This window comes from Corvus moneduloides, chromosome 5 (genome assembly GCF_009650955.1).
Source record: "Corvus moneduloides isolate bCorMon1 chromosome 5, bCorMon1.pri, whole genome shotgun sequence".
In the NCBI taxonomy this organism is placed as follows: domain Eukaryota; kingdom Metazoa; phylum Chordata; class Aves; order Passeriformes; family Corvidae; genus Corvus; species Corvus moneduloides.
The window spans coordinates 50613676-50685764 of NC_045480.1; the positions used below are offsets into that span (position 1 = coordinate 50613676).

At 36.9% G+C, this 72089-nt stretch overlaps 1 long non-coding RNA gene across 1 annotated transcript; it reads left to right on the forward strand.

Moving 5' to 3' along the window:
- Nucleotides 1–12020: 12020 nt before the first annotated feature.
- Nucleotides 12021–41037, forward strand: LOC116444266. Its single transcript, XR_004240258.1, has 3 exons — nt 12021–12118; nt 34452–34521; nt 40872–41037. It is a non-coding gene; the product is annotated as an uncharacterized LOC116444266 (long non-coding RNA).
- Nucleotides 41038–72089: the final 31052 nt, after the last annotated feature.

Here is a 72089-nt window from a genome sequence, read left to right on the forward strand (position 1 = left end):
TTCCATAGAGTCTGTGGAATATTTGCAAAGCATTTTCTCAGTTATTTTCCATGAAAACAAGCCTCCCTTCAGATCCTTGAATACCAGTATTTTTGTAATTCTTGTGTTAGCACTGCTGCTCTAGTGCTCTCAAAATCTGTATAGTACAGCTTCATGACTGACAAGTGCAAAAGAAAGATGCCAGAGGCATATTTCATGCTGCAGAAAGAAGAAATTTCTGTTTCCACATTTGAACTGTCAGCTGTGAGCTGTTAGCAGGATAGGGAAGAACCAGATACAGCACTACTGCGCGTAGCCTGCTCCTTTACAATACTTGAACAGATCATCAAGGCACGTAACCACTCACACAGACTTCCAGCTACCAGGGAAAGCAACCATACATCACTAGATAGATAATTATATTGTTCAGAAATCACAATATATTAACATGATTTTCTAATATATCTAAGCTGGTAAAAGTCATCTAATCTAAGTATGAGAAGGTGTTAATTGGCCACATAAGAAGCTTATTTAGATCCACAATGCTTAGAAACGCTCCGTAACTTAGCGCAGAGCCAAAATGAAGGAAGTTGAATTTCTCCAGGGCTTGTGGTTTTGTACTTTTTGTATTTTATATTTTTGGAACTAAGTGAAATACTGTGAACAAGTACAAATCCTTCTGCTTACTTCCTTCTAAGTATCACTGAAGATTTCAGTTCTACCCAGTATCATCACACAACTAGAATAATTTAAGCTCCTAGCAAACCTTGAGGGATCAGTCTTGTAATCTGACCTAAACTACATGTGTTGTAGGTCTCCTATTTCCTGTAATGAAGTAAAAGAAGGAGTGCCAGGGGTTAGGAAACCTGTCAGAGTGGTGAAAAAGACAAATAATGTTTCAACACTGTGAGACAAAATTAAACTTAGAATATAAATGTCCCACGTGCTGGCAACTTAGTTTGGCTAGAATTACTCTGTTGCTTTTGAGTACTAAAAAGGACTTCTGTCTGACCAGAAATGTTCCCCTTTGTGTTTTACAGTACCAGAGATAGCTGTGCATCCAATGTTACTGAGCTCAAGCACACAAAATTGATACTGCTGGTATTACATGAGTTAGAGTGAGGCAATGTTTTGCTCTTTTTATTTCTGTTGTTAGAGGGCATTGTATTAAAGAATATAGAAAAGTGTGTGGGTTTTTAATACTGTATTTTATTGATGTTTCATACATCAAAAAAAAGTCTGGTAACTAAACAGACTTTGTAGAATTAGAAATGTAGCATTCTCACTTTTATTTGTGTTCTATATATGTGGAGAAAATTCAGGCCAGCCTAATGCATTACTCACTGAAGAATCTTTTCACTGAAGAATAAATTCAATAATGAAGTAGTTGGAAGCCCTGTATATTCACATTTGTAAATGGGAAAATTATCAGCAAAGGCATGTTGTTATTGATTTTGCAATAAGCTGCACTAATTAGCTAACTAATAGGCCAGCTGGAAGTCAAAATGGATTTTTTTTTTTCTTTTTTGCACACAGGTTGAGAGAAGCAAAATTACTACTGGAAGTATTGGAATTTTGTATTATTTCAAAGGCATGTGCTGGGAAAATAAAGGAGTCCAAAGCAATCGTGTAGTATGGTTTTCCAAAGAGGCAATAAATAAACTGAACCACTACAAAGAAACTTTCCCCTGCAAAAAAGTACGTGTTTCTACCTGAGTTGTTTAAATTAATTTTCTTTACTGGGAGTGCCATCCATTATTTTGATATGTTTTATGGTGAGTAAATATCCTTGATTGTAGCTGCATACCAAAGGAAGGAGTTTTGCCACTTTTCATTAAAAAAACTGTCTTCAGAAATGTCAGAGACCATTTGAATGTCATTACTTGAGAAATTACTTCAGGAATGCTCCAAAATGAGCTTTTTTTGGAGATGGCAGCTTTTGAAATAATAATAATAATAATAATAATGATAGTATTGCAAACGTGTCTGTCTAACTATATTGGAATCACCTTTATACAAGTCTTCTTGTAGGCAAATAAGAAATGTATTAGTCATGTGCTCAAAACCAGAGTGCCCCCATAAGTAAAAACACTGGAACATTTCTCACAGAGAGAAATTCACAGGTTACTTCCAAGTAAGATAAATTGGACTGACTTCAATTTGGCTGCTTTCTCATGGATAGAAAAATAAGACACAAGAATTGCTGGTAGTTTGTTTGATTCTTTTTACTGAAATTTCTAATATAAAACTCTAGTACTCTGAAGCACAGGTATTGAACCTATATTACTTTGTAAGTGTATAATTTACAAGGCATTTTTGAAAAATAACAGAAAATTACAGGATTGTTTTTTATTGTGGTATATATTTGCATATCATTCTGGAGACCTCAGCAAAATTTTTAATGTTTCTTTATTACCTTTTTGGTGTTTCAGTTCATGAATTTTGAAGTGAGATGTCCAAACCACCATGATAATCTCATTCTGGCTTCCTTTGCTGCAGAAGCTATAGAACTTCTGTGAATGATATCCGACTGGAAGATGCACAGAGCTCAGTAGTCCCTGCTCCTAGAAAAAAACCTCAAGCCTTCAATCTCTTATTTTTATTGATGAACAATGCTTGGTAAGTCATGCCAATGGCTAATTTTACTCTCTTTTATAAAGATGGAAAAATTTTTTATATTTAATTTATTAACCTTTAGTCTATAACCTGTACACATCTCATTATATCTTAATTTGAGGAACAGAGGAGATAGATTTAAAAACCTGCTTTCTTTGTCTTTTATAGCCAGGTTGTGTGTTTCTTTGCAATGTACTACACTGAATTAACTTCTTAATTTCTCTATAACTCAAAGATTATGATTCTTTGAATGTTCATGGGGGTTTATATTTTTGTTGTTTCTAATTTTTTGATATTATTTCTAAAATGTGAAGGCCATACCTAGATTGAGTGGTCTAATAGTGGTCATATCACTAGCTCAGTTTACACAGAGATAATGTAACCTTTCTTCTTCCACCATGGCCTACATGATAATAAAATAAGTAAATAATCCCAGGATGCAAACTCTTTGTGCCACAGCCCTGCAAGTTCACTGTATGATGTGATGTTCAGAAGTGAAGAGTTGTGCCTAATAAACCCACTCCCTGTTTTTCAGAAAATTCACTTATATTCAGGAACCTGTGTTAGTGGACATGGAGATATTCCCTGCCTCCAAGCCACTTGGATGAAACCTTCAAAATGTCCTGAGCCCTCCTCAAACTCCCAAGAGATGGTGAGAGCAACAATTATAGGCAAGTAGCTGATCTTAAGGAAACAATGGGCTTCCTAGAAGTACAGTGCAGAGATCCTCCAAGCTAGCTGGGGTGTTGTGCTTCAAGCCAGCTCTATGAGTTTTGTCTCCACCTAAATTAACAAAATGCTCTGTGGCAGGGTACCTGATCTGCTGCTGGTGCCATGCACTGAAATGGTGCTGTACTTCCAGAGCAGGGGCATTTGCCTCCAGTTACAGTTCTGGCAGCGATTTCACAGTAGTGTTGGTTTGTTTTATTTGGGTTTGTTTTGTTTGTTTGTTTGTCCTTTTAAAATTTTATTTAAAATTTAAATAGTATAGCCAGGTCCTATGATATCTCATAGGATGTAATCCATATATAATTTGAAGGATAGTGAACTGAATAAGAGAACTTGGAACAGTCTCTAAGCCTGACACTTGATTTTCTTTATAAACATAATTTCTGGACCTCAAAATTTTTTATAATCCCTATTATTACACCTCAGCATGAAACCAAATCTTGCATGAATGCAAAAAGAATTCATTCTTTTGACCATGGTTCATAGATTGATACACTGACTTTACATCTAATAAAATACAATGAATTTAATGAATTTAATGTGCTCAGAAAATGTTTTTGACTGTGCTTATATTTTAACTGTGTTGACACATTTTCAGAGATTAAGGGTGCCTGTTACTGTGTTAGACTTTGTAATTACTCATCACAGAGGAAGAAACAAACCTCCAGCTGATGAAGATGATTTATCTGTAATACTTCTGTTGCTTTATTTTGGCTGGTGAATGTAATTTTCACATCTACACTTTGCTTCCATTTGACCATACTCCAGATATAGTGAAATCTGGTTACACTTTTCTGTTGCATGACAGAGCAATATGAAATATATGTCAGGAGTTAAATATGAAGTGAAGAAAAATGTTTAATTGTTTTACAGGTCAAGACTCTGCATCATATTGTTTGCTTCTATTCCTGCCATCATTGCAAACTCTGTTGGCTTTCTGCTTTGGGGATGACAAGGTAATACAATGCAAGAGTTGCCTTTTGCCTACCAAAATCTCCTATGCTGAAGTCCTGACAATATACACTGAAAGTGATATAACTGATAATGAAGGAACAGGGAAAATATGCCTTCTCTGGCAGAGGTTAATTGAATTTGTCCTTTCTGCATTGCTCTATCTAGTTCTCAGTTTCATGTTTCCTTCCTTTTTCCCCAGAAGGTACAAGTATGTGTGAGTGGGCTGCAGTGCTGTTCTCTATCATTTTTTCAGAATACATTTTCATTTCACATGTCACCTCCATCCTCTGTGGTCTTCATGTCCTGCAAGGGTGTGGAATGTTGCCATCCATTTCTGCATACTTCATGTTTCTTGAGAGCAAATTTCTTCTTTATGAACTCTGTTGTAAGCTTTATTGATCCTAATATTTTATCTTCATTAACTCAGCTGGAAAATATTAAGAAATAATAAAAATGGGAACACTGACCCTGCTTCCAGTTGCACAAAATCTGGGACAATTCATATAATTTCCTTGCCTTCTATACTTCCTTTCACGAGCAAAGTTTATATTTGTTCCCATTCCATACTAGATAAGAGCAACAGTAAAAGCTATGAATGTCTTAAGTCATTATTGTTTCAGTAGGTCAAATAAAGATTTACAGACCCTGCTGAGTGGTAATGGATGGATCATTAATGCTCGTAATAATATATAACTTGTCATATTTTTTTGAAAGTTCAAACAGTTTTGGTCTGTGTTTTTGCTTTCCTGACTGTGTCAGCTCTGACATAGTTTTTAATTCTTATGTCACTTTTCGTTTTGTTATTCAGCTTGGATGTAATTTATAATTAAAAAGCCCCCCAATATTGATTCACTGACTTATTGATCTGTTCACCAAATAGTTCAAATTAAGTCATTACCCTCTTGACCTCTGCATTTGCTGTTTGCTTTGCTTTCATTTCACCAGTCTGGATACTGCAGAGTTTTGTTTTTAAGAGGTGTGAAAACAATTGGATTTGCAAATCGTATGCATGCTGTGATTTTTTATGCTTTTTAAAGACTTCTCATTTAAGCATTTAAGATTTTTTCTTCCCTCCAGGATAGCTGTGTTGGAAGAGGTTGCTGATTTTTGTACAAGTGACATAGTATCAAAGCCCTCCTAGGGATTAGAATCACACCAGCTTTGTATGGGTGTTCAGCTCCTCTGTAGCAACCATTTACATTTCCCTTTCATATTTGCAAGGCTTACAAAGATGGTTTTCTTGTTTTTATTGGTAGAAAGATAATGAGGTAAATAATTCTATGTGCTCCCTAACAAGGTAAAAAGATTTTTTCATTTTCTAAAGGAGAAACAAATTTGCTCCTTTGGTCTTCACTCATGTTTTTCCATCAGAAATGACCACAAGTCTGAGTTCCCAGTTTTGCATGTTAGTCTTGGAAGAACATTTTTTTTTCAGATGAAACTGCTTGATAACCTGCAGTTTCTGAGCAAGCCCCTTCAGAGCACCACAAATCACTAATTACTCTGCAAATATAGATCAAAATGAGCCAAAATATAGATTTAGATCAGATTTCTGTGACTAAAATAAGGAACAAAAAGGTACCTATTTATTATGAAAGGAGTTCTTGAAAATTAGTCTAATTCTTTGTAAAAAAAGGAAAAATTTTTAAAATGAATGTGCTTAATTGGGACTTTTGCTTGCTTGCTAATATTTTTAAAGTGTGAATACTGTCCTTTTCCTCTTCTATTTTTTTTGGAAGTTGTCTTCAGTTTCTACAGCACTATATGTGAAAGAAATACAAATAAGAAATCACAAAAAAAAAAAAATCTCTTCATGTGCATAGATGTCAGATACTTTCTAAACTTCTATTACTTTTGTTCATTTCATAGGGAAAAAAGGATTTGACAAAAGCCTCCATCATGTTTGTGTCAGTGCCTGGAATTAGATGCACAGTGCTACTGTGTATCTGAAAATGCTGGTACATCTACAAATTCTAGAGAGAACCAGGAAAGATGAATGTGAAATTATGAGGACCTTAGAGCATCCCGTTGTCCTTGTCTGGCTGTTCTAGCAGGAATTTTGATATCAGGAAATTATCAAGAAGCTTATATATGGTTTTTACCCCAGTATTAATGCATGCCTGGGAGAGTTGGATGTAACATGATCATCTGTGAGGAGATAATAATTTTAGTACTTTTCTTCACTGTAATAAAGCCATAAAAAACTGATAAGTCTCTCCTTTGGGCTAGCATGTGAGCAGTCTTGGATAACACTTTGTAATTGGTAATAAAAGAGTCATTTGCCTTAAACCCTATATAAGGATTTGGCATTTGCCAGTCATTTATTAACATACGTAGGAGAGAACATGTGGGTGCTTTTTTTACTTTCTGTTCTCTTAGGTCAGTTTATAATTTTGTAGCATAATTGACTAAAAAGAGTTATTTTCTCTTTACAGCTCTGTAAGTCAAAGAACAATCAGTGTTGTAATTTTAATTTTTTAAAAAATTCTTAAATTTAAGAATTCTTGTATCAGCTTGATGAATCTGTAAGTGATTTTTGCTTGGGTATATGCATTGTGGAGAGAAGAGCTTGGCATTTTCAGAGGTGATTTGTAGTCTGGAGCTGAATATGGTCAGTAAACAAATCTAAGTCTCAAGACTGTCTAAAGTCCTAATGAGACCACATGAGATGATGTGCAAAGTTGATATAGGGCCAACTTAAAATTGCAGATAAAGCACAGTGGGGGAACTGTGGCTCAAATTTGATTATTTCTGGGGATGAGAACCCAGCAGGTTTCTCTATGATTTGAAAGGACCAAGGTACAGGCCCTTTCAAAGAAGGTACAGAAAAAAGTTTCATTGCTGATCACTGTAGAAGTTCTCTGTGTATGGCAAACAACACCAGCAACTGAGAGCACACAAAACTCTCCACAGATTAATCTTTTCCCTTTGATCGTGTACTCTATTCAAGTGCAAGGTGAAACCATCTGTACCGTCTGTACAATTTTTTGGCTTCTTTTTTTGTACAGACAGCCTGTAATGCTGAAAAAGGAGTGATCTGCTTTCAATTAAGGTAGAGTTAGTTTCTTCTTGGTAGTTGTTGCAGTGCTGTGCTTTGGATTCAGAATGAGAATCATGTTGATAACACAGTGGTTTGCTTTTTTTGCTAAACCGTGTTTATCCTAAATCAAGGAATTTTTTCCTTGTCTAATGCTCTGCCAGTGAGGAGGCACACAAAAAACCAAAAAACCTCAAGAAAGCCCATGAAATCAACCAATAAAAAAACCCAAAACCCCTGAAAAAACCTCTGGGAGGATGCTTTGCTGGGACAGATTACCTGAACTCAACAACAGGATACTGCACACCACGGCATGTCATATCTGCTGTAGAAACCAGGAGAGCTGCCCGGAAGGAGCAGCCACTCTGGATTCAGGAAGGGGGGGTCTAGCATCAGTCAGAGGGTGGTAAGCAATTACATTGTGCATCATTTGGATTTCTTTTATTCTTTTTATTATCATTATTATTATTCTTTACCATTATTATTGTATTTTGCCTTATTTTCAATTATTTATCTGTTCTTATCTCAACAGACAAGTTTTACTTCGATTCTCCTCCCCATTCCACCAGAATGTGGGAAAGAGAGTAGGTCTTGAGTGAGTGGCTGTGTGTGTTTCATCTCCAGCTGGGTTTAAACCATTACAGGGAGAAGTATTTTTCTCAGTGCCACAGCTCTTGAAAGTTAACTAGATTGTCTATACTGGAAGCAAGTAACCTGGTTTCCTTCCAGCTTATGCAAGGAATCTGTCTTAGGAGTCCTGTGTTTTGGCAGACTTTTTTTCCTGCCTTTAACAATGCATGATCGGGTGATATCTCATTTCCTTCTTAATACTTTGAGATATGTTTGACAGTGGAAGCAGTTTATAGTACTTATTATGTGCATGAATTATACTTTTAGCTGTACCTGGAAATCCAGATGCTTCTTTAATTAAAGTTTCTGCTGGGCTCAGAGTCAAGATTTGATTTGTATGATTAATCTGCATCTTAGATGAATATCCTTCATACCATGCAACTGAATGTACTGGGATGAGTTGCTTTTAATCTATTCTTTATTTTCTATAGGTAATTAGGTATCCATAGATTCAAAGAGTAGCTCTACTTACCTGGAATATGCCAGAATCAACCAAGTCCATACTCACCTGCTTCAGTGCAGATGCATGAATCTGAGCAGTTCTTGCTTTGATTTGAAATGATGTATGTAGAGAGCTTGGTCTAAGAAGAAAGTCTTCCACAGAACATTCTACTTTTTCTTCCTTTTAATTTTGCAATGGAAAAAGGTATTGTATTCAAGAAAATTCCACGTATCTCTAAGTACGGCTGTGCCACACTTCTAACTGTCAGTGATCAATAGCTGTTTTTCTTGGTTTGGTCTTTGATGTCATAGATATGCTGACAAAAGCATTTGGTTTTGTAAAAAGCTGCAAAGAAAGAAAATGATGGGGTATATTCAAATCATCAATGTGGTTGTTTAAGTTAGGCAGCTCTCCCTATCCTTCCTGTACCACTGGGCCTTTTTCTTTACTTCTCCAAATGTTCAGGATAGGAGATTCCTTTTTTTTGGTCTGAATTGCACAAAGCAATACCTTCTTTTCTCAAGGGTTTGCAGTCTAGCTCTAAGGAGACTATTATGTTAGCTTCAGCCTAAGATAGATTGTTGAGATTAGAATATGTGAATATTCATCCTGTCAATGAGTCAATTTCTGTTAGTTTCTGTTTCAGTGCCTAGAAAATGGAAGACTTGGAAAGGAGAATCAATATGTTACTCAAGTATGGAAGGTAATGACTTATAGAATTACACTTAAATATTTTTTCTTGTTAGGACAATTTTGGTTGACTTTGGGATATTTTTTTTTTCCCCTTTGCGAGGTGTTTAAATGCAAGGATTGTTTTTATTTGTTCTATATCATTCACTTTGACTGACTGCTCACATAATTAAACAGAATGAAATCCTGTGTCTGATTACATTTTAAGAATCTCTTTCCGTCTGGAAATAATACTTCATTGGCTTACTCTGAGATAAATGCACGATTAAATCCTAACAGGTGTTTCCTTAAGGAAGAAGGTTTTGCAGACCTGTTGAGTCCTCAGGTTATGTGACCACTCTGTATTTCTCAGGCAGAAGTAATATTTTCTTTTGCATAGTAAAGGAAATCAAGTTTTTCAAACTCTCAAGTCTGTTCTAGTGTTTTAACTACTGATCAGTGTTGCTGTGATTTCTTTTAAAATATTTCTTTGGATTGTAGGGAGTTCAGGTACAGATGTAATTTTTTATGTTGAAGTTAGATATGTCTAAACCACCTGACAATTTAGAAATTTTTATTTTATTATCATCCAGTTATTAAGACTATGCACAGTCTTCGTCAAAATATAGGCAGTACAAGGGTTAAAACCTGTATTTAGGGGAATTAGATTAGATTCTATGTCAGAAGATTTTTTATTACACTTATATACTAAATGGCATTTTAGTTAGAAAGCAGTAGAAATTTCATTGGAATCCAGCACCAGTGCCACAAACAATTAAGAAGCACTCTACTTATTCCTGTAATTTACTTCTTTATCTTGCATATTTTTCCAGAATCTGTCCCTGTGAAACTTCCTAGGAAAATATTTCTGAGCAAAAGAGGGTTTTATGTGTGCTTGTGTATGTGTGTGGGGAGGAATGAGAAGAAGCTAGAAAAGGGGAGACAAGTGAAAATAGATGAGAACATCAGTATGGCTAGGGAATGCTAAAGGATCTCATATCCATTTTTGCACTGTAAATGCTACCCTAGACATTGTAAATAGCCACTCTTTCTGCAAACACTTTAGCAAATGGTTCTTTGAAATTCACTGTCCTTTGCAACTCTGCCTTGTTTGTAAGCTCCTATCATTTATCATGGGAGCAGCTGTCATGGCAAGACTATAGGCTGAGACAATCTGTGAGCCAAACGCTGCTGTTGTATGCTTCTGTGAAATTTAGCTTAGGTTGTTCCTAGCCTATCAGGATAGAATCCATTCAGCATGGAAAGTAGTCTTAACAGGAAGAACTTGGCTGGGAAAGGATCAGAAATATATTTGTAAAACAAAGTGAAATTGATTCAGCAAGAACAAGGAGGAAATCAAGACCATGTAGGAATTGGTGAAGGCCAGTAAAGTCTGAGAGGAATTGAATTTGCAAAGGAATTGCCATCTATAGCACCTGGGTTTTACTGCAATAGTCATCCTGACGTACTAAAGGAGGAAAAGTCAGCAATTTTTGCTTCGCAAAAAGACAGATACTTATAAAGGTTATGCATATCTAAGACCCATCTTAGAAAAATGTAATTCCTAGATTATATACAGGGGTGTACTTCTGCTGTTGGTTACATGGATTAGAAGAATGTAGAACTTTTTAGACTGCCTCAGAATCACAGCCTCCCTGAAAACAGACATGTTTGTCAGACAAACACTTTGGGTGTCAGTTTTTTACTAGCTGATTCAGGAGAAATGATCACATCTAGATTCAAATACTTTTCCTTAAATAAAAAGAATTAGCATAATAAATTAAGTTCTTTCCTGTAACATGGTAAGTGTACCTTTCTCCTTTCATGCTGTTACGTATCTTGTTTCCTCTTTGTAAATTGAGTCAACACTAGCAAATGTGCAGTGGAAGTACAAAACCCCCACAGATATAATGTTTATTTTGCAGAGCTTCACTGAATCAAATTGAGTGAAATCTGTGCTATCCTTGTTTTCTGGATGTGTGCATTGTAACAACCATATGTTAGTTGTTTAAAGAGCAGTGAGATATTTTTGGTTACTGATGTGCAGCCAATGTCATAAAAGATGCATGGCAAGAGGGGCAAGGTGTTTCCTCCAATTCAGCTCACAAGAGCTGGGAAGCAGTTTGCAGTGGTGTAATTGCAAGCAATATTTTGATTGAGGTCCTGTTTTCATGCAAACTCTTTAAAGCCACATGATCTCTCTCATAAGCTGGAGGTAGTAACTAGGCCTGCTATTTTCATTAAAATGAAGGAAATGTCATAAGCTAAAAGTTGAATTTTGTGGAAAAAATAGATTATAGGAGAAAGGATAGAAGAGATAAATCTAGCATATGGGTTTTTTTGTCATCTAATGGCTAGAACTAGTCCAAGAGCTGGCAGTCACTAGTGTAGAAGTGAAGTAAATCAAAGAAGATGGTAGAAGTCACTACATTTGCAGTTATTTATAACCTTAGAAAATGGAAAACCTAATAACTAGGCCAGAAACTTAGATGTATAGCTTAAGTTTTTAGTGTGATGTGCCTCACCACTGAAATAAATGTTTAGCAGCTGATATTGTAGAATAAAATAATACAGGTGGGAAAAATATTTGCAACTTTTCTGTGCCCACACTCTTAGTGAACTCTTTCATATCAAAACTTGTTTTGGTTAGGTGCAGCAACATATTTGTATACATTGCTATATTTCCTTGCTACAGGAAAACTGGTTATTAAACTAAAAATTTTGATACATGCTCTACTAGGTATCAAATATTTCACTTAACTAAAATTTGGAAGTTACATGTTTTTATTATTTATTATTAAATATAAAACTTGTACCTTTACAAACAGTTTTGTTTGCTTTGAAGAATAGATTCAAGAATATCTTTGTATGCACATGGGACTGTTAGTTTTAAAGCACAGTAGTTCAATAGTATTACAAGCTTCTTAAAATAATCTTCCATGCTTCTCTCACTTGCAACCTGAGTGTTGTCTGTTGTGGAGTGCTCAGTGGAAAAGGAAATTTTACCTTGAACCCTTGCTTGCAATCCCCTTCAGTTTTCTGACTGTGCTCTCACTCTGCAGGTGAGAATTTATATTTATATGCATCATAAAGCAGAAAAAAATGATTTTGTAAATCTGAAAGGCTTATAAATGCAATGTCTAAATACATGTGTTCACCATGAATTTTGAATGATTCAAAAAGAACAAGTGATCATTCTCTATGGCTGTAGTTTGCAGTGTGGTCTTACATCTAAAGCTTCCTATCTAGTAAGCAAAGACTGCACATTTAGTAAAGGTTTGGAAGAAAAGACTCATTTGAGCTGCCATCCTCCTTGACCAGTTGAGTTCTGGAGGGATGGAAAATGAGAAAATAATTTATGTAACCAAACTTTTCTAATTGACTTTTACAGCTCTACCGTGGTAGAGGAAACAGTATGAGACTCTAATATCATCATTAATAGTAATAGTTCATCCTTCAGAGAAGGCTGCTACAATCTAAACCATCTGTACCTTTTCACATTGCCAAGAGAAGCCAAATCCTAAACCGAGGAGGGCATATGCTCAGGAATCTCACAGGGAGAAAATCTGCCATTAAGTCAGTGGTGCAACTGTGAGCTTCTCCTAAATGCTATTACCTACCAATAATTACTAATCTGAATGAGCTGTCAGAGACCAAGGGGAGAGGAGACCAACATATGAGAAAAGACTTGTTAGGAAATAATGTCTTTGATTGTTCTGTTCTGTCTTTCACAATAAAACTGACAAGAAAGGTGTATGTTAAAATGAATGTCTACTTAACATTTAGGAGGTGATTCTGTTTTGCTCTGCTCCTCTCTGGTGAGACCCCACCTGGATACTGCATCCAGCTCTGGGATCCCCAGCATAGGAAGGACACCACCTGTTGGAACGAGTCCAGAGGAAGGCCAACAAGATTATTAGAGGGACGAAGTACCTCTCCTATGAGGAAAGGTTAAGGCAATTTAGATTGTTCAGCTTGGAAAAAAGAAGGCTTCAGGGTGACCTAATTGCGGTCTTCCAGTACCTGAAGGGAGTGTACAAGAAAGATGGAGACAATTTACAAGGGCCTGTAGTGACAGGACAAGGGGGAATGGCTTTAAACTGAAAAATAAGAGGTTTAGATTAGATATCAGGAAGAAATTCTTTACTGTGAGGGTGGTAAGGTTCTGGAAGAGTTTGCTCAGAGAAGATATGAAAATGTTCATGGCCAGGCTGGATGGGGCCCTGAGCAACCTGGTTGAGTGAAAGATGTCCCTGTGCATAGCAAAGGCGTAGGAAATAGATGATCTTTAAGGTCTCTTCCAGCCCAAGCCATTCAATGATTCTATGATTTATGAGCTATTTATGAAAACATCCTAGCCACTTATGAAACAGAAACAGTGGTTTGTATAGTCCTAAATATATAAACTGCTTGGATCTTGGCTTCCCTTATTCCTATGTCAGAAAGACACGGTCTTCTGTGATGCAACAAATTAAACTAGGGTAAAGAAAGGGCTTTCAAAGAAGTCAAGTAGACCATTGTGATCTACACAGATACTGTTGGTGGAAGATATGGCAGAAGAGAAAGACAGGTATGACTTCTCAGATGCAGTGCCGTGCCACAAGTACTGGCGATGACACCTTTGCAGATGGTATTGATGGAGGAGGTTTCTTGTGCTTCCAGATAGGTGGAGTACACTGTCCTGTATCTAGCAGAGGTATCTCTGGTAGTTTAGTTTAAAGTATTAGATTTCTGACAGCATGAGGTTCTGTCTTGCCTAATTTTCCTTGCTGAGAAGACAGATGAATTTGAACTCAGTATTGTGCTGCAGCAGGTGCACGCTGCTAAATAAGATGCCCCCTGAACTCTCTTGCAGGACACCACACGTGCTGTAATCTTGTATTTTCCCTTCATCAGGCCTGGGCTAAAGAAATTCCCTTTCAATAACCCGCTAGACCCTGGGAAATCTTACCTTTATTAATGTGTGTGTGCATGTTTTGTGTAGATGTGAAAATATCACCGAGGCGTCCCTTTTATGACTTTTTATAACTAGAACTGGAAGTCAGAAGAAAAGTACTGGTTCAGCTGAAGCAACTTGTAGTTCAAGGCAATAACAAAGATGCTCTTTATTGCAGGATGTTATGCTTAGGTCATTGCTTTTAGCATTACCTGTGCACTTCCAGGTATTGTCAAACTTGTCACAGAAAATAGCATATTTCCTTTTCTTCCACTGGTGTTGCTCTGTAAATGCGTTACCTACGATAATAGAATAAGAATACAATTGGAAGACTTTTTCTCACTGCTGTTAGTGAAATTTTTGAGGGCTTTTGCAGTCATTCTGAAAAATTTGGAATAGCAGCACTTTGGGAAGGTTGGCCAAAGCTCTAAATTAATTGAAATATGTGGCAGTCTTGTTCAGCTCAAAAATGTTAACTACTGCTACAAGGAAAACATGAATGTGAAAAAATTTTTTATTGGCTGTTTTCCTAGAATACTATTTCTGCTTTCAGCTCCTGGTAGTGTTTTGGATCCACATTATGCCCAGCTGAGACTATTAAGGTGAGGTCTGTAACTTGGTACATAAGGTATTAGACATGTTTATAATCTTAAAAGCCCTACATATATATCAATACAAAAACTTAAAGTACCAATAGCAAAATAAAGTATCATTATTCCCAAGGGGAGATGAGAGAAGTGTTTTTGGTAATGTCTAAATGAGAATAGTACCCATTACTTCTTATGAGAATGTTGTGCAAGCTATAATAGAGCACCTCTTTACTTGAACTCTTATGTGTTGTCTCTGTCCTATAAATAGACATTCTATTTTCACTATATTCTTTGTAATAAGAAAGTAGGAAACTTAATACATTTTGCATCTTTGGGTTTGATTTTTTGTTCAGTTGTATTTGAAATGTGCATTAAAAAAGACAGAAGTTTTTGCAGAAAATTCCCTTTCAATTCTGACATAAAGTGAAGGAGTGCCATTCTAATCTCACAGCTCTTAATTGTCTTTAGCGGATAAAAGAGAAGTGGAATTTATACCATGTTTGAAATATGTGTATATAAATCTACATATATAAATGCATGAAACTGCAGAAGATAGCAGCCAGCCTCACTCAGAAATCCTTGCTAGAAGAGTGGGATGAAATACACTAAAAATGTTGTGCTTGGTCAAACAATTAAATGTCACAATTTAGATGAAGGAAAACATGCAAGGTGGGCTAGCCAAATGTAAACAGGTTAGTGAATATATTTTCTGAGAAGAAACCTCAAAAAAATAGTCCCCTCAAATAAACAGCTTAATTTTTTCTAAATATGTGCCATTTTATTATTTCCACAGCACCAATATAAATGATTCTGTCTCCTACCCTGTTTCTTCCTGCAAGCATTACCTTCAATGTCTACCAAAAGTTATTCATTTTCCAACCTTTACCTGCTTAAGAAAATGGGGAGGAAAGGAACTAAGCTAGTAGACAGAAAATACTGTTGCTCATAAGGCTCTGTTTTTAGGTGGATTTTCTGTTGGGATATCCAGTGTTCGTCAACCTCTTAGGCTACAAAAAGTGTTGCAAGAGCCATTTTTCCTTTCGTGTGCCCTGGCCAACTTTAAATTATATATCTGGCTACTATCTATCTTTCCTACCATCTATCTAGTTGTCTTAGCTAGAGAATGTACTATATGGTGGTTTCCAAGTAGTTTTGTTGAGGTTTTTCTTTCATTATGTTTAGTGAATGAAACACTTTTAAAGAATATTAGAGAGTAGTGGTTTGGTCCAAAATACTCATTACTGTTTACCTTCTGTGAGATAAGAATTAGGAGAAATGCAAAGCAGGCACCAAACTTGAGAGAATATAAAGAAGTTTATTAACAGACCTAAAAGAAGAAAAAAAAATTATACCACACCTTCAGAACACTTATCCTCCCCCCACCTTTCTCCCTTCTCCAAGTGACATTGTAAAAAGACAGCCCTTGAGATGTTCAGTCTGTTTACCACTTCCATAATAACCTTGTTCAGTCCATTTCGGAAGAGGAGTCTCTTCTTGCCCATGCAATGAACATATTATCACAACGAGACAGCCGCCCACTTCCAAATAACTCTGTTCAGTCCATTTAGGAAGAGGTCTCTCTGCTCGCATGTGAGTCCCTTCCCCCAACTTGCAGCTTCTTTTGCAACTGCTTTTGAGGGTCCACTCTTGAAGTTTTTTGGGGTACAATTTTAAGGTTGAGCTGTTCAGAAACAAAAGTTCTCTTCACCCATCTCTGGGAGCATTTCATCTCTAAGAACAGAGGCCCTTCTCCTTCCCTGGGAGCAAAGGGTCTTCCTCATCTTCATCGTTAGGACTATCTCTGGGAGCATCTCTAGGAGCTGAGGTTTTCTCCTTTCCCATTTGGAGCAAAAGTCCTCATCGCTTCCATCTCTCCCTGTCCAAACTTCTCATGAAATTACAGCTGCGTCAGCATCTGCCTATCTCGGCGCAGGTGCTTTTGCTCACGAGTTGAACACTCCACCCCCCATGCCTTCAGAAATTACAACAGGATACTCTGATATATCATAGCTTCACAACAGACTTTCAGCTTTAAGCATCTCCTCTTTCTCTTCCCTCAGGTTTTCAGCTCTTCACAGCAATAAAAGGGTTAATCTCACCTCGGCCTTGCAGCTGGAATGTTGCTTATCGCTGTTGGTCACATGACCTCTGCCAGACAGCTGTGGGCAGCTTTAGCTGAATCTTGGCCGAACTGGAGAAGGGGGGCCGCTCGTCTGCCCACAGCAGGGCTGTGCGGGGGTTCCGCGGGTGGAGCAGGGTCCATCGACTCCAGGATGGCCTGGCCTGGCCTGGCCTGAGCAGGGCCTGGGCCGGGCCCGCTGGCCCCCGCACGGGGCCCGCAGCCACCTGTCCCAGCACCGGAAACGAGAGAGAGCTTCTGCCTCAGGGTTTCCTATTCTTAAGTGTGAATCACAGAGGCAGTCACAATTTTAAGTGGCTTAGAGAATTGTCCATATTCAAACTGGCCAGCTGATAGGCTCTGTCAGGTCATAGAGGAAGCTGTAAGCACCCCTTTGCAAGAACATCTCTTCCAGGACTATGCTTGCTAACCCATGACATAGTTACCCAAAATGGCTGGTTTGCACCTGCATGAAAACAAAAAGCCATTTCTAATGGTATAAATCCAATGCAACTTCCAAAAAAGTATTTATAATTTCAGCTCTGATAACTCTCCCTCTTGCATGCTTAGAGGGAAATAAATGAGTGTACTTAATTTTATTTTTTTTTAAAGTGATCTTCATGTTATTGCCCTACTTGGACAATCCACCTCAGACTAAGAAAGGAGTCACCTCTCAGATGAAGGTTGGAACATTAGAAATGTCACCCCATAAAATATTAGGAGCCTTCCAGGAAGGGGAGTCCTAAAACTGCTGATGTAAGAAAACTGGAGAATTAGCAAGTAAAGTTCCTAAGCCAGAGGCACAACAATAATTCTTAATAGAAAAAAAGCCCAGATAGAATAGTTGAAACTATTTATGGTACAATTGTCTATAAAAGAGCCATTAAATTTGAACAGAAAAAAGCTCAGCTCAGAAGCCTGGGTCTACCCGAATAGAAGCACTAAATAATGGCCTCCTCCACTGAAAAAATACATGAACTTTTGCAAAAAGACTAATATTAAAATGTTATATCATTGCAAATACCTATGATTTTATTCCTTAATAGTGGTATAAGTCAGGCATAAACCAGGACAAATGACATTATCAGGAAAACAAAACAGGTCATTAACAGGACAGTAACTTTGCCTTGTAAAGGACACTCCAGCAGTCTTTGGTACTGCTTGAACTCCAGCTGACATTGCTGCAGGAACTATTGAAAGCTTTTATGCTCAGTACCATCTCTGTTACTACAAGGAGATGACGGTAGTCAAAACTATTCTCCTGCTTAGCCAGCCATAAGAACATTTTCTATCCCCTCGAGCTGTGTATTTTATGTATGATCTGATGAAGATATTTTTAACTAGTTTTTGTCTTCTACCTTTATACATACATTTATAAATTGCAGCCTCTGAAAGGATAGAATCATATTGCCATGCTGCAAACCTAACCCAGTTATTTTTGTTGATTCAATTCAAATCTCATGAAAACCTCTCTTTAAATTCTGGAAGGGCAAATTTTACTTAAGATTTTCAAGCACACACTAGAATTTTAAATCCCCAACTGATTAAGCTCCTTGTGAAAACCAGGTCCTTAACCAGTTTTTTTTGTTGTTAGTATTGATACTTTCCCAGAATCAGGTTCTTTTATTAAGTAAGGATTAGATCCGGTTCTTCATGATACAGGAAAAAAAGCCAAAAAAATTGGAAGGAGATTTGCTTCATTCATGTATTTATTTAAGTATAAACATGGAAAGTATAGTGACTACTATATTGCTTCAGTATGGAGTAAGAGTTTTGCTTAAATCTGAATGCAGGACAAAAAAGTGACTGTATAGTTTATTCGCTCTTCAGTGTTTCAGCTGAGACACCAGAAAGCAGTACCTGCTATAATATTAATTTTTTCTTTTTGAAGTCTTATGTGACATTATTGACACCTTTGTGAGGATGGTTCTATATTCATAACAGTGATAGAATTATTTAAAGTTTTACTATAATTAATTATGGCTGATATCAAAATACCTGCTCTGCAAGATACTTATTACTGTCAATCCCTATTTCACTGAACCTTAGGGTACCAAACATATATAATAACTGTTTCAGCAGTTATCAAAAAAGAATTTAGTGAAATATGGATCTCAAATTGCTAAATTTGTCAGTGGGGCAGAACAAAAGCAATTGGAAAGAAAATGAAGGAGAAGAAAAATTTTGTGGGGAATTGTTGCCTCTTGAAATAAAAAATTGGTGTCAAAATTTAAGTATTCAGGGCTGTCTTCTGAATGCAGTTCTTTTTAATTTTTGTGGTTTTTTCCCCCACTACTTCAATGGTACACAAAGACATCATATATTTTCAAATAAACCGGCAGATATTCCTCAAGAGATAGTTTCCAAGCACTGTGGACCTCGGCTAGGATTAATGGTCTAGAAATCAGCCTGCCCCTCTAGTGACTCTCTCCACTGATCTAACCTCTCTGGAATTAATTTTTTATGGTCAGATTAGAAAGATTAAAATAAAACAGAGCTGAGTGTTGAGTGGTATAATTGTTGTAATATAAAAGAGTGTTTGAGCTCTTTCATTTCCCTAAACCACCTGCACAGTTTTAATGGCAAATATGCTAGAAGCATTCTGTCCTTTTTGTAAAATAATTCTGTCCTCCCAATGTGGAGCCTCAGTTCCTCTGAAGCAGCTCTCAGACCTTTACTGAAAGGATTACCACCTTGAATTTGTAATCTCTTTTAGAGATGGACCGGTTGTTACACAGCTGGCACTGTTATTGCGCAGTCCCATTTTAGTAATCTGTAATAGCCATCTGTGCACTCTCAAAACCTTTCCAGATAAAACCCAAGCATTTCTACAGTCCAAAGGTGTATACTAATGTTTCAGGGTGGATTTATGATGAGTATTTAATGGGAACATAAAATTATGCTATAAGGAGAATATTGGCTTTAGAGGAATTCTTCTATGTATTGAAAAAAGATCCAGATCTTCACATTAAGCAATTTGAGCATTTTTTGTCCTACTTAATTTTATTTTGAACTGCTGAAAATCAGCAAAGTCTTACGTTGTAATGGTTTGCTAAGTCTCTTTAAAGAATAAACTTTATCATCTCATGTGAACTAAGACAATTCATTGTCTTAATTGAGCTTCAAAATATGTGATTTTTAGAAGGAGAAGGAAAGTTTGACCCTCTATGCCTTTTATAAACCTTTTTCTAAATGGAGAGTGGGAAATATGATTGATAACTGTTTAGTAATTTAGTTTATTTTCATTCATTTCATTCATGTATAACAGATGAGTAAGCAACGAGTAGACTGAACTTATAGTTTTAGGCTTTTATTTTTCTTTCAGCTATTATTTTCTTTTCTAGATGAAAATGAATTTTAACTTTAAAAAGAAAAAAAAAGGTCACGTTTTCACAATTCTGTCAAGTTTTGTGTATTTTGCCCATAGGGGAACTTTGTACTGTACACTCAACAAATTTCTATATTCTTTTGTTTTGTTTGCTGGATCGTGCTGATAAAATGATATAAAACAGAGTTAGAGATGTTTGCTTCTTGTCACAAGCTAAACATTGCGGATAGAGGACTGTAGTGTGCTATTGGTACTTAGATTCTTTTAAACACCAAAAGGCAGCAGAATTTCCACTGCAGATTTAACTCAAACAATTGCTGACCCCAATTCTACCTAAATTATGACTTTAGTTGGAGACCAAGATCTGCTTTTGTTGCTCAGATCAGTGGGTAAATCTAAACCTATGTTCCTACTGAAAGCAGTCAAAGCCAATAAAATGTTTTTTAGAACATTTTTCTGCAGTGGATGATGATAGCAAGCTTTGTATGAGCAGCTTCCTCAGGGAAAGACAGTAAAAGGAGAGGGGAATTGTCCTTGCCCCTTTCCTGTGTTTTACTACCTCTTTGTCTCAGGCTATTCCAGCACAACAGCAGATTCTGCAGGGTGAGAACAGGATAATGAGGGAAATATGAGATATCTCAGTTTCTTCTACCCTTGTTCATAAAGGAAGAATTTGGGTTTTTTCCCTCCAGACAGGTAGATGCATTGTTACCTGCTGAAGCCTCTGTTTTCAGAGTGGTCTTTTCTGCATCTTCAGAATAGCAGGACTTGAAGAAGTCTTTCTACATGATATGCAAAGTAAACAACCCAGTTTATTTGTATCTGAGTGGTGGCTTATTTTTAAGCATCAGTTGATTTCCAGAAATTCAGTAGTTCAGAAAGTAAAATATGATTGCTATATCTGGGTTAAGTAATCAGGAATCCTTTTCATGCCTTTTTATATCTTTTCACATAGTAGTGAACCCAGAGAAGTTACTTTCTGTTGTTGATGCACATCATATTGTGACAGTGTATCATGCACCTGTGTTTGCTTCTATGGCTATAGACCCAAATGTGTACACATGGTAAAAGTGGTAGCAAGGATTTTAATACTCATATCTACTTCTGTTTTCATAAGTGAAACAAAGATCAATTGTTAAAATTATCTTTTTTTGTAGCTTGACCATAAACCCAGAAAAAATACTGGCAGCTAAAAATGTTATTCTAAGCAGAAACTACTGAGTCTGTTTCCTGAGCACAGCGAATGTAATTCTTGGGAGAATATTTAGGATTTTTTTTTTTTTTTTCAAAGAGTAAGGGAATGAAAATGAGCAATGGAATAGTTCTCAGAGAGGTGTGATTATAGAGCCTGCATGATGCCGCTACATGAAAATGAAGGTGTGTTCTCACAATCATGTAGAACTTTGTGTAATTTACTTAATTACATAATAGAACAAACAATGCTTTTGTAACAGAGTAGGCATCCCATATAGCCATAAACCATATAGTAAGGTCAGGTCAGGGAAAGCCTCAAAGGTGTCTGAAGAGTCTGATTTCTTATGGAAACTCCGAACCTGCCATTAACCCTGTCACATTCTCAAATAATGTGACATTGTAAAAGCCTTTCTTCCAATCATAATAATGATGTTAGATGATAGTAACTTTCTGTGCAATAATACAAAGCCTTGTTTAATTTATTGTTTAACCAGTCATTATGACATGTCATTTATTTTAATCCCTCTGAAGGATAATCCTATTTAAGAATTGCAACAGGATTTGAATACTATTCAGAGACAGAAGCGAAATTTCTCTTTTATCATAAAATATTTTTTGCAATGGCTATTATACTATTTCAGTACCAAAATTAAAAAGTGACTTTGCCTATACTGGTTTGCTTGGTTATACAGCTATATGTATTTAAAAATTTTGTTAGTAGTAAGCAGTTTTCAACAGATGAACATACAATAAAAATACTGTAAAGCACACACTTCTCAGGTTATTCTAAGATCTATAGTTGAGAAGACAAAATATAGAAAATGAAATTTAATGAGATGAAAATTTATTAGAGATACACACCTTCTAAAATTTCTGTATTGAGAGATTTGTGGTCCATAGCTTCAATAGGAAGATAGGAAAAATAAATCACTCTGTTTTTGGAACATTTTGATTTTACTGTTCTGGGAATTATCAGCCTTATTTATAGGTACTATTCAATTTGATTTATTAAATGATTTTACAGAGAATGTTTTACAGTGCAATAAAATCATAGAGCTTAACACTAAGGTGACCTTCATCTGAAATATGCATATGAAAATACTCAGTTCATGTAAGGATAACCATTATTTTTTTTTAGCTATATTAAATAATCATTTCCATTTATACAGCAGATATTGCTGATCTGTCCCAATAATTTATCCAATAGTTTATCATCTAACTTTACTTGGTGGTAAAATAAAAACATCTAAACCATGCAATCACTGGGATATGGCTTTAATGATTTGATGAAACAATATTCAAAGAGCTGAGAAAAATGATTTCCTGTCACTGAGATTGTCCTTCTGAAACTTCTGTCTCATTCAGGTCTTTTTATTTCACTGTGTTTTGTAATTTTATCTGATTTTTCACTGCCCATTTTGGGGCTTGAATATGTTTTTTTACATCACTACGGTACAGCAAAATTTATGATAATCATTAACACTGAGAATTCCACTTTTACCCACTCTTCTGTCATAAAATAGTAAGTCATGAAAAAGAACTTTGTTGGGGATCTAGAGCATAAATCTTCAGATCTGGTGGTGTAGAGATCAGGAAAGATGTGACAAAAGTGAATACTATTATGTAACAAAATAAGTACCAATGAAGAAAAGAGAAAAAAAAATGAGAACTAGCACATGAATTAAAAAAAAAAGATAAAAATCTATAAAAGACTAGGGTACATCATCAAACGTTTCCTCTTGAGCAGCACTGCTCTGAGTATTCCTTTATCTTTTCCTGTGCTCTGAACAGACTACCTCTCATTGTAGGAAGACTCTTCAACTTTACTTACCCTGAGGCAAATTACCCAGGCTGGCAAAGCTGCATATTTTGACTTTTATGCTTTATTATTTGGAAATGCAATGATCAGTTGCTACTATCATTTACATTGGCAAAAAGTAAGTATTGCTTCCTTTGCTTTAGAGAAAATATATCTAGAGAGGTCCCTTCCAACCCTAACTATTCTGTGATTCTGTAATTATGATGTAATAGGCAATACTTTGAAAAAGTCTGTGCTTTCCCCCTTTGGAAAATGCTGACTGATTGACCTTAGAAATAATGACTGGTAATTAATTTTTTAGTACCTTTTATTTTAACAAGCTTTTCAATGTGGGGAGGTGCTGTACACTTTTCGAAAAACACTTATGTTCTCTTTTTGATGGAGATTGTGGAGAGAGTTCAGAATCATAATGTTCTTGTCCAGTTCAGTGAATAAATCAAAACATTTTTTCTTGCTTAAGTATGATTTTAAAATCTCTATTCTTTTAGAGTCCTATTTTCATTTAGGAGTGGATATTCATATTCATATATCTCTGACCCTTTTTTTTTCTGATTGTATAGGCTTTTGCTCCTTGTGCTAGTTTTCTTACAATGTAGTAGTGGCTTTCTAGTTTTATCACATTGATTAAGAGAAGATGTCATAATTTCAGATACAAAGTAACTTCTATCAAGCGTACCATAGGGAGACTCACCTTGACTCACCATATACAAAGAATATCCTTTTAGAGTTTGATAAGAGGATGCTGGGAATATTTGCCAGATTAAAAAAAAAGGACCCAACAACACACAAACAAAAAACCCCTCAAAACACAGAATTTTTTTTTTTTTTTAAGGAACTGAAATGTCTTTTCAGTGGTTCTCAGGGCAAATTCCTAGGCAGCTCGTAGTCAGCATGTCACATATTGTTGGTATACGCACAGGATCATGTGGAAGTCTGTTAGTACTACATCTGTAGTGCAACATCTACATTTGGGACCCAGCAGAAGTAGAATCCTGGTGTTCTGCTTCTGGGCAGGAGGTAGATTATTTGAAATGATTGAAATTTAGCCTATTTGTGCAGCATGGATTTATCAGCAATAGCCTTACTTCCAGGTTTCCATTTCTCTCATTCTGTCCCTGTCTCTGTAAGTACATATGAATTTACAATATAGTTCACAGATGGCTTTCTAGCAAAAACTTCCTTTGTGAATAAGACAAGCAAGAACTTGTTTGTGCAGGGCACAAGGTACAGTAACAAGAGGAGGCAGCTATTTGAGTAGTGTAGGCTAGAGAAGGTCTCTTAATCAGTCTAAATATTAATATAGAACCGATTACAAATGCAGTAAGAACGTTCCAGTACTTGTACTCAACCTGGGATGCAAATGGTAGCAACATCATTACATTCAATACTAAAACAAAGTGCTTGTTTAATAGTTTATCTACATAGAGCTAGATTTAATAGGAAGCAGTGGACCGTACTACAGACAACGCATTAATATATCTATAATTAAAAAATAAATAGAATTATTAAGTCAGAATCACTTCCCCCATTAGTCTAGTGAAATTCTTTTATTTATATATAGAGAATACACGTCACAAAATAGAATAGAATTGCCTTTGATCATACCATTGCATGAGAGAAGGCCCCAGCCAACAAGAACAGTAGAAAGTAGAGCATTAATAAAAATAGAGTCAAGAAGCAATAAAATGAAAGAATAAGAAAGAAATGGTAAAATACTTGTGCACTAGAAGTATTTTCTCTGTGAACCCAGACAATGAAGTAATCATAGGGAAGGAAAATTCTATTAAGCCAAGAACTTTCTTGTGCACTCTGGTATTGCAAAAAAGTCAATATTTTCTAATTTTGGCATGCTCATAATCTAAGATGTTCATTCTCTTCTCATAATCTGGTGAAGCCTTATGTGGTCATCTTTTGCTTTTAATTCATTATATTTGGGTTATTGTATACTGGCAACAAATAAATGACCAATTATGTGAATTTGGGTCCATTATATTTTGTTTCCATTTAACATATTTCAGGCCTTCTGGTATCTGACTTTGCCAGCAGTAAACTCATTGCTTTTGTTTAATTAATTTAATTTGCCATACTATTATGGAAATAATTAAACAAGGGTTTTGTGCATTCTCTATAGTATTTGCCTTTCACTGAGTCCTTTAGACTTAGATTCGAAATACTGCATCATATCTTTCTTCTTGCAATGAAAGAAATTTGAAGAAGTGCTGTTAACAACCTGTTTTATTGTAGTTTGCTTTTACTTGGGGGTGACCTTAGATGACTCAAGTAGGAGTCCACCTACTAGAAACAAGATTTTAGAATTAATGCCAATAAGAATAAGCTAATAATATTCTGCTTACAGAACCTGTTTTGGCATCTCCAAATTATACTGCTCCTTCACATCTGGCTTGAATATCTCAAAAGCCTTGAGATAACATAATCTTATGCGTACCAGAAATAAACTATGCTCTAACAATCAATGAAAAATGCTGTGTGCCAAAGTATGTCTTAAACCTAGCTCCTACAGAAGGCTGTGGGAAATCTACAGAGATTTAGCACCTACAGAAGACTAAGAAGAAACAGCATATGCTGTCATACCCACTCTGTGGCCCATGAAAAGAAAAAAAATTGACAGATATTTGTGTAGGTTATGAGAATTGATAATAAAGTCATAGGAAATTTTACAGAATCACAGAATATTCTGAGCTGGAATTTGAAATTACAATTCTCCTGTAGCCATAGGAAGTTGAAAAAGATAATCTAGCCAGTGCAGCTCAGGTACAGTGCCCAAGTCTTTTGACATTAGTCAGGATTAGGTAAGGGTGGAAACATGGGAATGTATGTGGGATACGAATTGACTCAAATTTGGTCAGTTTAGTCACTGTACACGTCCAGTGAGTTGTAGCTTGTCCTGCTGTTTCTGTGCCATACGTACTGTAAGTCTGGCAGAAGGTTTCATAGCTGTTTCAAAGACCAAGCACAGCTTTACTACCCTTGGAAACCAAGGTAAAAAAGGACACACTGAGAATTTTGATGTGTGTTGTTTCTCTTGCCCAGCCATGCTGGGCTGTGTTTCTGAATCTTTTATGTTAGACATAAATATAAAATAATCTAGACAGAAGTCAACATTTTCTTTATATGTTGACAGATAACTATAATTTACTTTTAAGAATGGTTAAAATTAATTTTCAACAGTTTTTAGCAAACACAAGATCATTTGTGCTAAAATTCCTTACCTTTTAATTTAGATTAGTAAAAATAGATATGTGCTTGCATTATAGCACACATTAAACACCCTAGAGAAGCAGTTCCTATATTTTGGAAAGCTATCACATACCTTCAATTTGAAATTAATATTTAAAAATGCAGAGTCCAGCAGCATGCATCAGATTAAAAAAAGAACAATTCAGATTACATATTTTCACCATATTGGTAACAAAATGTTTTATGTTTTTTGCAAAGTTACAGAAGTCCTGAAAGCAATTTTAAATTGATGGTCAGAAGAGTTTGGAAAAAAAGCAATTCATTCTCAAGAACAATAGCACATAATATGGAACCTTTATTTGCTGTTGGCATTACAGTAAAACAAGTGTGATTGTGATCCATGGAGACTTCAGGTTTTTGCTGTTAATCCTCCTACGAGGATAACGTGATACCCTGCAAACCACTGTAGATTCACAGTAGATCCACAGACTAGTAAATATCCTGGGCTTTCAAAATAAAAGACATTAAAAATATAACTCATAGAGATCCCTATTTCTCTAAATATATGCCTGTATTTCTAATTATATTTTACATCTCTCTGAACTATTTAATTACACAATTCTTTCTCAACCCAAGGACTACCTTTGACACTGCTGATGTGAAATGCACTAGATTGGTTGAAGCATTCTTTTTAAAACATGTTTTGCTAAAATAATATTAAACATTTGTGATTCTGCTATCAGAAATAACAAAAGAAATAGAAAAAATGAGATGCAATTATTCCTGATTTGTTTAAATGCTGCTGCCATAGTGATCTTCCAGCCATGCTTCTGAGGTAGTTTTACTGCAGACTTTTTCTGGATTTATTTGCTTTCAGATTTTAGCTCTGCTGTTATGTTCTTTCCTTGTAGGCACCTGCAAACCCTGCAGTTATGAAGCAGTATTTGTTATTCATCCTGTTTTCTGGGGCAAGTGGGAGACAAGAAGGACCATAGGTCACCATAAACCGTTCAGGTCAAGCAGTTTGGGTTTCAGAATCCCTCAGAGCTATCATCCTCCTGCTTTCTCAACAGCTAACAGCATATCATAAAATGTCAGTGGTTTTGGTGTCAAGAAATGAGTAAAAGCAATTCCAGAAAATAAATTTAATTCCTGTTTAATCTGAACAAAGGTCCTGAATACTGTTGCAGTTCTGCGGGAGTTTCTTAAATTTATTTTCCATCTGGCCTTAACAATGGTCCCTTAAGATATGTGGGCAGATCCTTGCTGACTAGAATGTAATACCATCAGTGTTCAACAAAAATAAGATGCAGAGAGTCTATTTCCAGCTTGTATTTTGCCATCCGTTTTCATTATATGTTTGTTTGTGAGCGGCAGCTTCCTGTTCCACCTATTTAGTGACTGTTCTCAAAGTCCACAAAAGCGTAAGAGAAGTTTCAAGGAAAAAAAGGAAACTTCAATAATTCTGAAAAATATCAAACATTGGATAGACACTTGTAAAGGTAATCTGTAAAAGTAATTTGTAAAGGTAAAAGCCTTCCTGCTGTATCTTCTTGCCTTCATATTGATGTATTTTTACTATTGTTAAGGACAGAGAGTATCAACACAGAAAATAAGATTGCAATATGGAACTCTAAACTGGTTTGTATTGGAGAGTTTTTTGAAACCGTCAGTCTTCAGCCAATGTGCTTTTTTTCTGTATACCAATTTCAGCCACATTTTTTACATGGTGCCCACGTTAAAGCAGAAGTCTGTTACTTGTGAAACACCAGCTGTTGACATTTTTGAAGTTGCATGGGGAAATTTGAGCTTTTTGTAAAATGTGTCCAGCAGGATATAGAAAATTTAGGGGAGAAAGGGCACTTTTGAACAAAAATGCAATCATCTTCCTATTTTTCATGGCAACTAACAGGGATCTAGTTTCTTTTACCTTCAATGGGAAATTCTATTTTTATTAAGCAGAGCAGTAAATTAGCTTCTGGCATTTTGTATCTTGGACAGCTCAGAGCCACAGAGATGACAATTAGAAAAGAAATTACATGAGTAGTGTGGTAAACTGAAGGGGGAAGAGAGAGTTGTCTTAGGCCAAATCATTTATCCAGAAAAGATTTCATCAGGCTAATGTCAAAAAATTTTCAAAAGAAATGTGCTTTCTGCTTCCCTGAAAAAAATCTGGCTGAATTTTCATCTGTTCCTGGTGTATTTGCCCTACTGGCTATGTATTCCATGATACCCCATGTTAATGTACATTAATTACCATTATTTATAGACTAAGTTAGAAAAGTGATTTCTTTTACAGTAAACACTATAAGATGCTATACCTTCTTGAAAGGAATTAATTTAAAAAGTAATTAAATTCTGTGGGTTTTTTTAGAAGAAGTATCTTTAGGGAAACAAAAATACTTCCTATACAATTGTATGAACTGCTAAATCTATTCTACCCTGAATTTATCCATACTCTTTTAGAGAGGAATTTCTGATTTGAGTTGTGGGATGGTATTAGATAAACAGTGTTTTTTCATTACTATTTCTTTTCCTTCTTTTGCTGTTGGAAAATTAGAGATGCTACTTCATTAGTCTCTAATGGTAAAAAAGGTAATAATTTCAGTACTTTGAATTTACTTCCGTTTCCAACAAATAGAGAATACGGCAAGAAGGCGAATGATTGCATGGATATCTTTGATAATTGTTATATTGAAGAAGTCAATTATTAGGCCAGACTCAAAAAAGCCCATTTACATTTGACTTTCCTTCTGTTTCAGTAAAATTGCACACTCTTGCTGTACAGTGGTTTATGTCTCTCAGTTTCCATAAATTAGTTTGTGCAATCTGTCCCTGTGACCTCAGGAACAATTCTCCTTCTGTCTGTATGAGGCATATGAACAGGGATGCTGAGACTGGAAAACTTAGTAGAGCTGATAATTGATTATTTGCCCTGTAAGTAAACATCAGCTGTGGCTAACATTGAGTTGGATGGGTAACTTTCTTGTATCACAGCCGCACACCACCGCCACACAGCAGGAGGGAAGAGAAACTTGTCAGCTGCTCACAGATTAGAAGGAAAGAAGGGTTTTTTTTTTCTCCTTGTCAGACTAGCAAATTGTTATGGACTTCTAGCACTGAGTGTGAGATAGAGACTGATGTGTTTGTATTGGTTCCTTCTGTAGCTCTGACCCCCTAACATCAAACCAAATCTTTGAGAGTACACATGTATGGGAGGGAGGAAGGACTGGTGATTAAGATTACAAAATGTGGATATACAGCTAGAAAAGGAGAAAATAAAAAAGGTGATTTAAAGAACAAAAATAGAGTGGGCTTCTTGAGGTACTTGACGCTCTGTTCCCTTCCCCACTCTTATGTTTTCACATATGTTTATGTTACTTAACATTTACCTCCCCCTCATAACAGTTAATAAAATGCTTTTCAATGCACTTTGATAAACCTGAGATCTACAGAAAGAGGCAAAAGCATCAATTTTCCGCAAGATTAAAGCAGGAGAGATCAGATATTCACAAAACAGTTCTGTTCCTGCAAACCTTACCTTTGAGGTCAAAAAGATGGCTAGGGAAGGCTTTTAAACTCAAGCTTTCTGTTTTGCTCCATGATCCTTTGCCAGGTTTTCTCTCTGTAGTGGTTTGGTCCAAAATACTCATTACTGTTTATCTGCTGTGAGATAAGAATTAGGAGAAATGCAAAACAGGCACCAAACTTGAAAGAATATAAAGAAGTTTATTAACAGACCTAAAAGAAGGAAAAAAATTATACCACCTTCAGAACTCTCCTCCTCCCCCCACCTTCCTCCCTTCTCCCACTGACAATGTGAAAAGACAACCCTTAAGATGCTCAGTCTGTTTACCACTTCCACAATAACCTTGTTCAGTCCATTTAGAAAGAGAAGTCTCTTCTTGCTCATGCTATGAAAACATTATCACAACGAGACAGCCGCCCACTTCCAAATATTGTTCAGTCCATTTAGGAAAAGGAGTCTCTCTGCCTGCGTGTGAGTCCTTTCCCCCGACTTGCAGCTTTTCCCACAACTGCTTTCGAGGGTCCACTCTTGAAGTTTTTTGGGGTATAATTTTAAGGTTGAGCCGTTCAGAAACAAAAACAGAGGCCCTTTTCCTTCCCTGGGAGCAAAGGGTCTTCATCATCTTCATCGTTAGGACTATCTCTGGGAGCATCTCTAGGGACTGAGGTTTTCTCCTTTCCCATTTGGAGCAAAAGTCCTCATCTGGTTCATCTCTACGGACTGAGGTTTTCTCCTTTCCCATTTGGAGCAAAGGTCCACGTCGCTTCCATCTCTCCCTGTCCAAACTTCTCATGAAATTACAGCTGCGTCAGCATCTGCCTATCTCAGCACAGGTGCTTTTGCTCACGAGTTGAACACTCCACCCCCCATATCTTCATGAAATTACAACAGGATACTCTGATATATCATAGCTTCACAACAGAATTTCAGCTTTAAGCATCTCCTCTCTCTCTTCCCTCAGGTTTTCAGCTCTTCACAGCAGTAAAAGGGTTAATCTCACCTCGGCCTTGCAGCTTTGCAGCTGGAATGTTGAATTTTTCTTATCGCAGTGGAGAGGGGGGAGAGCCGAGCCGCTCCGGCTGCCCACAGCAAGGCAGTGGGGGGGGTTCCATGGCTGGAACAGGTCCATCGGCTCCAGGATGGCCGTGGCCCGGCCCGGCCTGGCCCAAGCAGGGCCTGGCTGGGCCCGCTGGCCCCCACACGGGGCCCGCAGCCACCTGTGCCAGCGCCGGAAACGAGAGAGAGCTTGGAGGGGGAGTTTGCCTATTCTTAAATGTGGATCACAGAGGTGATCACAACTTTAAGTGGCTTAGAGAATTGTCCATATTCAAACTGGCCAGCTGATAGGTTCTATCAGTTCCCAGAGGAAACTGTAAGCACCCCTTAGCAAGGACGTCCCTTCCGGGACTATGCTTGCTAACCTATGACACTCTCATTTGCAGAGAACTTAAGCGCTCCCTCCACATTTTAATTTCTGTTTCAGAAGTTCTGCCTGTGAAAGCAGGCAGTTATTACAAGCAGAATTTATTTTAGCATGACCATAGACAATTATATCTCATAACTGAAGTAATTCTTCACTCATCTTAATATTTGCTTCTGTCCCTTCAATATTTGCAGATTTTATCAGCTTCCCTTTTCAGTTTTACTGCTGCAAACTAAACAATCCAGGTTCTTTTAATCTATTTTTTAACTAAAGAAGAAGTTTTCCCGTCATCTAATCATTGTATCAGTCCTGCTACGGAACCCATTCCAGTTTAAATTAACATTTCTAAAAAAAAATAATTAAAAGAGACCAGAAATATATGCAGTATTCGGAGGTTTTTCCAGTTTGGCAACTGATTCTGAGTTAATTTACCAGTAGGTTTAAAACAATTAGGCTCTTAGTCATTCTTGTTTTTGTTAAATTATAGCATCGCCTTTAATTCCTTTCCTGGCATTTCATGTCATAAAAAAGGAATCACAAAAGCATTTGTTTCCCAATTAGCCTTTATTTTTGTTTTCTTTCATTATGTGCGGTTTTTTTTTTTCTTCTCATTTATAATTCTAATAGTAATAAAAAAAAGATCTGAAGTTGACTTTGGTAAAAGATTTCATCATGTATCTTCACAACTAGAAATTATATTATAGTGATAAAAATAAACTTGCTAAAAGCATAAATATGTTATTTGCTTGTCTCCTTCTAAATATTACAAGTAACTTTGGTAATAAAGGTCAAGGTTTCCTATATCTATAAAACGTCATAAATGTTACATATAAACATAGCTGAGAATATGTTACTGTAATAAAGTGTATCTATTATTTGTTATCCAAATAGAGAAATGTTATACTAGTGGAACATTTATTTTAAAAAAAAAAAATCAATAAAACTGGTATATCAAGTTTTCTACTGATCTGATACTGCTTGTGGATTTAGGCATGTTGCCTGGGGCCATCCTGCAGCTTTAGAAGAAAATAGCTAGAGGTTATAAAACTGACTGTGATGCTTTACCTTGATAGAGCAAGACTGAGCAGGCAAGAATGGGAAAGAGAAGGTATTTGATCACAGTTACTTGAGTTTCTATTACACTTATTTTTCTTGCCAATTTAAGAGTTAACAGAAGAAAAGCAATATAATGAAAACATAAGGTAACAACCTATTCATAGACATTACTGAAAGAAAAGATAATGCACAACAAAATGCAGTTGCAACAATGGTCAGAGAAAATGACACAGTATGTATGGACGATAAGATGCAAACCCCAAGCTTAGGCTTTGATCATGTTTCCTTCGGGATCAGCACTTCATTCGATGATACAGATACAAGTGGAAATGGGAGGGAGATATAAACCATTTTCAGCTATGAAGTATTTATTAGTAATGATGACAGATTTTTTATTGCTACTGACAGGAATGCTTTTCAAGGTATTGTTACCACTTTCCTTTTGTTCCCCTGTCAAATACCAGACATACCTATTTAAGCATTTCATTTGATCATTGGTTGTTGGATGTCCTTGGTCCTAGATTATCCTGCTGTATGAATTAACATGAAAAATCCTATATTTAGTTTTCAGAAGAGTACACCTCTGAATATACAGAGAGATTGGCAGGGGGTGATGGGGGTGAAGAATTTTTCATTCCTATAGAGGGATATTAAAAGACCGTTTAGGTTATAGTGATATTTTGAGTGGGACTCAATTCATAGACTTTTTGTTGACCTACTGTGCTGAGGTGAATTTTATTTAGAGAGAGGAGATCTGTAAAAAAAGTCAAGAGCAACAGAATAGTTTAATATTAAGAAGCCATATTGATATGTGATATATTCAGTGGATCTTTGTTTCCCCAGTAGAATTCCAGTGGCTAAAATGCCAGGTTTAAATTCAGTCCAAAGCATTTGAACTGCAGTCTTATTTGTGTCACGTCTGTCATAGAATCATAGAATGATTTGTGTTGGAAGGGACCTTAAAGATCATCGAGTTCCAGCCCCCGCTACCATGGGCAGAGACACCTTCCATTAGACCAGGTTGCTCAAGGACCCGTTGAACTTGGCCTTGAGCATGTCCAGGGATGCAGCAATTTTCTGCTGCCGTTGTGCTTCATCTTCAGTCAGTTGCGTAAGAAAATAAATCCAGAAGTGCTAATTAGCTGAAGGTAATGACAACAGAATGTGTCACTAACCATTGAAATATAGTGTGGGAATTTCAAAAAATCAATAAATCATCACACCTTGTTAAATCAAATCAGCCACTATAATAAACCAATGACAGTGCAGTGATGTATAGAAAATACTGAGCAAAAAATATCACCTATCTTTGCACTCCAGAACATAATTCACCAGCAGTTATGATAGAATATAGTTTAATAAAGTCTGTCAGCAGGTGCCATTATACTGAGGAAGACTGCCTTGACAGAGTCTGTGCATCCAGTGAAACTCCTATCACTCCTAGAAGCAGTTGAATCTTATGCTGATTGCAGCCCTTCAAATGGAGTTTCCCTTCATTTTTGGGACTATCCTGTTGAAAGCCAAACTATGCACAAAACAGGAGGAGATTTTTTAATGTGTTCCCTTGCAAATATGAAGATACTTTGGCTTCTAACATCATGCTTTTTTTCTCCCCATAGTTTGATAAATAACTCTTCAGTATTTTTAATTATCAGAATCAAATGCTGGTCATGCTCCATTCACTATGGGTTTTGCCTATTTGTTTTGCTACTATTTGGTTTTTTCCATGTACATCATAAAAAAAGTAATTTTGGAAATGGATTCATTAATAACTGCAATCATGATGCTGTAACTTTAATTTCTTTGAACTGGAATGAATAGCTGCTATATTACTTTTTAATTTACAAGCTGGTTATCCAGGGAGCACAAGGAGGTAAAATGTATTTCAGAATTTAAACTCTGGATGTTTATGAGTACAATAGTAACAGTAAGGAAAGAATTAATAAATCAGGTAAGGCACAATGTTACTAACTTTAAATTTAACCTGAGGATGGTAAGAGTATATGTGACATGTCTAAGAATGCAGTCTTGCAAGCTGTTACTGCTGTGGCAACATAGATTTTGTCAAGAACACAACCAAACTAGGTGTTGTACACATTCATTACCAGCAAGACAGAACAAAAGTGGCTAATGGGCAATGCTAGTTTTTGTACCGTCTGTGACTCTGTTGGTGTCACATAGCACTCTGCCTTGTACACAACAGGAAAGGACATTTGCAACAGAAGATTGAAAGGTCATCTCTCCTGTGCTCCTGGAGTCCTGTGTCCCACAAGGTAAGCCTGTAGTTTGGTCCTTTCCATTTTACTCTTCTTTTGTGTCTAGGGATTTCCCACATAAAAAAAGGTGTCACTAATAAAACTGGGTGCATTTTTAGCAGCTCTGGAAACCCTAAATTGGTTGAATTCAGTGCAGTGATTAATTTAAAAACAAAATGTAGATCAGGCAATGTTGCCCAGCTGTCTCTGGAAATACTTTAATAAGATCTAAAAAAGATGTGTAGCATTTTTAAATCTCATACTGAGATAGCCAGTGGCAATGCAGCAAAGGGCAACTTCCAGCTGTGATGTTCCTTCTCAGTGGTCAGCTTAGTTCTGACGGAATGAAGTGTAAACTGGCAGTGCTGTCATGCTGTTGGGCACCACCACTCACTGCAAGCCGTGCTCCCCTTGCATGTGACTTTCAGACAGCACAGAAAGTGCTGGAACATAGTTAAACAAGTGGCTGGTTTATTAGACCAGTTGGAGAGGTTGCTAAGCATCGAACTGTCCAGTTTAAGATGATAGTTTAGGTATTGGAATTAACGTGCTACGTCTTGGATTATTTTAATGTATAAATAACTGTAATGAGAATCCTCACTCTGCTGGGTTTTGCTGAAACTTGAAGCTCCCGACCCTTCTTTCCTGGATATATACTGTTTTGTTTAGTTTTGTTTTGTATGTGATAACGGTCCTAAACAATGATTAGTCTAAATGGTCATTTTGGCAGATTTGATTAGGTGCCAGCTACTACGAAGTTAATGTGTAATTTTGTGATTTGGTGTCCTGAGTATCCTATGACTGAAATGAATTTCTATTACTTCTGCAGGAGTTGGGTTTCTGTAAATATTTCTAGGAATCTGCCCATGACATAATTCCTCAACATAAGAAAAACACCTTTGTAGACTCTTCCTGAATTTCTTGTCCCTTCAGACTTTCAAAAGCATGTGCTTTTGGTCCTAAAGTTCAATTGAAGAGAAAGCATGGCTAATGTGAGGTCTTTTGCTATTATCAATACCTTAAAAATAGTCACTCTTCTACCCTGACAGCACCGATTTACTGATTAATGGCCCATCATCTTGGCTTTGTATGAAGCAATTGCACTCAGCTCCTGCTGAATTACCAAAGGAGCTGTATAACAGACTGCTGCACACTGTAAATGTTTCTACCACTCAAAACTCAGTGAGAACCACCAAATCATATTAGGACAGCAATTCCCACCTCCTGTTGTGTTCCTGAGGCAGATGACGACCTATTGCTCCCAATAAGGACAATTTGGGAGCTTGAGACTGTACAAATCAGTAGCCTCCACTGGACGGATCTGTGCCCCACTAAAATAGTGTACTCACACTTTCAGCTTTCATTTCTGCCCCATTGAGAAGCCAGCTTAAAAGGATTTTCACAGCTCTTATGCCCTCTTTGTATTTCCACTGAAACTCAAAGTAGATCTTAACTAGTGAGTAGTTAATTGAGTTGACTTAAATCAGTTGTCTGCAGGCCTGGTCTCTGGGATGGAGAAATTATAAGTGCCTTGGAAATGGAGATGGAAGAATGCAATTCTAGTTGCTACTGAATGACTCCTGACAGCAGGGTAGAAACATGAGGTCCTGGAGGTGTCATATTCTTTCCAAACCCTTCAATTAGATCTGTAGTGTTCATGCCGCCTTGGCTCTTGGGAGTATATTTATTTTATGGACAAACCATTTACTCATCACCTGAATGACCACAAAGTACAGTTGTTCTTTGGAATTTGTTTTCAAAGAATATTTTGCCCTTCTTTCCCTCTGCTTTTTTTGTGTAGACAGCTTTTGAATGTGCTGGTGCACCCTGCCCAACCATTCCACTGCAGCTGCCTTGGCTGTAAATTCTTCCTCTGATATTTTGCCTTCATAAATTATAGAAGTTGTGGAGAATATAAGATGTTGCTTTCTATGTCTTCTGCAGCACTGTTTGCAGCCCTGTTCACTTTTTAAATTCTTCTCATTTGTATCCCAATGGTAATAGCATTTGCTGGGAGGAAAGAATTAATAGTGGGAGAATGGCAAGGGGGATAGTAGATTTACTCAAGTGACCTTGTATCTGGGAATGCCAACTCCTGGCAAATAACAGTGTGGGAAACTATATATTATGCCTAGCGCTGCTTATCCTCTGTTTTGAGAAGTAGACTTTCTGTGTAGAGACAACATAGGTGTTTACAGAGACTTGGAGACCCTCTCCAAGACATGCTTGAGCTTCCTGTCTTGGGAGAGAGATCAAAGCAGAGGTCATAAAAAGCACAGAGAAAATCATGGAGGTAAACTGGGCATGTGCCAGACTGTTTGATATATTGAGCCTGGGGAACAGGTCACGTGCTTTTTGCCCCTGCTAAGGTGGAATGAGCTTAGCAGTGTATGTGCCCCAGCTTGCTCATGAAATCCTCCAGCCTGAAAAGTGATGGAATAAATCTATTCTTCTCACTTCAGCTGTGGGTCATGCTCACCTTGGTTACTTGCATCTATCTGTTCATGCAGTATTATATTTCATAATTCATGTTGATAAATTCAAAGCACTTGTGGCTGATATCCAGAACCATCTTTTCTTAAGCCTGGAGCTAGAAATTATCAAGTGTCTAGCCAGCTTTCTGGCCCTGAAGTTTGTATTTCACTCCTGCCAGCAGTGTGTTTCCTTATATGTGCATGTCACAATTTGACATATAGCTTGTAAGGTCTTCAAGATATTATATGTTAACAAGTTAATCCATTGAAGAGAAGTTTCATTAATTGAATAAGAACAGATGTGTGCATAAGGTAACTTATTCCTCATTAGAGAAGAAAGTGTATGACCTTTGGAGCACTTAAATGTTGATAGGTAGATGGTATGGAAGATTATCTTTCTTTGAGTATCTTGTCTGAGCCATTTGATGCTAGTTTATATTACATATATCAGTCAGCTAATGCTCAATAGATCTTTGTCATACTGTAGGAGGTGTGATAGATTCTAACAGAACCTATTTGATGTAAATAATAGATTTTTAATAAGTAAATGGATTTCCATTTTTGGAAATTAGCTTTTGAAATTTTTTGCATGGCTGTGGAGTGGAGATTTGCAGGTCTCCACTGCTAGAGCTATGCCCCAAATCAGCTCATACGTGCACTACCAAATAGAGACTTGGTTACAGAGCAGGAATCAACAATATTTTTTTAAGTTGTCCTTAGTGACTATTTGGCATTTGATTACTGACCTATGGTGATTTACATGCCCTCCAGTGACCACAGGCCACTTCCCAGCAAAACTGCAGATGAATACAGTCCCATTTTCCATGGACATTTTCTCTTTGAGTGTTTGGTGGAGATAACTACTAGTAGAACTGTGTCTTGCAGTGACAAAAGCAAAAGGTGCTCACATTGGGCTCTGACATTCATCATAAATTTTTTAGAGATTGTTTTTCTCAACAGCTCTACCCTTCTGGTTTGCTGTGTTTTCTTTAGTGATACTCAGTCAGCACAGGCCCTGAACATTCCCCACAATTATAGTCCCCGCAAATAAAAAAACTTCAGGCCATTTAGATAACAATATAGCTTTTTCATCTTTCCTTTCTCAGTTTGCACCCTCTGGAGAAGGCCAACAGCAAAGGTTCACCATTTCTATCACCCTAGTTTAGAGCTAGTCAGAGGACTCTGAAATCAGATAGCCTTTTGTGTGTGTGATAGTGTATCATATTCTGCCTTAAATCTTCTTTGAGCTTAATAACCCAAGAGTTCTGTCAGCTTGTCAGTTCTTCAGTTCTTGTCAGTTCTTCAGTTCTCTTGGTTTCTTTCTTGCCCCGTGTTAGCCTCATGATCTATAATTAGGTATTTCAAGTTTCATCCAGATGTAAAAAAAAAAAAATTTAAAAGGAAAACTCAAAAAGCAAACACACAGACTGTCAGTAGACTTAATGCCATCCTCAAAACCTCATGATTTTTTAAAGCTCTGTAACATTCATAAGGTTTTTTCAGCATGTTAATAAGGACAACAAATACAGTGCTGGCAACAATCTGAAAATAAAAATCCAACTCTTTTCTTGCTGCAGTGCTTTAGAATTAGTTTCATATTTACAAACCCCAATTTCTTTCCTCATGAGTTTAAAAAATTAAGGAAATCCAACTGTAGTTAATTTGAAGCTTTCTGATAAAAATCTATCTTAAGACCTCTGATAAAGATTTTGAGACATATCTGTTATACGTGTCTACCTCTCGTGCTTTGAATTTTGCCATTTAAATGCTCATCAGTCAGGTCTGGCCACGAGTATGACAAAGAATGTTAGCAAAATATCTCTAATCTGAATCCAGTCTAGGTTTGACTTAGAATAAGCATCTCATTTTTCATTCTGTAGCCATAAATTTCACTCTAACACATCTTGCAATGTCGTGATTGAGTATATTCCGGAGAACCGGAGAACCTTTTTCCTAATTCTTCCCAAATCTTACCCTAGTTCAGGAAATTACTTACCTGTGGAGGGCTTTAGAATTGACTGCTGGTAGATCCACAGAAAATTGCTAGGCTTAGTTCAGACAAGGACTTCTCCTATCAGTTGAAGTGCTACATTTCTTTATTTGCTGGATCTGAAGGCAAGGGCAATCTCACTCTGTACTTCAACTTACTTACTGTGAAAAAGAGGTGGTAGAATATAACAAGAATTCTACATAAAACATTATTTCAGCTGATATGTGCTAGATTGAAAAAAGGGATACATGCTGCAGATTCTTTGGTTAGAAAATAATGTCTAAACAGCATCTTTTCTAGCTGTGGCTGCAAAATTAAATCAATTTAGAGTGCACTTACAATAAACAGAAAATGTTTTGTGGATGCAATTGTTCTGTTGCATGAAATCACTTCCAAATCATTGTTTTTCTGGGTTTAAAGTACTTTGTATAACTGCAGTTGTGTAATGAAAAGAAGATTAGTATACTGCATGTATGAGACTTGTATTGTAACTGCAAAGAAAAATTACTCTCCTTGCATCCAGCCTACATTTTCTAAAATGTTAGGCTGAATGCAAGGAAAGTCATTTGCATTAATGAAGTCAAGCCCAAAAGGTAGATTTTTTCCTTTTAGGAAAATGTGAACCTAAAACTGAAATATGGAAATTAATTAATGTGTGCTGTGTTGAAGATCATATCTGGACAGCCAGAATCAAAAGTACCAGGAAAATGAAGGTTTTTTTCCTTTGAAAGTATCACCATTCTAAACTAAAAAGACAGAGCAAAGGAGGTTAAAGAAATGTTTCAGCAGTAGCACTGTCTACGTAAGATAAATAAGTGGCATAGTTCAGAAATCTGCACTAGAGGGCTTATCTTCTGGGTTTTAGATTAGTCAGAATTATTTAGCACACTCTATTTAGCAGAAAAAGTCTTTTAAACTTTAAACCCATTGAGCTGTTTCTATTACAGAATATGTATTCACTGTTGAGTCAATCCTAGGGAACAGAATTGATAATCTTTTATCCATTTTATATTAGATCACCCATCATTAAGTTTCAGAACTCACCTATCAGTGACAATGAAATTTCATATGGGTGTTGCTTGTTAATTGCTCTAATTTACTTCTTAGATGAGGAGATAAGAGAACAAAAAATGCACTGAAGATAACTTTGAAAAAATCCCCTTACCTACATGGTCATGTATTGATGTTTCATGTACAAATATCCATTTAATCATGGATTAAAAACTGAGGTGAGGTTAGAGACAGTCCAAGTGATAATATTAAACAGATGCAGGTCAGAGAGCACAGGTGACACTAAGGGAAAGAAAGGCCAGGAGAGCAGTTAGAATAGAAAAAATGTGGAATTCAGGAGGAAAGGTGAAGTTGCAGTTTCATCTGCTAAAACTGCTTAGTGTCAGGCTAATTCCACTCCCTGAGAGGTCAGTGGGAATTTTATTTCTGATTTCAGTGGGAACAATTAAACAAAGTGGGTCAAAAACCTGACTGAGTCCTATGCTACATCTTACAGTTATTTGAACTCAGTGGTGGGCTGATTAGATTTTATGTATAAAACTTTTTGCTAACTTTTGCCCTGTTCTTTTAGGAGAGTGCCAAGGCAGTGGGCAAGTGATAAGAAAAGTACATGTAATATTAACTGTTTAAGTTAATAGGCTAGTTTAATGTGATGATTGGAAAATACGTAAAAATCTTGAAGGACAGTCTCAGAGGTAGCTTGTTATAGTGTTTTGGATTACTGTAATATTGATCTTGATTCTTGTTCAGAAAAGTTGAATAATATTTAAAGATGAGTGTCTTGTGTTAAATGTTATAAAAGGCAGAAGCAACTATTATAATGTTATAATAACTCATAATACTCTATCTTCTGTGGTCCATCCTCCTGCTCTAATTGGTGAATCCCTGAACAGACAGCTCCTTTGGGAGCATTCCTCACGCCATCTTCAAAGTGCCATCATGACCTGGCACAACAGAGAAAAAAGGCATCTGCTGGGTCCTAGTCCCACTAAGTAAAGTGAGGAAGGGGATTAAAATATCTTCTGCGTGGTGAGACAATCCAGTCAGAAGATGGCATCGATAGATATGAGTATGAGCTTTTGTTGCTGAGCCTCAGCATGTTTCATTCCTATATGCGTTACCTCCTTGGAAACATGTATCTTCTGATTTTGGTTAATGAGAAAGCTGACAAACTCCTTCTGTTTCTGACCTCTTTTGCAGCTGTTCTCAAGTCTTCAGAAAATAGCTTAGGGACACAGATATATTTGTCTTTACCTCCTATGAACAGATGATGAGGTAAGTATTGCCCTCCATTGTTTCCCCTTGAGTTGAAACATGGTATATAGAGGTTCCAGTGATTTGGTACTCACATCTTGATAACCCTGTTTCTAATTAATGTATGTTGTCTGTATTCAGGCTGTAGCTTCAGTATTTCTTATGACCTATAGGATAATTGCAATGGATGTATCTCATTCAGACAGAATTACTGATAAAAGGGAACTGCAAAAACATGCCGGGTCTTTTCTGGGTTACCACCACAACAGGAAGTTATTTTTTCCAATATAATTACTGGTAACGTTTAAAAGTTTTGTTAATTTTGAGATTAACTACAGTTATGACTTTCTCACTGACCGTGACCCATGTGATTTTAACACACAGGTCACTGTGAAATATACATGCAAAATTCTTATAGTCTATTCATCAGTATCAAAGGCTCTGCTTCCAGATGAAATGAATGATTCTTGAATTCAGGTAAAAGCAAAACTAAAAGAAAACAAAAATAATTGTTTATTTCATGGAAAGTTAAGGTCCTTTAAATGACAGTGTTTGTAGAAAATAACAACTTATTCCTTTCACATTAAAAAAAAAAAGTGGAAATTCGTAAGGAGTACAGAGAGTTTGCAGTTCTTGGGCAGAAAAATCTTTACAACTGAGCTGTCAGCAGGCCAACCCTCTAGTTCTCTACCTTGCCAAGGTGGGCATATCTGCATGTTGATCATTGTACTAATTTGATTGAGCGTGTGAAAATCCTAAACTCCAGCTCTCCACCTGATCCTGTATTTTGGGCAGTTACTGTCAGATCATGAGTCCACAGTTCACAGCAACCTTATGACAGCCCTAAAAGTCAGTACAGACATGTAAGTCATGTCTTTGCTTGTGCACAGCATGTACAGAGAGCATTTGGCCCTGGGATTTTTCTAAAGACAGCAAAAAAGTAATGTTAGTGCTGCTGCAGAGAACAGAAATCAACTGTTGAGATGCATCTAAAATGGTTTTACCACTGGCAAAAACCATTTGGGACTATATTTTTCCAGTTTTGTAATCAAACAGGCTGTTCCTGGGGAAAAAAAGAAAAAAAGAAATCAAAGATGTATGTTTCCCTCTGGTAAAACCAGGAAAGAAAACCCGAAAGAAAATCTAGAGGTAATTGTTGAGGGTTTTTTAACAAAACCCTGTACTGATTCAAGTAAATTTTGAATTTATGGCTCAGCAGTGAGTAAGGGACTCCATATTATAAAGGTGATTACATTTCTCACGAGTGGCGAAACCAAAAACATGTCAGTATTGTTCTGCAAGAATGGAGTTGTTAGCATTCTGATCCAATTCCCGATTGGATAATTATTTTCTCCTTACCTAATTTCGCCTGCAGTTCAAAATAGATGCAACCTTCGATTTCTATTATAAAATATTGTGTAAAATCAATATATCCCCTGAAATTCACATTAGACATAGCTACGGTTCCAGGGCCCAAAAAGTTTCTTGCATGGTATACATTCAATTTGTAAAGAACTTTGTAAACCTTGTGAAGTGATTTGAGTATATGAATATATAACATCACTAAATGTTAGGTAAAGTGGGGATTTCTAGCTAAAACAAGTCAAATGATGCAAGATTAGTTAAATCTTTGATAGGAAGGAATGAATCAATACATTACTCTTTAGATCTTTTTTTCTCTTCCTTCACAGTTCTGTCAGTTACTCGATCAGAACCTTTTCTGTGGAGGGAGGTACGAGATGAAAAAGAAAGAAGGTTGACTAAAGAGAGAAATTCTGTTGTAGCTTAATCATCAGCTGAAAGAGCTGTAACATTCGTGAAGTCAGATTGTACCACAATGAAGGAGCATATTCCTTCCGTCACAAGAAACACCCCTCCTTCATATCTCTCCTTCGTATCTCTTACCTCTCAATACAGGAATACTGCTCTTACAGCTGCACTTTTCTTCCTGATGTTACACTGGCTATTAATATGATCATGAGATCTCTGAAAAGCTGGGGCATTTACTCTGTTGGTAAATGCTTTGAGATGGGAAAAGATGAGGGTGGAAAAAGTCAGACATGCATTCTGGGCTACTGATGGCACATATCACTTTGACTTTATTATTTGTACCAGTGGTTCTAAAAGCTTGTTGTCTTCCAAAATACACCTATAGAATCATTAAGAAATAGAATTTTTAAGCAATGAAAACATTACTTTATTTCTTTTTCTTCTGTCCCAGTTATCATGTGGGATGCTTGACTTACTTTTCATGCTTGAAAAAAGGTATTTTTGGATGAATCTCATTATTTTTCTCCCCACATGTAAAATTTAGCACCAAGAGAAGTGCATGACTTTGTCAGCAGAAATGTTTTTTTGCTATGTAATTTCCAGGTGCTTTTGCATCGGTCTTTTTTATAGGCTTCTCTGATTTGAATATATTCTTTGAATTGAATGATTGATTTTGAATTTATGTAATGGTTATTGTTTTTACCATCTCAAGTTTTTTCCTTGTGCCATCTCTTCACAACTTTTCTTCTAATCCAGTACCTCCAACTATTACAAGTGGTTTGAAACTGTTGCCAACATGCCTTTGAACACTGAAAATTGTTATGGAAGTACTGGTGTTTATGCCATGATTCTTAGCTCCCTCAGCACAAAAACCTGCATCACTTAACAAGTTACACTGATATAAATCTTTAAGCCAAAATTCGAAAATAGGATACTGACACCCAGTTCCATTATCCACTACATAAAAATAGGTTGGAGATAATTATTACTGCTTGATCGGTAACTGATCGCTCATTGATCCTGTTGAGAATCTGAAGCTAATTTGCTTTTGCTTCTTTGCGTGTGAAGTACATATTCCTTCATCAATACAGAAATTGTCAATACTTTATGGACTTTGTGGATTTCTTTTTCTCTTAAAAGAGTGTAAATGACACTCCTTTATCCATTCCCTATTCAGATCAATTACAATATCACTGCTAACACCCCCCCAAATCACACTTTTTAATGTAATTTAAAGGAACAATTGAGATAATTTTTGATGATGAGTGTCTCACATGAGACATAGTGAATTCAACCCGTACTCCCCCAAATCAAGCAAAAGAAAGCATAAAGATCACTTTTGGTAATAGGGTAGAAGACATCTCAACAGTAAAAACAGTAATTCTACAAAATGAATAGTTTCAAATGGCATACTTAATTTCCTATGAAATGTATGTCACCTTAACAAACATGCATTAAAGAGGTGCTGTCATGAATTTAAAATTTGCTGGAAAAGCAGAATGTTTCTTTTTATATTGTACAACCTAGGGAATAAAAAAAAATGGCACCAAGTGCTCTTAATGTTCCAACTTGTCAGTGAACATTATAAATAATTACTACTTGTATCCATAAAAATGAATGCCAGTTTCAAAACTAGATTATAAATTTGCATGAAGATGATACAATTTGAGTAACAACTATAAAGTCTCATTTTTTCAGAGATTTTAATATATGTTACCAACATATCTGCTTCTAGATTTGGTCCAGAGATTTAAAAAAACAATTTTCAGAAGACTTTTCTGTATAATTAGAACATTTTACAAATCTCTGCTTCTATATGACTGTCCTAAGGTTACACAACTTATGTCCATGTAATTATTCCTTGGGGTTAGGCTTCTTTATAGGCAACAGCTATTGAACAAAGATGTTTCCATTATCTTCCCTTTGAAGCATTTCCCTTTTTAATGATAAAAATCCTTATTTGCTTTCACATCTTTGGGTTATTATGACTGTATGCAGTGATTTCTAAAATGGCAATTTTAGAGGTGCCAAAAGCAAGGGCTGTCTCATGGCAAAAGACCAATAAGATAGTGAGTACTGAGCCAAGGAGCACAGTGGAATGCTCTGTCTCTAGTGCCATTGAATTACCTATTTAGGAATTGTCCTCTGGATGTGATTAACACTATCAATAAAATGACTGTCTCTAGTAATACCTGATATATGTCTATACTTTCATTTTATAGACAATTTCTAACATGATTCCTTTCTGACCTCAGTTTTACATGTATTACAAAAATTTCTTTCTCAATTAATTTTGATCATCAAACTGTCTCCAATTTCTTCAATGAAGATTGAGAATGATTGACCCCCAAATCTGTGTACAGCATGCTCTATGGAAAAAAACCTAATTCCCTAGAAAATAGATTTATATTTTAGAATACTAAAATTCCTTCCTTCCTTCCTTCCTTCCTTCCGAATTCCTTCCGAATTCCTTCCGAATTCCTTCCTTCCTTTCGAATTCCTTCCTTCCTTCCGAATTCCTTCCTTCCCTCCTTCCTTCCTTCCTTCCTTCCTTCCTTCCTTCCTTCCTTCCTTCCTTCCTTCCTTCCTTCCTTCCTTCCTTCCTTCCTTCCTTCCTTCCTTCCGAATTCCTTCCTTCCTTCCTTCCGAATTCCTTCCTTCCTTCCTTCCTTCCTTCCTTCCTTCCTTCCTTCCTTCCTTCCTTCCTTCCTTCCTTCCACATCATGTAATGCTGTTAGTAATTTTAATAAAGTCCACATTAAAATCAATTTGGTTATTGGGGTTCCCAGTATTTTGGTAACAAGGCACTTGCTTTGAATTTCCAGAAGGATTTCAGTTCTTCTGCCCAATTTATGGTCATTTGTTCTTGTGTCACATTATCCTTGAAATGAAATTACATTTTTCTTTTTTTGATACAGTGCCTCTTGATATGTCTGCAGAGGGCAATCATATCAAACCTTGGACTTTCAGCAGGCTAAAAAGTCTGGTTCTACTCTCCCACAGTATCTATTTCTCTGTGATATCTATAGCTCTTTTCTGTATCTGTAGCAGGAATGATCAGAAGATTTGTGAAATCTGAAAGCCCTTTGAGCCTCATCTGGTCACAGAAATGCTTCTTTGTCTCTGCAGAGGTTGAGAAGCCCTTGCCAAATTTGCTCAGAGGGATCTTGTTCTCTCCAAGTGTGGTGTGGAGTGCTTTGGTACTGAACGAGGCAGGAACTCTGGTGTAGTCCCACTGCAAAGAAAATCTTGTCTTCTCTTTTACCTGCAGTGTAATAATGAATAAGTTTGGACATTCATAATCTGGCTCAAGTGCATAGTAAAAGGTGGTTTAGCTTATAACCTCACGATGCTATGTGTTCAAAACAGAAATCCTGCTAGTGTGGGAGCATCCTGATGTCTGTTTATGTACCTAAATTGCTGAGTTCCCATTTGTAGGAAAATGGGAGTTTTAGAATGGAGGTCGAACATAAGTAGGTGTGATTAATTTCCAAGGGAGTCATTCTTGTACGGAGCATATTTCTTTCACAGCTGCAGAAACCTGATCTGCTTAGGTTCAGGTTATAATTTGAATGGTTCGTTTGAGTAGCAACATGGGTGAAAAATAAGGTCTCAGGAAGGTCTGCCAATGAAGACTGCCACTCAAAGACAGAAATACTACTTAACAAGTAGAGGTAGGCATCTTCAGAAAGATATCTTTGAAATAATTTTCAACATAATATGAACAAAATTGAATAAGCCAAATTTATGCAAATTTCCTATTATTCCACTCTGTGTAATATATGTGTTACACTGCTAAAGACTGTGCTCTCATCACTACACTGAAAATTTTGCAACTGATTAGAGTAAGATGCAGATTTTTTCAATAGTCCAGTGGACACTCTTTTACAGCTATTGTGAGACAATAGATGCTGTCATCCTTTCATTACTTTGTAACTTTTATCATGTGAGTGTGACTAAATTATTTGAAACTCACATGTTTATCCAGAGACAATGCATGGTGGGATTCTGGATAAATTCAGTGAATACAATGCAGATTTGTTATGCATCTATGTAAAAACATTTAAAAATATTGGTAGACAAATATATCTGAAAGCAATTTTCCACATTTAATTTTTTAGAGACAAGCATACATCACACATAATATTTTCAAAATTAATTCCTTTAAATATTTAATTGTAAAAATTAACATTAACAATAAAATATCATTTATGAAATGCTCTTGGTTTGCTTTTTTTTTATTATTTTGTAAGTTAACAGTGAAAAAATGAGAAAATACCCCTGTGTTTCTAATCCCCACTCAAGTCTTTGAGATTGCTTTGCCTGCTTAAAAAAAGGAAATTAAAATAGGTCATAGATACTCTGCCTTATTATTTATTTATTTATTTATTTATATCAAATCTTTATTATATTTCATTAAGGAAATATGGCAGTGAGGCCACTTTATCAAACGTTTAGAAATGTAGCATGAAATAAAGTCAGAACTGTACCCACTTAAATGTTAATGTAAGAAAGATTTTGATTCTATGTAATAACAGCTGCACAGGAAGATTGTTTCATTTTAGGTGATTTCAAATAGGATCTATATAGAGTAAAGCTTCATAACAATGATTGCTAATCTATTTTCTTCTGATTTTTTTTTAGAAAAACAATGGCTTAATTTTATAAGACTTTGCAGGTTATATAAAACTCTCACCAGTGATTGATATTCTTCCATTTAAGAAAGTAACTGTAATTCAGGAATAATAATAATAACAAAAAAATGTTGGGAGATTGGTGCAGTGGGGCTTATTTTATGTCTTTTTTTAGTAGCAGAACCAATTTGGACATGTGTAAGCAAAATAAAAACTGAAGAAAATAAACTTGTTGAAAACCAGATATATTCACAGAATGGGTAAGGTTGGAAGGGACCACATTCTGGCTGGGTCCGGTCCAGCCTCCCTGCTCAAGCAGAGTCATCCGAGAGCACAACACACAGGGTTATTTCCAGAAAGTTCTTGAATATCTCCAGTGAGGGAGACTCCACAACCTCTCTGGGCAACCTGTTCCAGTGCTCAGTCACCTGCAGAGTAAAAAAATTCTTCTTCATATTCAGGTGGATCTTCCTGGGCATCAGTTTCTGCCCCATTGCCTCTTGTCCTATTGCTCAGCACCACCGAGCAGAGCCTGGCTCCACCCTCTGCCACCCTCCCTTCAGATACCGACAGACACTGATGAGGTCCCCTCTCAGTTGTCTCTTTTCATGGCTGACCAGGCCCAGCTCCCTCAGCCTTTCCTCATAAGAGAGATGCTCCAGTCTCTCAATTATCCTTGTTGCTCTCCACTGGACCCAGATAAAGAATGAATGATTTAATTAAAAGGAAATAAAGGGCTATAATGGCCATGTGAAAAATGCTTTAATGATGTACTAGAAAGTGGGAAAATAAGACTTTTAATTTACATTTCATTAAAATGAATCAGTGTATAAAAGCACTCAATTTTGAAGAGTACAAACATAGTGTTTTCAACTGTCTGGTTAACCTTGTTTATCACAGGCATACTGTAATATTAGCCAATGACTGTGGAATTCATGATACTTTATTGTTCTATTCCTCATATTTATTTGGATATATCTTTTGAAAGTGAGGTCATAAATGTTTCCTTTACTTACTAAAAGACATCTCTTTCTTTTTTATTAAATAACTATGCTGCCATTAAAACAATGAAAAGCCCAATATCTGTAAGGTATAGATGAGTATGTACAATAAAGTATGCACCGTGAATTATAACTTATTAATCATACACCAAGCTGCTTTTTAGGATAAAGTTTGGGTCAAACAGAGCTGTGGTAAAGTATACAATGCATAGATGAACTCAAATACAGAATAAAGAAATAATCCCAAAGCAATTGTACCTGAAGGTGCTAGAATGAAATCACATAAAAAGTATTGCTTAATAAAAATATGAAAATCACATAAGCAAGAGAACATACTGTTTATTACCTGTATATTTTCGTAGTAGGGTTGCTTGAAAGATACTGTTTCTATTGGTTTATTTCTGTCAAAAAATGTAACATCGCTGATCTATTCTAGACAAATTTAATATCCTTTTTTTAGGAATTGCAATACTGGGGTGAGTGGACCAGAAGCCTAACTTCCCCAGTATTTTTATTCTGATCTTAAGAAGGATCTTATTTACTGTATCCATAGCTACAGGAAAAAAAAAAGAGAATTTCTTAGTTTTTTAATCTAGAAAAATTTTCTCTTTTCCTTTCTGTTCCTCTAAGTCTTAAACTTCTGCTGGATAGAAATCTCTTAGCCTTACTCCTGCAGTTTTGTACATATTCCAAAACCAAACCAAAGTATATTGACACTCGTAAGAACTCTGGATGTTGATTAGAAATATATGTTCTTTTTGGATCGCTAAGATTTTGGCCTCAGTAGCTTTGAGGAACAGTGAATTCCATTCTGCTATGTGGAAAAAAAAATTATTATTAATTTATCATCCTTTAATTGAATTCTTTCATGCCTATTTATTACAAGAAATGGATATGAGAAGCCCCCAACCATTTCCAGACTATCAGTGCCTGTGTTTTTATACTGATGGGCTTACATTAAAATAAAGAGTAACTGTTTTGTATCACCTTTTTAAGTAAAATGATTCCAACCTTACTGAGTGTTTTTCCACCCCTTTGTTAATTTCTCTGGATTTTTTTTTTTCAGAGATTTGAGCTTCCTTTTCTGAACCACTGCCAGTTTAACACTTTTTTTGAAACCTTGTGATCAATGCTGCACATAATATTCTGGACAAGATGACATTTTAGATGGATATGTGGTAATTTCTTTACTGTAATGGCACATTGAGCCATTGACGTTTTTTATTTCCTCCTTTTCTCTGTCTTCATTGTCAGTTAGTTTGGAAGGCACAAACTGTATATGAGTACCACACAGAAATTGAAAGGAGATATGATCACTCTTTTTAGTCTCTTCCTTCATATCAGTGTTGAATTCAATTACTGCTGTCCTTGAAGTTTTCTGGCCCAGTTACAAAGAATATCCTCTCCTTTGATAAGTGATTTGGTTTGGGGAGAAGTACTGGGATGGTGGCTGGGGTAAGGGATTGCTCTGCTTTCCTCTGAAAAAGTGGAGCTACATTGGCAGCTGGCAAGGATAGATGCCAGGGAAGCCTCTCACTGCAGTCACTTTTAGACCCTTTAGTGGCATGCAGCTGGTTGGTGTGACAGTCTCTAATTCTCTGCCCTAGATTAAACTCTCATGGCAAGGGGTTTACTTCTGGATGATATTCATGGTCCCTTCCAACACAACGCATTCTATGATTTGAGGGAAAGAAGGAGTTTTGCCTTTTGTCAGACTTTTTTATTCTGTAGTGTTTTATATTATCTTGTTTCAGGGAACATCAGGGGAGTTCCCTGATCAGAAAGTTGCAGAATTTCTAAACATAGGCAGTATCCTTAATCACTGCTTCCTCCTCTGGTGTGCTTTCATTTTAAAGGCTCTTGATCTTTCATATTAAGGGCTCCATTCTCTGATCAGATGCTGAGGCATAATTTGTGCATTGAGGGGTATTTGAAATCTTGTGGATGGGACACTGAAGAGTTTCACACCACCTGTATGTCAGATGTACATCTGATTAACTTGGTGGAAGTAGCCTTAGTACAAAGACCAGTGCTTTGTACTCTGTGTTCCTAAGTGTGCATGTAATGGGAAGAGGGAAAAGAGGAAGAGGTCAAGAGAAGTTATAGGGAAAGAAAGGATTTGGAGTGAATGTGAACATAACTGCATTCTTAAAGAGGGGTGTTTGCTGTATTAGAGGGTGTGACCTGAGACAGGAATGCAGTCTCCAAACCTGTTCATTGATTTTACTTCAGGTAGTTAGAACATAGACCGAAATTTATCCCTGACTGTAACCTATGTTCTGGGCTGCAGAGTACCTTTTCCACGGTCTAGTCCACTTGCTTTGAAAACGTTGTATGGAGGTGGCTTCCAGCTATGCCCTGTGATTTTTGTAGGTTTCGAGACTCCTCTTTCTCTCTATACTTAAGTTGAATTTAGGAAACTAAGTCAGAGGTATATCCTCATTAATATGAGCAAACAAGAAAAATTTGATATTTCAGTGTTGTGGAATTTAAATCTCTCTTAGATTTGGATCTAAGATCTGTCTCAGATAGAAAGGCTTTCCATAATAATGAATTCTACATGAATAGTCATAATCAGAAAAAAATGTTATGGGAAATTGTCCAAATGCCCAAAAAAGTCCAAATTTCTCTACCATTTCAGACTAATCCTACAAATTTGGAGATTACCTAAAAATGAAGAGTAAAATTTGGGCTGCTATACAGGTCCTTTCAAGTTATTTTTCACTCCTCTTTAATGCTTTATGGTATAGGTGACCTTGGAAAATACATTTCTTTTTGTTTTTGGTATTACTTGTCATGAATTCTAAAATCTAATCTTCTGCAAGTGCTAGTAATGAGACAGTGGAGGAGAGAGGCATGGCTTCTTCCCACAAGGTTTTGCTTTCATAATGAATTAAGTCATATGCAGTGTGGAATCTGAGATAAGGCATGAAATTTTTAGATGGTGCCAGCTGGAATAGCTCCTTTAAAATCAATGGAAAGACACCAGTTTTCACCACCAGCTTGTGACTCATTCCCAGGGGAAATAAAAATGGTTGATATAAATGTTTCAGTCATGAACCTTTTAGAGTGACCTATTAACATGGCAAGAACAGATGCTAGTATTCAAAATCGAAGATAATTTGGGATATTATATTCTGGATGTGATAGAATCTGTTGGTTTTCTCTCTCTCTCATCCAGTATTGCTTTGAACCTGACTCATATTTGATCTTTTTAGAAAGTAGCTGAATAATGTGAAGTTTCTTGGGGCTGTGGAGTAAACTGTGGGCTGCTGCACAGTATTAGAATGAACCCTTGCTTTTCATAAAGACTCAGGCAGGGGAGGAGAAAATCAAATCTTTTCCCCTTCGTTCCTCACCAGACACATATTGAATTGTACTACTGAGTCCTTTGCAGCCATATGACTATTGACAGATACTGTTACTACTCAATTCAGTAAACCCATATTTGTGCTGATAAATATGCATGTCATTTTTTGATTTTACTGTAAGGTGGGTGCGGGATGTCATTTTCCAAAGTGAATGTGGCAATAGCAACAGCCAAATCCATGTGTGAGGATGCATGGATGTGCTTGGAAAGAAGGGGAAGCAGCTACGGGTTTTTCAAGAACCACTTTCAGATTTTGTGAATTCCTACTGCGAGCTCAGGAAGTCCCCAAGCAAGAAAAATCTAGAATAAGAAGCAGAAACATAGATGATTTATCTACTTTACTCTTTAACATCAAGATGAACACAGAGGAAAAGAAGCAGGTAAGAGGCAAAACAGAATGGTCCTTTCACTGGGAAACAGTGATGGACCTTTTTGAGTCCTGTTTATACAAGATGTGAAAGCATTTCATTTCATGGACAGCCTGGTTTCCCCATGTACATTACCCTTGGATCAGTGCACAAGCTAGTTTCTCACTGTGGAGTTTTATTAATGAGGTTATTGTTAAGCAAGAAAGCTCAACTGCTTTCCTTCCAAATGAAAAAGGGAGCATTTCCACGGGCTAAGATTTGCCCTCTAGCTGGGCTCCTGAAATCTCACCATGTTAAAACTTATCCTCTGCCTATTTTAACTGTTGTATAATAACATGTTATGTTATTATATATTATATATATATTCTAGATAATGTATATAATGCTATATAATCCTCTGCCTATGTTAACTGACGATGGATGGATTTTAAGCCGTTTCCAAATATGCCCCATTAACTTTAGTATTTGCTAAACTTTGTAGCAAAATTTTAATTTTCTGTCTTTCCATAAAGTTGTGCTTTTCCCTCTGACGAAACTTTTCTGCCAAGGAGAATACTAGTAGTAGAACAATAACAATTTTATTTTTCCTGAATTCTTAAATTATTGAAATCATAAGTTAGAATCAGAGGATATTGCAGACTGGAAAGGACCTCAGGAGACATCCTTATGCAATTTCCTATTCAGGGCACTATCAGCTGTGAGGTGAGACCAGGTTACTCAGAGCTTTATCCAACCAACTCTTGAAAACTGTACTAAAAAATTATAAGAACAGAATAGAAATAGTGAGAACTTCTAAGTTCTTGATATTGGAGAAATTATAAATCCACAGTTATTAGATTAAAGATATTAGAAGGTTTTTTTGCTAATTCACTTTAGTACCTGTTTATGGCACTATTGTCTTTAAATTTGTCTGAGGATTTTTAATCTACTGCCTCCAAGGGACTCCTGAGGCAACAAATTTCAGAAGCTCACTTGCTACTGCACAAACGTATTTTCTTTTAATGGCTTTTAACTGATATGATGAATTCATTAAGAGCTGGCTGTTTCTCTTTGGGCTTATTCAATAAATAGTTCTGAGTTCACTCACCCTTGTGATTTTACAGACTTTCAAGCATACCCCATCATCCTTCTCTTTGCATCAAAGGATACCAGTCTTTCTCATCTGTCCCTGTTAAGGTTATTACTCCTCTCCATATGTTCTTAGTTCCATGATGTTTGTCTTGAGGTGCAGAAGTGCCCACAGTACAGAAGATGTTTGTGTGGAGGAGGCTGCTTAGCCATCCCTCGATGCCTGAAGTCTGCCAGAGACAGATGGGTAAACCATAGCTTTTAAATGATGGTAATGAAGTGAAAGGAACTGTATGGCTGTGGTGTAAGTAAAAAAGGAAATTCACTGTTGATCTTAATGATGGTGGTGGACATCCAGTTTATCTGGATGTCTTACTTGCTTTTGGGCTGAAATTTTTTCCTTGCTCTCTTCCACTGCATCATTGAGTGTGGTTGTGTTGTGATCATTAATGAATTAGGAAATATCTACAAAGGTGAGCAATTAATATTTGTGATGCTGTTACACTAAGAGTAAGGCAAAAGCTTCAGAAAAAAAAAATGAAACTAAGAAAAGGTTTTGTATAGATTTCTGGACATCTGAGGATGACCTAGAAATCCACATTCACTGTTTATCAGGACTGCAAACATAACTGGGGTATGCTCTACATCTCATCAAACTCTTGCACTTGTTTCTGTTCTAGCACAGGAGGACATAGGCTTGGAGATACGGCTGATGCTTGCTTGAATGTGGCAGGGGGCTCTCAAGTCTGCGAGAAAAGTCTTGTTCTTGCCAGTTACGTGGCGAGAAGACACTTCTCGTAAGAGAAACAGGTTAGTACACCTAATTAATGGCTAATTTAACTGAGCAGTCAGAAATATTCTGTTTCCCCTCCTTCCTTATGTCATCTGGACAGCTTCTTAAATTACAGCTAAATGTCTTTTTCTCTGATGCCATCTCTGAGAGGTGCTAGTCCTGGCTTTCAAGATTCATATCACCTCGTCAAATACATTCCTGTACTGCAATAGCTGAACAAAAGTTAAGGGAAATGAAAAAATATGTAAAAGAAATTTTGAAAGTTTGAAGCCAGACTTGAGTCATGCAAGTAATACAAGTTTCCTCAGAATGTAGTGACTTATTTTAACTGGAATTAGAGAATATTGTTTTTTAAAATATAAACTGTCATGTTACATGAAATTTTATGTCCTGCTACCAGCAGTGATTTTATTGACAACTGTTCAAAGAGGTTTTATTTTCAACTACCTGGTCAGTCATCACAAGGCCATTCACTGGAAAAGAGGAGTGTAATTTTTTGCGATGGCTCACATTTATTTTTGCTCAATGATGGAAATAATGAATTATTTTCATGAAAGATTCATGTCAAAATACGTGTTGTGGAAGCAGAAATGTTTCTTATTCAGATCTCTCCATATTCCACTCAGAAAACATCCAACTTTGGAAACTTTCCAGTCAGAAACTGGATAAAAAGAAATATTAACCATAAGAACAGTATGAAGTCTTCTAGTGTCAACAAGTCTACAGTCTCAGGCAAGCAAAACCAAAAATATTCTGAACAAATTAATCACTACTTAAAGGTCTTCTAGACTAACCCTGGAAATTCAGGAGCTGGGTCATCCTTCCTGGAAATTTTGCTAAGATTTCCTTGAGATTAGGTAAAATATGATTCAGTATACATTAGTGCCTATTTAACAAACGTTTTGTTGTGGTATTTACTTATGAAGTTTGCTAAAGGGAAGCCTTTAGAGATGCAGTATCTCACTTTAATTTCAGTCCTGAGGGACGGGAAGAACCTCATTCATAATAACTATCATTTTCATAAAGCTAATGAATTCACACTGCATGTAAATAATAATTGTGTATCAAATGTGAAAATATGCAGTAGGAGATTAACAATTTGTTAAAGCACTGACAAGATCCCTGAGAGAGAAATATAATTCATTTTTCTAAGCAACATTTCCAAGTTACTCTTTACTTCTTCTTCTTTTACATGAGTTATGAAATAGTAACATCACTGAGACAGTTGAAGGTTATGATACAGTAGCAGATTACAAGAATAAAATGAGAAAACAACCTGTTAATCCTCTATCCTATTCTGTGTAGTTTAGCTTCCTCTTTGTTCCTGCATTTAGATTACATTTTCATCACTATTCTAATTCTTTCCTATGTGTAGTGGGTACTTTTAACAAGACGTTTTAATCACAAAATTTTAAGTAATGCTATTTTGGTAAGAGTTCTGAGAAGAGCTTGGAATTTTGACTCAGTTCTACTGTGTTTCCATTGCAAAGTCAAAATAAATTCAGAAACAGCTTCAACACATTTATGCAGTAGGGGCAAAGGTTTCATGCCAAATTTCAGTTAGCCTTATCTTGATACCATCATAATATTGTCAGTCTCTAAGTGTACCCAAAGCATCATTACACAGGCTGGAAGTCAGCTAGAGTGAAGTGGCACTCTGGCATGCCTCTGCCATCAAGTCTTCACTTAAATTTCATTGCCACAAAGCGGATGTTGTAGTGACATCTCTGCCATCAATCTGCCATTAAGGGATCCCCTTAGCTGCTAATCCAGAGAAGTTTTATAACTCCTTTGCACATTCATACCATGCAGCATATCAGGATAAAGATCATAACGTTTTTCCAAAACAGTGCTTAAGCACTGTAAAATGGGCTCTGGATATATTTTCTCTTGTCATTATCTTCCCTTTTGTCAAACAATATTGTAGTTCCACTACTGTAATGTAACAGTATTTTATAATGTGTATAATATCTGCAACACTCTATCAATACATATTTTATGAGAAAAGCTCACATATGTAGCTCTTTTGCCTCATAGAAGCAGGAAAAAGCCTGGTTTTTTTAAATCTGACTCCTAATCAATAAATAAACTGCATTGTGTCTCAAAATCCTAACAAAAATAACTGTACTCTGTAGCCTCCTTGCAGCAGAAAATTCACTAGTCATATAAAGACAAGGAAATGTTTAACAGGAAATTTAAATGTAATCATGTAAATTTGAAAAATATGGGAGTGATATGTAGCATGTATGCATGGAAAGAAATTTACCCCATCCACAAAAATGGAGGTATTTTGTGGAACATACCTGCCCTGAGTTGATGAGAAGCTTTCTCAAGCAACACTTCACTGTTTGCATCAACTCTTGCAACCAACCTTCCTCAAATTCTCAGCAAGAATCTAGCCATAACCTATGTGTCTTCTTAGCAGGTTTTTATTAGTGCCCTAAGTGCCTTCTGCCTTCTTTTGACTCACCAAAAAAATTTGTTAAACCAGTGATTTAATAAGTTACTAACTACCTATATATACATACAGTGAAACCCCTTGTGCTGTGATTTACTTCATTTATTAACAGTAAATTTATTATTTTGCAGTAGCACCTCATCAAACTCATAACAAATTGGCAAGTAAGAATAGCATTGGTGAGATCCAAAGAAATATTAGGACACTAACCAATTATTGATATAACTACACTAATCAAAGTAAAAGTTAAAATCAAAGATGTTCACAGAGATATGTCAATTAGAAAAATTGGTTTGTTGTACTTCTAGGGTTGCTGTAATTGAAAATGAAGAAGAAATGAAGAATAAAATGGCTAGAAATTATTTTACTTGCATCATTCCTGCCAAAGCACTTGAATACTTTTCTTTTGACTGTGTTCTCTAGTGAGCTACTTTGACTTGCTACTTTTGGTGATATTTAGAGTGGAGAAGATGAGAAGGTAAAAAAGAAAAATGGAAATATAGAAAATGAAGACAAGGAAGACTCACATACAAGGCCTGATAGTGTTTTCAGACATTTGGACTTGGCTAGATCTCAAAGCAATGATTTCTCTGTAGAAACAAATATTTGAAAGTCACATTCTTTCATACTGTAAGTCCCTAATGATGGGTACCATAAATTTATTTTATCTGATTGAATTTGGCACTGGTCCTGAGTCATTTCCCTGGCAAAGGAGGTAAAACGATCTCATTTGTGGCTACTTTCATTTGATGTTATTGGTAATTTAGTGTAGGCTGAAGCAATCCTGAAAGTCTTCTGTATAACTCTCCAAAATCTTGAGTCACATTATGGTTGGGGACCTAAACAACTGCTGCAGAGCAACTGTTTTCTCCCTTGTGAGTGCACAAGCCAAACTATAAATGAAAAGTTGGGCTATGAAATTGCATTTTTCTCTCAGAGTAGCCAGAAATGTTAAATGTTCAAACTCATGCAATCATTATGTGTAATTTTAAATACAATAAAGCAGATGGCTCAGAACAGAACCAGCCTCTTTTGGTTGTTGACTTGCTAAAAGAAAAATGTCTATTGGTATTATCGCAGGAAAATTTTAGCTGTGAATTTGGGTTCCTTTGTTGCTTTACTTGTCTCTGCAATTAGGAAAATATTTCAAAAAATTAAAAAGTTGTTTTGTAAGCTTTCTTGTATTTCAGCCAGCTGATGTGTACTTTGACTTTATGATTAACACATCTTTGTTTTGATAGAGTACAGATAACATCATTTTTAGAAAAGTGGCTGCCATTAATAAATGATCCAGAAATTCCGATTCCAATGCTGGCTTTTCTGAAGAGTTGATGTAGTTTGTCTGCAGGTAAAACTATCTTTGAGCTGTAAATTTCATAAGAACATGAATAGAAAATAATCTTGCTTGCATTTCATCCTAGAGTATCATTGTTCAGCCTGTTAATTTGGAAATTTAGCAACAGCTTCAATTTTGATTTTCCTTTTTCCCAGTTGTGATATAATCACTGTATATATCAATTAGCAGAAAGACCCAGGTTTGGGTTTCTTGTGATTTTAGAAAGAATGTAACCTTGCAGCTATGGCTCATGACCTGTTAAGTGTTTAAATAAAAATACATGGCCTCATCCAAGGACTTCTGAAACCAGTAACTTTCTTTGGATTCCTCCCCTGCCATTTGGTGATGTCTCGTAAATGAAACTGTGCTCCCTTGTTCCACATGCTAAAGACTGGAAAGTAGCTGTATTTTTTTAGTCAGTTGTGGTTTGTCTTGCTTAGTTTGTTTTGGTGTGCACATATTTCTGTGAGGAGAATGACTGAATTTTAAGTTACTTAAATAATAATGATCACACATCGGACTTAAAAATACTCTGTGTATTATGGAATTTTTCTATCATCATTTCATAATTAAGAAAAAATATGATGGATTGATTTACAGAAGTCTACTCTAGAAGTTAGTGATACTCGTGCAAAAATAATCCAAGATGTGCAGATATTGTAGATCACACTAAGTGAAAAGCAATGCTAGTCTAGCATATCTTGTTATATCTTTTTTTCATTGAGCCATATATGTGCATTTAAAAATATTATATAAAAATCTGATACCTTCCCAGTGGGGTTTCAACTCTGCAATGGACTACAGGAAGAGAAGATGATAGAGAAACTAAGCAATCAGTCTGATTGATTTTATGTCAGTTGTCCAGATAGCTACTTAGGAGTGTTGAGACACGTATAGATGTATGAATCTCTCTTTCCTAAGAGGACTTAACTGAGGAGAATGTCAACATATCATAAACTAAGTAGCCTAATTTTACCTGCTTTGAATCATCACTTTCTTGAGTACAGAACTAGTTTCAACAGGCCAGCTGAAAACTTCATGTCCCAGGGAAGAAACTTGAGGCAACTCAGTGGCTGAGAGGACGTAGATAAATAAATAGGAAAGAATGAAAACAGGAAGTTTCACTGTGTGGAGTTGTGATGTGTTTTCTCTTCAGACATAAAGGAACAACAGAACTCTGTCTTATTTCTGGGAATGTCAGTGCATTTGTCTTTGCATTTGACAGTCAAAACAATACAATCCTTTTTTATTATATTACGTCAACATAGTTCTTGAGGAAAACCAGTGCTCTGTTAGATCACTCAGGAATGCAGCAATGGGAATGAATGTCCAGTAAAAGCTCATCCATGTCCTGCTTAGACCCACAGGGTATCTGCAGCTCTCACCCAGCAGTAGACATGAGAAACCTTGTCTCATCTAAAGGCTGCACAAGGTAGAGCCACGAGTGGCTGTCTGATGAGACCTATTTGAGAACATTTTTCTCCTCTCACCCTTTCCCTCCGCTAATCAGCTGCAGCTCAGGCAGCTCTTTCTGTATTTCGTGGCTTTTCTCTTTGTTTTCCTTCCTTCAGAAGATCAGAATGGGCTGGTGCTGACAAGTGAAACCTTTACAGATCTTTTGCAAAGAGTGAGGTGCTGTAGGCCTCACACTGTAGGTGTTTTCCCACACTGCTAGTCCACAGGTCTGTTCCCAGCTGAGCCTCAACAATCAGGTCAGTGTCTGCCTTTCAGTGCTGATTGGGATAGAGCAGTCAAAGAGAGTTGCTGGAGAGTTCTGGATAATGCGAACCTGAGGTCTTGGCAAAAGCGTGGGATTGGGAACATACGTTTGCAGGAACATAGATGTGGAAGATTACTGTAACTATGGCTGGCAGCCATGCATTCTGGTGGCTTGAAGCTTGCCACTGATGACTTGCAATGTGAAGAGTTTCATATTAGATCTAATGAAATTTCTTCACCATATGGAGTGGATCACTCTCACCAGACATGCCAGTGCTACTGGAACACCACAGTCTGCTAAGAATATGTGAGGCTAGTCTTATCGTCTGTGTCTGTATCACAGAGACACAAGGAGGCAAGTTAAGCACCAAGATGTGTTTTTTTCTGGAAATATTTCATGAAAATGTAATTCTGTTGCTCATCTTTCTACATGCGTTGGCAGACTGATACAGAATCAAGCGAGGATGCTGTGGAGGCTCGCAGCAGCAACAAAGAGAAACAACAACTAAGGGACTTCTTAGTCAGTAATGAAGAAGATGAGCTAAAATAGAAGCTCAGGACTTGGGGATTAAATGTGTTAGATTTATTCAGTTATTAACAACCTATGTCTTTGAAAACTGAGAGATCATTTCATTTCTATTAAAATGTTACATTATATCCAAAGTGCCATGCTGTGTAACTGTGAAAGGATAGTAACTAGAAGAAAATCACACATAAAAGAATTCTTCTAAAAATATATATCTGTAACTTGGGCACAGAAAGAAAATCTGGTGTCATAGGTTAGCAAGCATAGTCCCGGAAGGGACGTCCTTGCTAAGGGGTGCTTACAGTTTCCTCTGGGAACTGATAGAACCTATCAGCTGGCCAGTTTGAATATGGACAATTCTCTGAGCCACTTAAAGTTGTGATCACCTCTGTGATCCACATTTAAGAATAGGCAAACTCCCCCTCCAAGCTCTCTCTCGTTTCCGGCGCTGGGACAGGTGGCGGCAGGCCCCGTGTGGGGGCCAGCGGGCCCGGCCAGGCCCTGCTTGGGCCAGGCCGGGCCGGGCCACGGCCATCCTGAAGCCATGGACCTGTTCCAGCCGTGGAACCCCCCCCACTGCCTTGCCGTGGGCAGCCGAAGCGGCTCGGCTCTCCCCCCTCTCCACTGCGATAAGAAAAATTCAACATTCCAGCTGCAAAGCTGCAAGGCCGAGGTGAGATTAACCCTTTTTATTGCTGTGAAGAGCTGAAAACCTGAAGGAAGAGAGAGAGGAGATGCTTAAAGCTGAAATTCTGTTGTGAAGCTATGATATATCAGAGTATCCTGTTGTAATTTCATGAAGATATGGGGGGTGGAGTGTTCAACTCGTGAGCAAAAGCACCTGCGCTGAGATAGGCAGATGCTGACGCAGCTGTAATTTCATGAGAAGTTTGGACAGGGAGAGATGAACCAGATGAGGACTTTTGCTCCAAACGGGAAAGGAGAAAACCTCAGTCCGTAGAGATGAACCAGATGAGGACTTTTGCTCCAAATGGGAAAGGAGAAAACCTCAGTTCCTAGAGATGCTCCCAGAGATAGTCCTAAAGATGAAGATGATGAAGACCCTTTGCTCCCAGGGAAGGAGAAGGGCCTCTGTTTTTGTTTCTGAACGGCTCAACCTTAAAATTATACCCCAAAAAACTTCAAGAGTGGACCCTCGAAAGCAGTTGCGGGAAAAGCTGCAAGTCGGGGGAAAGGACTCACACGCAGGCAGAGAGACTCCTCTTCCTAAATGGACTGAACAATATTTGGAAGTGGGCGGCTGTCTCGTTGTGATAATGTTTTCATAGCATGAGCAAGAAGAGACTTCTCTTTCTAAATGGACTGAACAAGGCTATTATGGAAGTGGTAAACAGACTGAACATCTCAAGGGTTGTCTTTTCACATTGTCAGTGGGAGAAGGGAGGAAGGTGGGGGGAGGAGGAGAGTTCTGAAGGTGGTATAATTTTTTTTTTCCTCTTTTAGGTCTGTTAATAAACTTCTTTATATTCTTTCAAGTTTGGTGCCTGTTTTGCATTTCTCCTAATTCTTATCTCACAGCAGATAAACAGTAATGAGTATTTTGGACCAAACCACTACACTAAATTGGTGTTTCTGCCCGGTTACAAACCGAACCCGCGATAAAATGGTGGAGAATGCGGGCAATTGATGAGAACTGTGAGATAATGATTAATTAGGAGGAATACTGGGCAAAGCAAGTATTAAGTCATAAGTTAAGTAGCATGATAGTGAGAAACTTATATTGCAGTTGTATTGAACTATCTAGGAGTGGAATATGGTAGAAGTTGAATGTAATTTTGATAATAATTCTTAAATGTGTCTTCACAGAGGTGAGGGGTGGAGAATGTCATAGGTTAGCAAGCATAGTCCCGGAAGGGACGTCCTTGCTAAGGGGTGCTTACAGTTTCCTCTGGGAACTGATAGAACCTATCAGCTGGCCAGTTTGAATATGGACAATTCTCTGAGCCACTTAAAGTTGTGATCACCTCTGTGATCCACATTTAAGAATAGGCAAACTCCCCCTCCAAGCTCTCTCTCATTTCCAGCGCTGGGACAGGTGGCTGCGGGCCCCGTGTGGGGGCCAGCGGGCCCGGCCAGGCCCTGCTTGGGCCAGGCCGGGCCGGGCCACGGCCATCCTGAAGCCATGGACCTGTTCCAGCCGTGGAACCTCCCCCACTGCCTTGCCGTGGGCAGCCGGAGCGGCTCGGCTCTCCCCCCTCTCCACTGCGATAAGAAAAATTCAACATTCCAGCTGCAAAGCTGCAAGGCCGAGGTGAGATTAACCCTTTTTATTGCTGTGAAGAGCTGAAAACCTGAAGGAAGAGAGAGAGGAGATGCTTAAAGCTGAAATTCTGTTGTGAAGCTATGATATATCAGAGTATCCTGTTGTAATTTCATGAAGATATGGGGGGTGGAGTGTTCAACTCGTGAGCAAAAGCACCTGCGCTGAGATAGGCAGATGCTGACGCAGCTGTAATTTCATGAGAAGTTTGGACAGGGAGAGATGAACCAGATGAGGACTTTTGCTCCAAACGGGAAAGGAGAAAACCTCAGTCCGTAGAGATGAACCAGATGAGGACTTTTGCTCCAAATGGGAAAGGAGAAAACCTCAGTTCCTAGAGATGCTCCCAGAGATAGTCCTAAAGATGAAGATGATGAAGACCCTTTGCTCCCAGGGAAGGAGAAGGGCCTCTGTTCTTGTTTCTGAACCGCTCAACCTTAAAATTGTACCCCAAAAAACTTCAAGAGTGGACCCTCGAAAGCAGTTGCGGGAAAAGCTGCAAGTCGGGGGAAAGGACTCACACGCAGGCAGAGAGACTCCTCTTCCTAAATGGACTGAACAATATTTGGAAGTGGGCGGCTGTCTCGTTGTGATAATGTTTTCATAGCATGAGCAAGAAGAGACTTCTCTTTCTAAATGGACTGAACAAGGCTATTATGGAAGTGGTAAACAGACTGAACATCTCAAGGGTTGTCTTTTCACATTGTCAGTGGGAGAAGGGAGGAAGGTGGGGGGAGGAGGAGAGTTCTGAAGGTGGTATAATTTTTTTTTTCCTCTTTTAGGTCTGTTAATAAACTTCTTTATATTCTTTCAAGTTTGGTGCCTGTTTTGCATTTCTCCTAATTCTTATCTCACAGCAGATAAACAGTAATGAGTATTTTGGACCAAACCACTACATCTGGCTATTTAGCGAAGGAGAAAGAGTGGGGTGGGGTAACAGACTACTACAGTGAGAGTTAATAAGTGAAATTATACAATGGACTGATTTTTATGACTCAGTCATAAACTTTTGAATGCAAGGGTCTGTAAAGTAAACGCTGACACTCTCTTAAACACTGTAAAACATTCTGTAATGGTACCAGATTACTGGGATTTCTTTATAAATATATATATTTTAATAGCTAAGCCTTTTGCAAAGAAATAGTACAGATTACAGTAAGAACTACAGATAAAGGTATCTTTTTCTTTTCTCCAGTATAAAAGGTGTCAGTGACTTTCCAGCAACATACTGTAAGTAACCACAGTAAAACTCCTGACCTTCTGCCGTTCAGTTAAAACCTTCAATGTGAATTACACTTTTAAAAATAAAAGCTACTTACTCAGTTATTTGAAATAATTCTGCTGACTATTGATTTTTTTTTCTCAATGTGTTCACATTCTTCTCTCACAAGAAATGGCTTCTTGGTTCAGAAATGAAATATCTATAAGTGCCACATTTCTTAAAGATGAGTTTGTGCGCTTCTAGATAACCATAATCATTCCATCTGTGCACCAAGCTTGTAATATTACTTTTAGCTGTAAATTCATAATTTTAAACCACAAGTAACATACACAGAAACACTAATTTATTGTTATGAACCTGATTTAATCTCATCTCTTTTGAAAACAGCAAATCTCCTTGGTAGGTAAGGATTTTAAAGTATAAAATTATATTAAATTGCTGGTTTGGTTTTTTTTTTCTTTTCAGTTGTGCACATTTTTATCTACTACCATTCTATTATTGTTAAGTTATAATTTAAAAACCTCATGATCTATTACGGATAACAGGTATTTGTCAAGTTTAAACTTGTCCTCACCTGCAAAGCTGAACTTTTTTAGAGATTATTACTGGGAACTGTTGCAGGAGGAGTAACTTCTGATTCATGACAACCTTAAGCCTTTCTACAGGTAGTGTGGGAAATGATTCTGTTTAGAAATAAAGAATCATTATCATCACCCCTTCCCATCCTTCCACAGCAATGACTGATTATACCCAGGCTGGGATGAGCATTTAACACCTTTTTAAAAAGCAAGATGCCTCCTTTTAAAGAAGGAGCTAGAACCTAGTATTCACTGAAGTAGGTATACACTGAAAATGCTGGAGGTGAAAGCACCGTACGTCCTTCCTCTATGAGTGAAGCTCATGAAAAATGAGCTATTTGCCATTTTCTCCAAACCCTGGTGTCATAAGATGGTGGTGTGTAACTAGTGTAATGATTATCTGAGTTTTAGGGGGCTGGAACTTCTGTTCTGTTTTCCCAAGGATCTGGTATCATCAATTCCAGACCGTGAGTACCATCAGCCTTCACAGACAAGGCTGTTGAAAGCCTCATGTGAAATGGCTTCAGCAGTATTTGTGTGCTAGGCTGAACTTAAGAAATTGTTTAAGTAGAATACCTTTTATACTGAATATAAGGGATGAAATTTTTTTAGCTACATGCTTGTGTGGTACAGCATCTAGGAGATGGATAAAGAATGTTGAATAAAAATGAAGGGATTTCTTTGACTGCTAGTAAACGTTACAAGATTAAACAATGTTGATCAGTTTTAGAGTAGTGGAAAATAAGATTTACCAAGAGAATGTGTATTGTAACAACTTTTGTTGTGCTTGAACCAGTGACCTCTTTGGAACTGGCTTCTCTGGAGCCACAGAAGAGGAGGGGAGAATGAGTGAATTCCTTACTATGGTGTCAAGCTTGAAAAATATATTTTTATGTTTTTTGTTTCTAAATGTCTGCTTTCATAAGAGAAGTTTGCATGCATCTGTATAGACATTCCCTTCTTTTTGTCTGTTAACCAGCTGTGAATGTTTATTCCCACAAGAATTTCCACATACATAAAAAATTTTACTTTATTTGTTTTCCTCTCTTGAAATTTGGTTTCCTATTGCTGTTTCCATGACTCTTATGAAAAGACACTTAGCATAGTTGCAAAGACCCCCAGGGTATTTTCTGATTTTTCTGGGTTTATTTCATCAAAACCTTTTTCCATTTGATTTTTTCAACCCAGTTTTAAAGTTAAAAAAGTTTAGTCTTAATATTAAATGTCTAATCTAGATTCACATTTCTATATCCAAGTCAGAAATGTGTGCATGAAATATTGTTGCAACATTCTCTCCTTATTTAAGCCACATGATACTTTGAGCTGATGTTATTACCAGGGAGAAAATAAAGAGATTTCGTAGTTAATCAGATGAAGTCCGCAAGTACTTTTTGATTTAGTTCCTGGAACATCAGCTTATTCTGTAGGATGTATTGAAGTTTAAAAAATAGAGTACGAAAAAAAATAGACACCCCCAAAATCTTCTCCTGCTTTTAAAGACTAATCTAAGAGAAGTGGCACTCTAAAAAAGGAGCTATAAATTGAAGGTGAAAACACGTCCAAGTGGCTTGTAACAGCAATACGGTTCAAGATGAATTCTGCAGTGTATCAGTCGCAACATGTCTGGTCCTTGTTATCTTTGAATTATCTTTATATCTCTGTAAAAAACAGCTAGTCCATTATCTCTTAATATCATGTAGAGAAGATTAATGTGTGACACAAGGGTGGCTGTGGAATTTGTACCCCTTGAAATGCTTTTTCAAAGGCAAATTATGTCAGATTGGCCTTTCTGTCTTCCTAGAGTCTTGGTGCTGTTAAGAAGCACACCAGGTTATATATTGCAAAACAGGTCACGCTTTGTGTTATCGTTTTAGTAAGTGCTAAAATATACTTACCCATTAGAACAGTTCATTTTGTTATCCTATTTGAAATCCTTTTTAAGGTAACAAGGTGATGAACAGTAAGAGAATTATTTGGATGTTTTCTATAAAACTGAAACTTTACTCTTGCAGCTCAAAACAATTTTGTGTTGCCACTGTTCTTTTTTCCTTAGGCAGAACACTCTTATGAGTCCTTTGTTTCTGATGGTATAAACCAATGCATTTGGAGCTTTTATACTGTTAATGGCTTTTTTTGTTTAGCTGTTTTCAACAGCATATTCTAAAGCTGTAATTAAATCTATAAGCCAAATTCACTCCTTGGCTGGAGGAAACACTTGGAAATTTAGGGCCAGCACAAGGGTTCTTCTGTATTTCTTTTAGTGTTTTGCTATGAATTCACATGCTGTATTCTGTATTATAACAGTATTCTGAGGACTGATTTTAGTTAAAAAATATTTTATAAATGTAGTATCTATGTATATAACACCATGCCATTTCATTAGGTTTGTAGATGGTGCAGAATTAAAATGTCTGGTTGATTGAGGAGAGCATGGAACTTCTGGAAAAGTTGGTTGACCATTCAACCACCCTTAAGCCTCCTCAATCCACTGAAAATGTGGCTTGATAATTTATCCATTAGCTGTAAGCAAACTGAAAGTGTAATTGTCTCCTCATCCTCAAAGACAAACTTTGAAATAACATGCCTTTGTCTGTGAGAACAGAAACTAGTGTTGTAATTTTCAGAAATATTTCCTGGAACAGAAAATTTTTCGTTCCTAATTCTAACTAAAAGACATTTGGAGCTTCCAAAACCCCTTGAAAAATGTGCTGGAAGTGACATTCATGCCAAGTTATTGAATATAAAAGCAGTACAATGTGATCCAGAGTTGTGACTCAGAAAAAGTGAAGTGCTAGAAAAGTGGAAGAAGCCAGAAGCAAGTACTAGAATTGTCAAAAAAGGTAACCAAGTTATGTTTCCTGTATTAATTCAATCACCTAGGATCCAGGAGAGAAAGCGATCATGGATGGTGGTCTGTGCAAAATGCTGGGGGACAGATTGTTTACTCCCAAGTTTTCTTGTGGAATACATGTCAGAAACAATAAAAAGATACAAAGTATGCAGATCCAACCACATTTACCCTGCTCAAAATCATGTTGACGCAAATATATTTTCTCATTAACTGAATTGTAGGAAATTTGCAATTAGTGTACTCATATAGGGTTTACACTATTTTGTTTTTACAGACTATACAGGTCACATTTATACAGCCAGTTCAGGATCTTTCTGAACAAATCACTGCTGAGGAGAATAGGGATACATGGAGCAGAGGAATCCTTGCTATTGTTTGTGACTACTGAAAATAGGAAGAGACAGCTGTGTGTGTGATTAATTGTCTTGATTTGGGTAGTGTGGAGACACTTTCTGGCTGCACGTCCCTTTCCTAAATATCAGGGTGATGTGCTCTTGTTTATATTCTGCCTTCTTTGATGAAATGTAAACAGACTGTACATTAGCTACCAGTATATCTGCAGTACAAAAGTAATATCAGATCTCTAGTCCCAACTTTTACCAGTTTATCTGGGTTTTACTTATTTACATGGATACATGGAGACAGGGAGTAAGAGGACATGCTTGGCACCAGGAATTTCTCTTTTAAGAGATGTTAAACAAAAATTTTTCAAGTAATATATATTTACTAGACATTTATACTTCTGCAGATTGTGGAATGATCCCCAGCTCAGGTCTCATCATATCCCACTCCACATCTCAAATTGCATCTCCTTCTCTCTCCTGAATTTGTGAAGGCTCTGTGGGTTTCTGCTCACTACACACTAAAAAAGGTTGGTGAAAAATCAAGCAAGAGGTAATATTGTGTGTTCTCTCTGTGGCTTTGGATTAGCCTCCCCAAAAGTGGTTGGCCATTGAGTTACAGTGACAAGTAATGAATGATGCTAAACTTTTTATTCTAGTTGTATCCATTTGGGGGCAGAGGCTGTGGATGATGTCCCTTATCTAATCACTGTCTTGTTTTGCAACAGGCAAGCCCTGAAACTTGGTAAAATTATAAAATGTGCCCTGTGAATTTATAAACTCTAGATTTCCCTATAAGCTTTGTTTCTAAAGAATTTATCACTAGTATGTAGAATGAACTACATATTGCTTTGAGCATAGATGTAACTTTCTGAAGTGCTGGACCACAGAGCTGAATGGAAAATGCAAATCTTTATTGTTAGGATGTTGGTGTTTTAGTTTGGTGGCTTTTGTTGATTTTGTTTTTTTAAATTACAAATCTGAACAAAAGGTCAGCTCATTGACGACATTGTCTGTCATGGGGTTTCCAGATATTTTAACGACTGATGTGGAATTTTTTAGTTTGCTGGCAATACCTGCAGTGAATGACAATAGCTTGTGCCCTAAGCTGCAAGGCTACGAGGCTGCCTGAGAGGACCAGGAACCAATTAACCCAGGAGCTGGGAACCTAAAACAAACTGACACCTAGGGCTTGCTTTGGAATTTCTTGCTAAGATGCTGACAGTTGATTTGTTTGGAATTTACTGCTAAAAGGGCACCCAGTCACCATCTCGGAAACCCAGTTAATTAATCCTTGTTGGAAGAGCTTTACCCTGAATGCCTAATGTCTAGTTATACTGACCTTTAAAGTAACACTTGTAGCTGAGATATCTGCCTAAGAGCACCCTCCCTGCTGAATGCTGGGTTTCAAAAATAGGCACAGCAGGGTTCTCATCCTCTCTTCCTTTTGTTCAAGACTGTCATACTTGTCCTGCTTTTTTTCATAACTTTTCATCTAGCTATAGTGCAGACACAGCTATGGCTGAGAACATTTATGCTTTTCATGTTCCCTACGGCCTCTTGCAGATGTAACCAGTACTTTCTCCGAGGACTTCCCTGTGCTTGTAATTGCATTGTCATCCTTAAAAAGTTTTATCTGGCTGAAATGCATTTCTCACTGCTCACAAAACTTTCACCTATTATAACAGTTTATAGCTCTAGTCTCATAAAACTGATTCACAAGGCATGCATATAAACAGATCTGTAATTTCTGATTTACTTTTAGCTTTTAGTACAGACCATTTGCAAGATATAAACATGAGGTTTGGTTTTAAGAGTGGATCATCCAAACATCTCCTCTGTACCTTTTATCAGACACTGGCATACCATTACACAGCTGGGCAATGGGTAAGCAGCAAGTCAGGTCCCTCAGTAGCTCACACCTAAACAAGCTGTCAAAAAAACTGGCAAAAAAGGCTACCAGGCTTTCTATATCTGCAGCTACTTGGGCATTAAAACCTCTCACAAGGCAGCTTCCTGTGCCCTGGGGTTCAGAGTTTGCTTCAGCAGGCTGCTGCTACCTGCGCAGCTGATGAGCCAAGTGGTGTGGCCAGGAGCGGTGAGAGTGGGCAGGTCAGTTCTTCATCAGCATCCTGCTGCCTCTCCTGTTTGCCAGGGCATGGGAAACACTGGAAGCCATGTCTCCCTGAAACATCATAAAAGAAGTTGTTGGGAATCCATGAAGTCATGGAGCTCCACTTTTTGGGACTGTTTCTAGCACGAGGAAGTTGGTGACTGGCAAGAAGTCAGTAAGCATTGCCTCAAAAATTGGAAATCAGCTCGTTCTAGCTTTACTGAATCAGAATTTCCAGAGGAAAGCTGTTAGGTCAGAAGATTTTTCCACCTGATATCATGAACAGAACAGTAAAAGCAGCACACATTCCAGGAGGAGATTTTGAAAAGGTCATTGACTAAGTATTCATTTTCCATTGAGGACTGCAAGCATATTTCAAGGCCTGAATGATGCCCAAGTGCTGAATTGGCTTTGGAAAGTTACATTATTTGTCTCTATAGCCCAGCCTGAATGGCTGAATGTCTGCTGCCTAATATTCCCTTCGGAAAATAATCTCCACATGTGGTTTGTACAATTTGTACTGTAAGTTAAAGTTCACTCTTTTTTTTCTCTTCTCTTTTTTTCCCCCTGTAACACTTTAAAATTCTTGAATTACAGTATTTTAGGAAAATAAGTTTATGTTATTCTGATTTATATGCAGGCAATACAGAAAAATCACCACCTTAAAATATAATTTGACTTTCTAGAGGCATAAATCTGACACTGTCCATCAGAAAATCTGGGCTATCTGCAAAGGCACTAGAGACACCCAGTCACCTGTCTGCACTAAACAAAAGAGAGAGATATTTTATAGGTATTTTAAAAACACACTTTACAACTAAACAAGAAAAGTGCACTTCGAAATCCAGTGACGTTAGAAATGCCATTTTACAATTTCTACAAGGACAGTAATTGTTTCTTAAATGCAGACAGAAAGCAGAAAATAGAAACACTGTTTCAACTGAAAAGAAAAACAAAAAGAAAGTGACACATTGTGTTTTTGTTCTAATTTGCAAGCACTCTTCCTGGAACACACACATAAATGAGGAAAAAGGAGTAGAAATAAAAGAATCCAGAAAAATTTGGCTTTACCTTTTTTATTTTACTCTACTGTATCATGATAACATATAACTAAAACTAAACAAATATTGCTAGTGCTAGGAAATATAAATCAGAGAAAAAGGGTGACAAGAGATTGGTCATACCTCCCCTGTTCCCCCTGTGCATCCTTTGATAACAAACAAGGTGGTGCTTTGTATTGCATTGTTTTTCATCACACTTCCATGACTATTTCAGCCAAAAATAAGAGAAATCAGCAAACCTGATAAATCAAATATTCAAACAGAAAACAATATAATTCTATTTTCCTTATTGCATGGCAGAGTTTGCACTCATCTCTGCCTTTTTCTGTATTCGGTAATTGATGCCAAGTTAATGAGATGAGACACACGTGATTATCGGCCATTTTGTGTTGGACATCCTCTATTCAAAAGCAATAAATGATCTGAAGGCTTTTACTTGACAGAAATATATATTAACCATTATTAAATTATACTATAGCATATAACACAATTTTAATTATAGTTAGAATTAAACATTTTGAAACATTTCACCCTAGATATTTAAGCAGTTATTTGAGCTATTACTGCAAATGGGATTGTGCTAGGTGCTAGATAAATCCATTGCTTGGTATAGATAGATCTTTAGTGGTGTGGTACAAAAATTGTAGTTGCTGTGAGACTTTTCACTGACTCCAAGTGTTTGATGTGAAGCCTTTCATTACTGTAACTTTCTTGGTTATTTTTATAAACATGCTGTACTGTATCCTAGGAAGAACTTACAGAGCACACCCAGTTACAGAGGAGCAGGGGATGAAACAGGCATTTGCAGCTTCTTACTCCAGGTGCCAAGGTGCAGAGTTTGTTCTCAATTGCCTTACAAAATATTGGAAAAAAACCAACCCAACACAGTCAATATTTTATTTCATATTGCAATATGTCTGCGCTCTCTACCCAAACCCAAATAACAGAAGGGTTGCATTTGAGCTGTATATCATGTTTCTGAAAAAGAGAAAGCAAAGTGTCATGGAAGTTGAATGATTAGAAGCCTTAAAGTGTTATTCTGAACTGGAGGATAGAAGCAAGAGGAGGATAAAGATTGTAAATCCCTTGAGACAGATTTATAAAATCAGCCACAGGCAGTTCTTTATGAAATCCCTCAAATAAACCAATATTCTCTCTCTTATGCACTTTCTCACAAAAGCACATTTTCCAATAACTTACAAATATTTTAATACTTTTGCAGCCACTGTAGTAGCACCAGTGCAGTACAAAAATCACATGATCTGCACTACTTTTAGTTCCACATATGGTGGTACAATTTTATTCCCAAAATGATAAACAGAAACAAGAAGGTGGAGTTTATAAAGAAACTGCAGTGTGATCTATCA